The sequence below is a fragment of the Crinia signifera genome, chromosome 4 (assembly GCF_055691185.1).
Source record: "Crinia signifera chromosome 4, ASM5569118v1, whole genome shotgun sequence".
In the NCBI taxonomy this organism is placed as follows: domain Eukaryota; kingdom Metazoa; phylum Chordata; class Amphibia; order Anura; family Myobatrachidae; genus Crinia; species Crinia signifera.
The window spans coordinates 183,575,518-183,636,465 of NC_139220.1; the positions used below are offsets into that span (position 1 = coordinate 183,575,518).

The window sequence follows — 60,948 nt, forward strand, 5'->3', positions numbered from 1 at the left end:
CCAGAGATTTCTGGCTCTTTGTCCCATGTAAGACCTGGTGGCCCCGGAGCTGGGGCAGACTTAATTTGCCCCTCCATACGTGTCTATTATAGGTGAATCCTAGCATCACAGGTTCCAGTCAACTCTGGTGAAATCCAACAGCGTCAGTGTAGGGATTGCAGTGACCATCTTAAACAGTGGTTACAGCATGGGGTTTATACCCAAATCATAACACTGATTGAGGGACAGATCAGAGGGCTATGCCCTATGGATCTTCTCAGGGGTGGTGCAAGGTTACTTGGCTCCCTAAACAAATATTCAGCCAACCGCCCCTAAGCATCTTCCCTACCCACTTCTCAGTACCTAGGCTGAAAATGAGGAGGTGGCATTTTATAAGTTCCACGGATGCCATCATCACTAAGACTAAGTTAATTTGCCCCTGGTCCTTCCTCAGCAAAATCCAAACCAGTTATTGAATACTGGAGGTTTACACCAATCAATGCTAAGCTTGATTAATGTAAGAGAATCCAAAGAGTTATTCTGAAATGTGAGGTACATAGTTAGTAAGGTTGAAAAAAGATGTTCGTCCATGGAGTTCAACCTGTTTAATATTATATTGGGTACTTGTTTCCTAGCACGGCCACAATCACGGGCATCGCGGGTAATTTTTAATGGTCCACGATGCGACCGACGCGATGCCCGCGATTTCCCATTGAAATGCATTGAAAAAGTCAAAATCGCGTCGGTGGCATCGTATGCGGCCAAAAAAAAGCATAAGATGGTACCGACGCGATGTCCGCGATTTCCCATAGGGAACAATGTAAAATGCCTCAATTTAACCAAATCAACATAGGGAACAATGTTAAATGGGCCAGAGAACCCCAAAAACCCCCCTGACCAGTGAAATGGCCCCCCAAAAATAGTTAACGCCAACGTCAACCCGAAGCGTGGCGAGGGGCGGCGGTACGCGTCCTCCAACCTTTTCATACCCCCACTATTCACGTCGGCGTGGAGTTGAGAATAGATTAGTGTGGCGAGCCCGAAGCGTGGCGAACGGACGTGGATACCTGTGAAGCCCGCGAAGGGACGCGTTTACCGGTGAAGGTATCCGCGTCCCCTCGCGGGGCTCGCTGCGCTCACCACGCTTCGGGCTCGGTGGCTCGCTGCGCTCGCCACACTATTCTATTCTCAACTCCACGCCGACGTGGATAGTGGGGGTATGAAAAGGTCAGAGGACGCGTACCGCCGCCCCTTGAGGGCTCGCTGCGCTCGCCACGCTTCGGGTTGACGTTGATCGTGGGGTGGCGTTAACTATTTTTGGGGGGCCATTTCACTGGTATGGGGGGTTTTTGGGGTTCTCTGGCCCATTTAACATTGTTCCCTATGTTGATTTGGTAAAATTGAGGCATTTTACATTGTTCCCTATGGGAAATCGCGGGCATCACGTCGGTCACATCGCATGCGATTTTTTTAGCCTGCATGCGATGCGACCGACGCGATTTTTTTACCTGCGATGCCCCAGATCAAGATCGTTGTGGCCGTGCTAGGAAACAAGTACCTTATATTGTTTAAAGAATTGATTTTCCTCACTTAGTTTAATTATTTGATTATAACTTCAGGTATCAAGTTGTTATATTGTCTGTTTTGCTCACTCACCATAACAATAGTGTCATAACCCTTGATTGGCGTTAGAAAATTTTCCAGCCCCTTCTTAAATATTTTTCACTGTGTCTGCCAGCACTACCCCCTCAGACAGTGAGTTCCAAACTGTGTGCAGCGAATTTTAACCGAAGCCAGCAGGCAGGAAGATGGAAGTCTCCCTGCCTGCGCCTGAGACTGAGGAGCGCTGCCAGGACACTGGCAGAGCCCCCCCAGAGCTGGCAGCGGGCTGGGATCATCAGCTTCTGCACTGCCTGGTCCCGATCGTGCATATGTAATGATCGGGACCAGAGTGCAGTGAATAAATTAATATTATTGAGCTGCTCTCGGCTCCCGACCCCTGCTGGCCAAAAGTGTATAAAAAATGTAATTTTTTTTTTTTTTTATAAAATTAAATATATATTAATGTGCTTTAAGCACATGATTAAAAATAGTATCCCCCCCCCCCCCCCCCCAAACCCTTTATTTCAAAAGATCACTTTCCTGTTCACCTAAAAAATGCAAAACGGCGAATCATGGCAAAAATCATGGAGAAAGCAGTTCTACATCCTAGCATTGAATACACTCTCGGCGAATCCTATTGAAATACTCCAGCGACTTGCAGCAAACATGAAACGGAGAACTGGCCGGCATTCACTGTTTGCTTACGGCGAACAGTGAACATTGAATAGGGTAAATCATATTTTCAGTGAAACAGATTCACCGCAAGGAGTGAAAACAGCCCGATTCTTGGGGGCATTGAATACTGGCCTTTGACTGCCTGTACCATAAAGAACCCCTTCCTATGCAGTGTGCAAAATAACCTAAGTCTAAGGGGATGCCCTCTTGTCCTGTGCTCAGTCCTCGAGCTAAAAAAGGGTGCCTGACAAATCCATGAATTGCCCCTGGTATATTTGAATATGTAATCATGTCTTCTCTTAGCTGTCTTTTTTTCAAGCATAAGTACTGTTGTAATACACTGGACCTTTACCAGTTCAACCATATCTTTTTTATAATGTGGACCCCAGAATTGCACCATGAACTCAAGGTGAGGCCTAACCAGTGCTTTGTAGAGTGCCATGATTACAGTGTCCTCCCTTGCTCTTACGCCTCTTTTTATACAAACTAGAATCCTATTTGCCTTGGTTACTGCTCCCTAACACTTAGCAGTGCAATCTAGTTTGTTATCGATTAGTACACCTAGATCCTTATCCAATTACATTTTTCCTAGATCTACCCCATTTATTTCCTAGGTTGCACGCCAGTTGTTTTAACCAGGTGAATTACATTACATTTGTCAGTGTTGAATTGCATTTTCCATTTATGCCCCCATGACTCCAGCTTATTTTAATCCCTCCATAGTAAGGAGGCATCCTAGTCCCTTTTTAACATCATCCTCAATTTGATGTCATCCGCGAAGATGGATACAATGCTTTCTATTCCATCCTCAATATCATTAATGAATATGTTAAAGAGCAAAGACCCCAGGAAAGAACCCTGTGGCACACCACTTAAAACTGGGATCCAATTTGAAAATGAACCATTTACTGTCACTCTCTGTTCCCTGTCCTGCAGCCAGTTCCCTACCCACATACAAATTTGTATCACTAGGCCCCCAGCCCCTCCAATTTAGGAATTAACCTCTTATGTGGCAAGGTGTCAAAGGCCTTGGCAAAATCAAGGTAGACTACACCAACTTCCTCGCCCTTATCTAGGTTCACACTGACTTCCTCTTAGAAACTAATTTGGTTAGTTTGGTTAGCTGAACTTTACAAATTCATGCTTGTTCCCACTTTTATAATTTCCCTATAATCAATGTTTGGCTCACTGGACTATCATTTTCTGGATCATGTTTATTTCCCTTTTTAAATATTGGCACTACTTCTACTATTCTCTAGTCCATTAGAACCCCTCCGGATATAAGTGATTTATTAAAAATTGGGTATAAAGTATACGTTAATTCATACTTTAGGTCGATAAAGCCTCTAAAGGGGAATCCCATCAGGTCCTGGTGATTTATTTATATTTACTTTGCAGTCTCATCCGGACATCCTTCACAGTAATTTCTATATTTAGTAATGTTGCTGCCGTAACTTTTTTGGTGTCTGGTAATTTCCTTGCTTGCTCCTTTCTAGTAAAAACTGATGAGGAAAATGTATTAAATGTTTATTAAACTTTTCTGCCTTAGCTGTATCCTCATTAATTCTTAGTAATCTGAAAACATGTGAAAATATAAGAAGCCAGAGTGCCTGAACCAGAGCTTCATTTATGCAGCATTGTGGCTCCATCACTTTATTTGGCCCCATGGTCTTTAATATTTATGGTCAGTTTTTATGTCCCCCCAGCATATATCATGCATTTAGTTCCATTTTTTTTTATCTGATTTCTCTTTTATCTAGAAATAAATCACTGGAATGTATACTATAACCATGTATTTTTAATTAAAATACAATTTGACATTTTTAACTCTTGATCATAATCATTATATCAATTTAAGGAATGGTTGGTGGCAGTGTGTTATTTCAACAGTCAAAGGAGGAAGTATTGCCAGGCAATGAGCATGTTTGACAAATTGGAAGCTCCAGGCTTTGCACATTTGCAATTCACACAACTAGAAACATATTTTTCTGGCCAGTGTTTATGTTTCATTTCGTTTTCTGTTTTTATAAATGGGCACACCTCAATAGGGAAGCTCTTGGATTTGTGATTTAGGATAGTGACATCGGTTTGGTAGAAATGTTAAAACAAACATTACTAAAAGAAGAAAAAAGGAAAATGTAAATGAAAGTCCACATTGCTCTTACATTCTGCCATCGGATGGTTCAAACATTTGCACCTGAACATACTGTACACGACAAATCTGTGTGTTTTAATTATTCACTTGATAACACAGTAGAGCAGTGCATTTACTCTGCAGATTTCAACTTAGACCATAAGAAATGAGCTATACTGGTTGCAATCATTAAGATAATTGTGACCATGACCATAGGTGACATCATGGTGGAGCCACACAGCCCATATGTAAAATGTTAACAAGCGATGCAACAATAAGATAGGCCCATTTTATACACTACTTCTTAAACAGTTTAGATCTGACTTGAAATACCTAAAGTCAAAGGAGAACGCTATGTCCTCTCTGTAGCCCTCTCTCCTACCAATGCTTCCTCTAGGTGAACCTTTGTAATATCTGCCTGGTACCCTCTTCTTATCCTGAACATAGATACTATTAATTTGTACACTGTGGATCTGGCTCACTTCCCATCCAGTCTTCCTCCTGCTCAAAAAAGTCTGCATTTGGTGCCGTGTGGTTTCTTTTCAACCACCGATGTCCATCTACATACATCCGGGCCACCTCTTCAAATCTCCGTTTAAGCATGGCGATGCTGTTCTTCATGAATGTATTAATTCACTTCAGCTAAGTTTCCCTGGATGCCTTAATCCCACTATATGGCCCACCTGCATAGGTGTGCGCACATTGAGTGTTAGGAGTGCACAGGCACCCCCAAATGCTTTGCCCACCCTTATGAACACCTCCCTGCTGCTGCCTTTTTCCAAAGACTTTTGCTTTTTAGAACTGTATTCCATTAAAAGAAGCGCCCATCAATCAGTTATGTGTGTTTTGCATTGCTATTTGTATTAGACTATTGTCATATCACTACCAGTGGTGTAGCTAGGTGCCACGGTGCCCGGAGCAAGGCCATGTCTCGCGCCACCCCCCCTGATTTGTAGTAGGCGGGGCTCTTGCGTGGCAAAAAGGGAACGCGGCCTAACATTATACCACACACCGTAATGCCCATTGCACATAAAGCCACATGCTGTAATGCCAATTACACATAAGGTCACACTTGATACCCATTACATACTCTATAACAAACCGTAATGCCTATTACACATCTGACACATAAGTGCCACTTACCTACATTCTCATTGCTAGGAACTTCATGCTTGATGCTAGGGGCTAAAGTTGCTCGTTGCCATGGGGGACTAAAATTGCTTGTTGCCTAGGAGGATTAATATTGCTCGTTGCCAAGGGGGACTAATATTGTTGCCAAGGGGGACTTGTTGCTTGTTGCCAAGGAGGACTGAAATTGCTCGCAGGGAGGGAAGGTGGGAGTAATAGTGCAGATCAGGGAAGGTGGGAGTGATAGTGCAGAGCAGGGAGGAAGGGTGGGAGGGAGTAGTGTGGAACAGGGAGGGAGGGGGGGAGTAGTAGTGTGGAGTAAGAGTGTGAGGGAGTAGTGTGGAAAAGGGAGGGAGTAGTGTGGAGCCCCCCCCCCCCAGCTGTCAGGGGAAGTGTGCAGTTGGCACCCCCCCCCAGCCAGCAAAGCAGTGGTGCAATCCGTGCACCCCCTCCCCCCTGTCGCCAGGCCTGCCCGCTCCCGGCTCCCCGCTGTACCCAGGAGACGTGCACTGTGTGCTGCTATTTAAAATTCATATCTCCCGCTGGACCGCGCTAGCCAATAGGCGCTCGCGGTCCAGCAGCCACCAGTTGATTGGCTGCTGGACCGCAAGCGCCTATTCGCTAGCGCGGTCAAGCGGGAGATGTCAATTTTAAATAGCACCACGTTGTCACACCAGGGGGCTTAGTCGACAAGACTGAGACCTCTGGTGGGGACCTGGACCGGTACCTGAACCGGGGAGGTTGGAGAGGACCCTTGCGCATGGACTGCGCGACAGTGCACCCAGAGCCAATAAGCAGTCAGAGGTAAAATACAACCGGAGTTTATTTGCAGATGGTTGTAATAGTACAGGCAGTAAAGTATGCAGGAAATAATGACAGTTCATGCAGATTGCAATACTTTACAGATGAGATGATGACATGTATCGATGGTGGAACATCGGATCCGGAGTGTCGGATATGGAAGAAGACTGTGGGTCCGGAATGACGGACGGGAGATGAGACTGTGGGTCCGGAATGACGGACGGAAGCAGGAGATCCGGAATATCGGACTATCGATGGTGGAACATCGGTGGCAGATGATGCTGGAGCATCGGAGGACCAGAGTCCCGGAGCTAGGCTTGGTCGCTGGGCTGAAGAGGCAGGCTCACAGGTGATGGAATAACCTGGACTTCACAGGAGATGGAATAACCTGGAATACACTGCAGCATGGAAGACAACACCAGCAGAGAAATACATTTGCACGGAGACAAGGACAGCTGACCATACACTGGAGACAACTGAAGCACTAGCAATGGTTCTGAGAGCTCCCAGCATACTTATCCCCACTGGGTGGCCAGGATTGGCCGAGGAAGTATGACAGGGAGATCAGAACCAACAGGATTGGACAGCACAGACATGTGACTGGGAAGAACATGGCAGCCCCCATGTCAGCTATGGCGGGAAAGTGTGTTTGTGCACACCATGCTGGATACTGGGAGCAATGGCGGCGGACAGGTGGATTGCCGTGCACTGGGGACTGTCACTGGGAGACAGGACGCCGGCAGAGATGACGTCTGGACCGCAAGCTGAACCTGCGGAGGCACTTAGCCGGTAAGAAAGTCTGTCTGACAGCTCGGATCGTGACAGCACCCCCCCTTTAAGGGTGGCCCCAGGACACCTTTTAGGCTTGCGGGGAAACTTGGAGTGGAACGCCGGGATGAGTCTGGGAGCATGGACATCGATGGCATTGGTCCATGATCGCTCTTCGGGGCCGTAGCCCTTCCAATCGATCAGATATTGCAGACGACCATATCGGATGCGAGAGTCCAAGATTTTACTGACCTCATATTCTGTTCCACGCTGGGTGCAAACCTTAGGAGCCTTGGGGAGCTTGGAATGAAAGCGATTCAGAACCAGCGGCTTGAGCAGCGAAATGTGGAATGTAGCTGGCACTTTCAAATAGGGCGGCAACTTGAGCTTGTAAGCTACTGGATTGACGACTCGCTCAACTGGGAAAGGTCCAATATATCGGGGAGCGAACTTCATCGATGGCACTCTCAATCGGAGATTCTTGGTTGACAACCAGACACGATCTCCTGGACGGAGGGCTGGCACAGCTCTGCGTTTTCTGTCGGCAAATTTTTTGTACCTGCTTGAAGCCTTCAGGAGTGAAGAACGAATGAGCTTCCAGGATTTGACGAATTGCCGGATGGTCGTGTCGACCGCTGGAACAGAGGACACAGGTTGCAGAGTGAAGTCAGGAACTCGAGGATGAAACCCATAGTTGGCAAGAAATGGAGTGACATTTGATGAAGAATGATATTGGTTATTATGGCAGAACTCTGCCCATGGAAGGAGTTGAGCCCAGTCATCTTGGGAAGAAGAGACATATGTGCGGAGAAATGCTTCAAGGTCCTGATTCACCCTCTCCGTTTGGCCATTTGTTTGAGGGTGATAGGCTGTGGAAAACTTTAGCTTGATTTGAAGCAGGGAGCACAGGCTTCGCCAGAATTTGGCTACGAATTGGACTCCTCTATCGGAGATGGTTTCAAGAGGCAGTCCATGAAGCTTGAATATCTCTTTGATGAAGAGCTGGGACAGCTTGGAAGCTGACGGAAGACCGGTGAGGGGAACGAAGTGAGCCATCTTGGTGAACCGGTCAACAATCACCCAGATGGTGGTGAACTTGTCAGACTCTGGAAGATCAGTTACAAAGTCCATAGAAATATGCGTCCAAGGACGATGTGGCACTGACAGTGGCATCAATTGCCCAGGAGGAGACTGACGACTGGTCTTGTGCTGAGCACATTTAGCACAAGAGGATACAAAGTCCTGTACATCCTGTTTGAGGGACGGCCACCAGTAGGACCTGGTGATAAACTCGTAAGTTTTCCGAATGCCTGCATGGCCAGCGAATTTTGAAGAATGCGCCCAACAAAGCAACTTCTTTCTTAGAGCTGGCTTTACAAATCTTTTCCCTGTAGGGGGCATGAGATTAGAAACTCCCGTTGCGGAGAAGGCCACTGGATCAATAATGAAGTGTTGATGTGTGGACTTAGACTCACTATCTTGCTCCCATGAGCGGGAAAGGGCATCAGCTTTTCGGTTTTGTGTCCCTGGACAGAATGACAGCTTGAAACGAAACCTGGAAAAGAAAAGTGTTCATCTGGCTTGACGGGGGTTTAAACATTGAGCAGACTTGAGATACAGAAGATTCTTGTGGTCTGTGATAATTGTGATCTCATGGACAGCGCCCTCTAGAAGATATCTCCATTCTTCTAATGCCAACTTGATGGCGAGAAGCTCTTGGTCACCGATGGCATAATTACGCTCTGCAGGCAGGAACTTACGGGAGTAGAACCCACAGGGATGAAGACGTCCATCGGGCGCTTTCTGCGAGAGGACTGCCCCAACACCCACGGAGGAGGCATCAACCTCGAGAATAAAGGGCAAGGTGGTATCAGGTTGTCTTAAAACAGGAGCTGAAGTGAACCTCTGCTTCAACAGATGGAAGGCTTCGATGGCTTCCGCCGGCCACTTCGCTGGATTAGACCCCTTTTTCGTTAAGGCAGTGATGGGAGCCACAATAGAAGAGAAGTTACGAATGAATTTTCTGTAATAATTGGCAAAACCCAGGAAACGTTGAATACCTTTCAGCGAAGAGGGAATTGGCCAATCTTGGATGGCCTGCAGTTTTCCTGGGTCCATTTGAAGACCAGAACCGGAGACAATGTACCCTAGGAAGGGTATAGACTTCACCTCGAAGACACACTTCTCCAGTTTACAGTAGAGATGATTTGCTCGCAGCCGGGAAAGAACCTCTTTGACCCAATAACGATGTTCTGTGATGTTATTGGCGTAGATTAAAATGTCATCGAGATATACAACTACATGCCGATACAGAATGTCCCGAAAAATCTCATTGACATAGTGCTGGAACACGGCTGGGGCATTGCTGAGCCCGAAGGGCATGACGAGGTACTCATAGTGGCCGTCTCTGGTATTAAACGCCGTCTTCCACTCGTCACCCTCTCGTATGCGGATGAGATTATATGCACCCCTCAGGTCGAGTTTCGTGAAGATGGTTGCACCGCTGACACGGTCAAACAGCTCGGTAATGAGGGGTAACGGATATCGGTTCTTTACTGTGATGTCATTGAGGCCGCGATAATCAATGCAGGGACGTAGGCCTCCATCCTTCTTCTTTACGAAGAAGAATCCTGCGCCAGCAGGAGAAGTCGAAGGACGGATGAATCCCTTTGCCAGATTTTCCTTGATGTAATCGGTCATGGCTTGAGTCTCTGGAAGAGAGAGAGGATAGGTTCTACCTCTGGGTGGTTCTTTGCCTGGGATGAGGTCGATAGGGCAATCCCACGGTCTGTGAGGAGGTAGGACATCAGCGCCAGACTTGCTGAATACATCTGAGTACTCTTGGTAGGGAAGAGGCGGAAGGTCTGCTGCATCGGCTGAAGAGTGACGAGCTGGGAGTACCTTTTGGAGACAGGTACCGGAGCAGGAAGGATCCCAGGAAAGGATTTCAGATGTCTTCCAATCAAGACGAGGATTGTGAAGACGGAGCCAGGGTAAACCCAGAACCAGAGCATGAGTGGCTCGGGGTAAAACCAGGAAGGACAAAAGTTCAGTGTGCAGGACTCCCACTTTCACTGTAAGTGGCAAAGTTCTGCGGGAGACTGTCGCATCAGGAATCCTACTGCCATCCACAGCAGTAAGGAAGACCGTCTTGGGAAGACTTTCAGTGGGCAACCCCCACTTGCGGACCAGTTCTGCAGTAACAAAGTTGCCAGCGGCACCGGAATCAAGAAGTGCGGAGACAGTCTTGAAATGCTGACCAACTTGTAGGGAGACTGGAAGGATGCAATCGGTTGCTGATGGAGAGGACTTAATTACTCCTAGCCTACCCTCTCCTTGACGGGCTAGGAGGAGGAGTTTTCCTGACGCTTTGGGCATGCAGAAATTTGATGTGCAGGATCGGCACAATACAGGCAGAGCTGTGCCAACCGACGACGTCGACGTTCTCCTGGAGACAAACGGAAACGGTTTATCTCCATTGGTTCTTCTTTGGAATGGACCGCAGGAGCAGTAGATAAAGAAGGTGGAGGAGTTGGCACTTTAACTGGAGCACTCTTGTGACGTTCTACAGCCCTTTCTCGAAAGCGTAGGTCTACTTTGATACATAAAGATATAAGGTCACTTAGACCTGAAGGTAAGTCTCTGGTAGCGAGTTCATCCTTAATACGGTCGGATAGACCATGCCAGAAAGCTGCGTATAAGGCCCCATCACACCAGGAGAGTTCAGACGCCAGAATCTGGAACTGGACCAGATATTGCCCGACGGAGCGGGATCCCTGTCTGAGACGGAGGAGTTCAGTGGAGGCAGATGCTGATCGCCCAGGCTCATCGAAGATACGCCGGAATGTTGACACGAAGTCCTTGTAGTTGGACAGGATGGCATCAGATCTTTCCCATAAGGGAGACGCCCATTCTAACGCTGCTCCACACAGGAGGGAGATGATGTAGGCGATCTTGACCCTTTCAGTAGGTAAGTTGCTGGGTTGCAGCTCAAAGTGAATCTCACACTGATTGAGAAAACCTCGGCAGGTCTTGGGGTTCCCATCATACTTGGTGGGGACAGACAGATGAAGGCGAGGTGCAGCAGCCATTACAGGAGGATGAACTGGACTTGGAAGTTCTCTGACAGGCTCAGGGCCACTGAGAGTGGTCTGTAGCTTATCCAGCCGGGAAGACAGATCTTGCAGACAATGAATCACTTGGCTCTGCGCAGCCTCTTGCTGATCCAAGCGAACAGCCAGTTGCTGTACAGGGCTGGATGATGATGCTTGGCTTGCGGCTGGATCCATTTGGCTAGTGCTTACTGTCACACCAGGGGGCTTAGTCGACAAGACTGAGACCTCTGGTGGGGACCTGGACCGGTACCTGAACCGGGGAGGTTGGAGAGGACCCTTGCGCATGGACTGCGCGACAGTGCACCCAGAGCCAATAAGCAGTCAGAGGTAAAATACAACCGGAGTTTATTTGCAGATGGTTGTAATAGTACAGGCAGTAAAGTATGCAGGAAATAATGACAGTTCATGCAGATTGCAATATTTTACAGATGAGATGATGACATGTATCGATGGTGGAACATCGGATCCGGAGTGTCGGATATGGAAGAAGACTGTGGGTCCGGAATGACGGACGGGAGATGAGACTGTGGGTCCGGAATGACGGACGGAAGCAGGAGATCCGGAATATCGGACTATCGATGGTGGAACATCGGTGGCAGATGATGCTGGAGCATCGGAGGACCAGAGTCCCGGAGCTAGGCTTGGTCGCTGGGCTGAAGAGGCAGGCTCACAGGTGATGGAATAACCTGGACTTCACAGGAGATGGAATAACCTGGAATACACTGCAGCATGGAAGACAACACCAGCAGAGAAATACACTTGCACGGAGACAAGGACAGCTGACCATACACTGGAGACAACTGAAGCAGTAGCAATGGTTCTGAGAGCTCCCAGCATACTTATCCCCACTGGGTGCACAGGATTGGCCGAGGAAGTATGACAGGGAGATCAGAACCAACAGGATTGGATAGCACAGACATGTGACTGGGAAGAACATGGCAGCCCCCATGTCTGCTATGGCGGGAAAGTGTGTTTGTGCACACCATGCTGGATACTGGGAGCAATGACGGCGGACAGGTGGATTGCCGTGCACTGGGGACTGTCACTGGGAGACAGGACGCCGGCAGAGATGACGTCTGGACCGCAAGCTGAACCTGCGGAGGCACTTAGCCGGTAAGAAAGTCTGTCTGACAGCTCGGATCGTGACACACGTCTCCCGGACACAGCGGGGAGCCGGGAGCTAGCGGGGGAGACGGAAGTGCAGGGAGCGGGTGGTGCTGGCACGGCTCCGGTGCCCTGATAGCTTCCGGCGCCCGGAGCTTGTGCTCCACCGGCACCCCCTCGCTACGCCTCTGATCACTACATACTGTACCTGCGTGATCCATATATGTTTTACTGTTACACAGAGTAATAAGAAGATAAAAGCTGAAATAGGCAGGTTATTATGGTGTGGCTGAGAAACATTTTATATTGTAGCAAGTGCCAATAGATAATGGTACAGTAGACACGCCTGAATGTCAGTGTTAGACACACCCAATAGGTGGTGCTAGGGACACCCCTTTGACAGTGCACCCCCTAATAAAATGCGCTGCGCACGCCTATGCCCACCTGCTGCCATCTGTTGAAACTAACCAGCTTTCTAACATTGGTAACCAAGGGCATAACTACCATAGGTGGAGGGGGTGCAGCTGGTATGGGGCCCAGAGCTTAGAGGGGCCCACTTTGCCTGTCAAAGTATCATTTGCTGTATACATTTTTCAGCATTTGGTGAAAAATAGGGGAACTTTCAAACATTTTCTATGGGGGTCACATCTATGTAGTTACGCCTACATCTATGTAGTATACTTCTATTTTACTCCAGAGCTCACATCTGCTCCAAGGACTCCTCTGATCCCACCATCATCAGCTGTAATCTCCACTGTTCTTCACCACTGACATGCTCCATCGCTACCACAAATTCTATCCTCCTTCTTTCCTTGGAACTGGTAGAATAATATATTGCAGTCATCGTGGACCTGCAGACCAGTTTCTTCAATTCCCCACTACCATTTCAGCCATTACCCGCACTATGTACCTGCTTTAACCTCAACTACTTACATGTCCTACAACCCCTTACTAATTTCCCTGGGATCAGTAAATTTAGCTGTGATTTCCCCTAATTCATTTATTAGTATTTCCCTGATTTATTTCTCTATGTTTTCCTATTTTAATCATCTCTGATTGTTTTAGCTTTGCATTTCCTGCCTATAACACTTGCCAATGAAATACACACCCCTGGCACTTTTTTCTAACCTTAACAGTCCTGCTCTTCTTTCCCACCCTATTCTTATTAATAACTTTCCAGTCACTACATTAACCGACTTGTCTGAGCAACCGGGTGTGACTTTGCTGATATGCCATCCCATAAACCTCTCCTTCTGCCATCTTTTTTTTTCTCCTTTCCCTCCACCTTCATACTAATTTACACACTAAAGGCCCCCATCAACTAGTGCAAGATGTCGCATGTGATAATACGCCAACTCACCTGGCAGCTTCCAGGTGGCTGAGCCGCATAGGATACATTGTATGTGGTCCTTTGCATACAATCTATCATATTAGATCTCAGTCATGGCTGCGGAATACAATAAATATTCATAGCCGTGAAGATCGCACTAGTGGATGGGGGACTTTACTTTCACTCCCACTTACTATTCCCTCTAGATTCATCACTCTTTTTGTATAATTATCTGTTTCATTATGTCCCTGAACATTCTGTTTGAACTCCCTTTAGAATATAAGCTCTCAAGAGCTGGGCCCACTTCCCTCACTTACAGTATGCCATCATCTCATTGCCAATAGCAGCACCAAACCTTTCTGTTCGTTCGTCCCACTGGGGATGTGGGTCTCATGACTACTGATGAAGCAATGTTTATAAACTTGTTCTAGTTTTATAGTATAAGTAATATTTTTAGGGTTTTTTATTTTTATTCTTTTTTATATTGTATTTTTTGTTCTATTGTCTTTCTCCTAATACAACACTAAAGGGGTTATTCTAATTTCTTCAGTCCCCCATGCGTTCGCATGGGAGACCAATGTTTTGCTTCTGTGCATGCGCAGATGCATTTCTGCACATGTGCAGATGCAGGGTGCAAGTCTAGCAGTGCGGGCGTGGGTCGGTGGCGGGGGGGGGGGAGGGGCACAGCCCATGGGAATGCCCAGTGTTTCAATGCTGGGCATTCTCATGCAAATCGCCCGGTGATGCAGGTGCAGGAGTGGGAAGCTGACATCAGCTGGCTGGCACTGCGAGTGGCAGGTGGCGTTTAGTCCACCCGCAACTCTGTGAATTGTGCAGCGTGACGTGTGGGCCAGAAAAAGGTCCCAAATGCGTTTGGTATTGCCACATAAGTGAAAAATAATAATAACAACAACCACTGAAGTTGCATAAATAAAAACTCTGTTCTGAATAAATCACCAAAATAGTGGACAAGCAGCATTTTTTATTACACTATGGACCTTATTCTGGTCCACACGCAGCGTTGCCGCCTGCCAATCACACGCGTAAGAAACAAAATAAAGCCCTATATGCTTGGCCACATTGCATTCAACTAATATTGGAGATTATCATTGATATTGCATTTTCAAGCAAGATATGCTCCAGAAACGGCATAAATTCAAGTGTGCGTATTCCCCATTGTGTGTTTGTGGAATGTACATTTGTGCATAATAGAAGTACATCCTGAATTGCCATGTTCGGCTCACTCGTTTCATCCACTACTAGTGTGAGCTTCATGAAAACATTACTTTGTAGCTCTTTATCTTTTCATAATATATCACAAGGACTTGCTGCTAAAAGGCTGTCGCCTGTGTTGTTCATTTAATAGCATACACACGTACTATCGTATCATCTCCATGATCTGTATGCACTAGGAGCTATTTTTGTGATCTCATATTGCTAAAATGTACCCTATGATACCATCATATACAGGTAATCTTTTTATATCAATCTTAGCTGCCATTCTCACTTATTATCCTTTATAGTAAAAGGCTAACCTGCTCCTCACCTCTGTGGGGGGGAATATTGGTGTTTTGCATGCTAGCAGCGGCTAGATGGTGCTTGACGAAGCAAATCAAGTGTTGTTCAGTAAAAGCAAATCTACAATTATATTATCCAGTTATTATGGATAAATATATGTTGGCTATATTTATATGTATACCTCAGGGTTGCCGACTTTATTATTCTCCTCTCCGGGAGAAGCCCGGAGAGGAGAGTTTCAGCAGCCGCTCAGGGGGCGGGGCTTAAGCGTGACATCGCTAAGGCCCGCCCCCATGATGCTAAACCAGCGAATTCAGGGACCTTCGTGGAGGGGGCGGGGCTAAAATGACGCGATTGTGTCATTTTAGCTCTGCCCCCTCTTCTGAGACCCGAGGATTGCAGCATTTTAATGCCGCGATCCGGGGGACTGCGGGGGTCCACCCTGAATCCGGGAGGGTTGCCCACCCTTCCGGGGGGCCGGGAGGGGGACCGGATTTTCGGGAGACTCCCGGAAATTCCGGGAGGGTCGGCAACCCTGGTATACCTCTGGTTTTACAATATATACTATATTCCATAGAATTGTACATGAATGTTTTATTTGTTGATGTTTACAATATTAAGATGTTTGGCAATTTACCTTTTTTCTGCAGTCTTGAAGATCAATTATATTAGCATTGATAGTTTTTTTATGGGGGGGGCTGTGTTTTATTTTTTCCGTATGATTTCTCCCCGCACCCAAGGCTGCTAATGGTTGATGATGCAAATCATCCATTCGCAGTAGTGTGGGTGAATCTTGGGTGCAGGGAGGGGGTCTGGCAGCCGGCACTGCGGGTGGCATTTGGTCCAACCGCAAATACAAAACAAATATATAATAAAAAAAAATTCAAAAATATATATACCGATTTTTCTGTGCATGGTAAATACTTACTGCTTTTCAGAATCAGAATCAGTTTTATTGGCCAGGTATACTTGCTTATACTAGGAATTATATTGGATTGCTGTGCAACAGCCAGTTAGGTACCGGTCAAACAGTGACAGTACAGAAATACATAACACATACAGGTATACGCTAGATGTACCCAGGGAATTATAGATGCAGGGAACATATATTTGCTTTGCAGCAGCGCCACTGGTCGCCGCAACAGCCAGGCAGGTAACAATACAAGCAGAGACAGTACAGTTATCACACAGGGAACACATACCCGCCGAGCCGCACTGCACCTAGGCAACCATCAGCAGCGCCACTGGTCATTGCAGCAGCCAGGTAGGTAACAGATAAGCAGAGACAGTACAATTATAGATTGCTGTGACGTGTACGAGACAGAGGAGACACTGGTGTACATATGGCTGAGTGGCACAGTTCCAAGGCAGCCATTAGCGGCACCATCTTGGTCATGCTGCTCACATGCAGCAGCAGAAGGGCTCAACAGACCTCCCTTCTTGCAGCACACCACAGGATGGTACCTTAAGCTGTAGGGGGGGGGGGGGGAGTGTGTCAGGGCCCCGTCTGGAGCTGAACTGGGGGGTAGTGGGAGAGCCAGCATGCAGGGTGAGGGGGGGAAGGACAGTCAGAAAGAGCCAGTCAGTGAGGCTGGGAGCCAGTAGTTGGAGTCCATTGGAGTTGTTGGAGCCTGCAACAACAGGGCATACCGGGAGCTCACGCCGGGCGCTGCAGCACCTGTTGCAATGCCTGTCCCAGGCTGTCTCATCGAGGGCTGTCCGCTTCCCTCCATCTCCATCCTCACCCGAGAGCACGTGGGGTTCTCTGTCTCCTCTCCCATGTGATCATGGAAAACCTCATTCTCCAGGGGGGCGGGGGGCATGCCGGGGGTTTTCCGCTTCCCACCGTCTTGTCTCCTCTCCTCTGCCTCCTCGCTCCCGTGTGGTGCCAGATCTCCGCTTCTCCAGGGGGGCGAGGACGGGAGCCAGGAGCTGTGCATGCGACCATCGCCGGCCCCACCAAAAATCAGCCTTTTGCATGTAGCCCACAAATGTTAGCTTATTTTTACACTGCAATTTAGATTTGGACATACTCCACTCAAAAAGAAATCTCTCTGCACGTTACATCTGCTCCATCTACAGTACAACATTTTGCCCAGTTGCTTACTTTTTTGAATTCACTTACAGACCCCTTATCTAGAAAAAGGGGAGGGGAGGGGACGGAGTCACATTGACAGCTACTTGTTGGGGGCATGGCCAGAGCGATAGCACAGTTTTAGTCATGCCCCCCACGTGCAAACCTCTCCCTCACTCCCCTCCATCTCTCAGCCCCTAATCTCTCTTTATCTCTCAGTGTGTACAGTGCCTGCAACAGTGAGTAATTTTAGCCCCCCTTGGCAATGAGCAATATTTGTCCCCCATGGCAACGAGCAATATTAGTCCCCCATGGCAATGAGCAATTTCAGTCCCCCTTGGCAATGAGCTATTTCAGTCCGCCTTGGCAACAAGCTATTTCAGTCTCCCTTGGCAACAAGCTATTTCATCCCCCCTTGGCAACAAGCTATTTCAGTCCCCCTTGGCAACAAGCTTTTTCAGTCCCCCTTGGCAACAAGCTATTTCAGTCCCCCTTGGCATCGAGCATGAAGTTCCTAGCAATAAGCATGTAGGTAAGTGGCACTTATGTGTCAAATGTGTAATGGGCATTACGGTTTGTTATATAGTATGTAATGGGCATTATGGTTTGTTAAATAGCATGTAATGGGCATTATGGTTTGTTATATAGTATGTAATGGGCATCAGGTGTGGCCTTATGTGTAATTGGCATTAAGGCATGCGGCTTTACGTGTAATGGGTATTACAAAGTTCGCTAAAATGTGCAATAGGCATTTTGGTGTGTGTTATAATGTTAGGCCCCGTCTACTACAAATCGGAGGGGGGGGGGGGGAAATCACGCCCTTGCTCCAGGCACCGTGGCACCTAGCTACACCACACTCTGCTGGTGTTGTGCATCTTTGTTGCACGCTAAGGGAAGTAATAGCAAAGGTTAATATATTTCATATGTATGGCTATAAAAGTCATATCATGAACTTGTAACATATCACCAGCCCTATCAAAGGGAATGGATACATTAGTGAGCAGCTAATAGTGCAACCTGTCATACTCCAAGTAGCCCTGACTCTACAATATGTCAACAATGACTTGTTTTCTTTGGGATCTGATTGGCCTCTTCCCTGTAACATCAGTGAAGGCTTCAAAGGGTCACATTTGGCATAATGTATACTTAAACACTTCAATTTCCCTCTAGAGTAATGCTCGGTTGGGCATGTAATGAGAACTCCTGTGCAATCTCATTAGCACTGATGCACTATGATGCAAGCACTGATGATATGATAAGCACTGTTACTTCGCATGTATATTTTATTCCAGCCTTAAATCTGAATGATCTGCTATTCAGTACGTGTGGCCCTGACTGTCCGTGTAAAGAATGGAAATCCATTACAAAGACAAATTTATACACATTGTATATATATATATATATATATATACACACACAAGTCACACAACCCATCACTCAGGTCTTACAGCAAAGTAACTTGTTTGCTCTGGTGCCCTCTTTTTAGAAGGTGTGCATATATTCACCCTTCATATGTCATGGTTGGGCTAATAATATATCTGCTTTGAGTGATGTTATTATGATTTACAAATTAAGAGGGTGATTAAGATGGCTTGCAAAAGCACATTTGGTTTGCTAATGGACAAAACCAAGTGCACTGCAGGTGGGGCAGATGTAACAAGTGCAGAGAGAGTTACATTTTGGGTGAGTTGTTTTGTTTCTGTGCAGGGTAAATACTGGCTGCTTTATGCTCTCACTGCAATATAGATATCAGTTTGAAGTATACACCCCACCGAAATGTAACTCTCTCTGCATGTTACATCTGCCCCACCTGCAGTGCAACCAACACCACCCGCTGGGCGTGTAAATGCCCACTCCCCGCTAGTCGCCGATTTTCTCTGCAGGTCTGCAAGTGGATGTTTTTCAAAAATATCCATTCGCAGGCTTTTGTGGGTGGCCAAAATCATTTCTAAAGCACTCGCTAATCTAAATCGCTCCCTTGTGACCTAGATTAGCGGCGCCCTGCACCAAGAACAGGGCAGGCAGCTGACATCAGGTGATGTCAGCCGCCTGCCCCCGGAAGGCAGGTGGTCACGCCCATTCGAATGGGGACACCCAGCATATTCCTGGGCACACCCAGCACGCCTCCTGCACGCCCCCTACCGCTGCGAGTGCCACTTAGACTATGCCAGTCTCCGAGGGCGCCCGCAGTGAAGACCTGCACATGCGCATAAGCGATTATGCACATGTGGAGACATAAAGCTTCGGTCGCCATAACGATCCAGAATCACCACCATGGTTTTGTTCATTAGCAAACCAAATGTGCTTTGCAAGCCAACCTGAATCACCATCCTGAATCACCCCCTAAGTATATTATTATTATCATCATCATCATTATTAATATTATTTCAATGAATATTGTTATTATATAGTGGACAATTACAATTGTAGCATGCCATAAAACAAATCCATGCAGAAAGAATTGTTATAATTAATACATGTACTGCATAAAATCCAGTATTATACACAAAACCCTGACAAACTGTGCGGCGTCTGTCTGCAGTCTAGGGTCCCAATAATGTTTGTCGGCATAACAGTGAGTGGCAGATTTATTTCTGAGTATAGAACCTTCATGTAGAGCTATACATCTGATATATGGAATATTAGATAGATAGATAGATAGATAGATAGATAGATAGATAGATAGATAGATAGATAGATAGATAGATAGATGCTATGGTATCATTAAGCAGTGCAATGCAGAGACACGGTGCATATTCACATATTTGTCTGCCAGACACATACACTGGAGCATTACTTCATCCTGCCTTTTGACGTTTCTCTGCAGACACTTTGCATGACGCGTCTATGACAGAAATGCAGACGTCAGCAAAAGTGATATCACCTCAATGACATATGGCACATGCCCCGATACGTTTATTAGGTCTTAAATAAATAATAAATGTAACAGCATACAATGGACACATTTATATAAAGTGTCATACATTTGTATATTGATGTTTTATTTAAACTGGAATATGTACAAATGTTAACCTGCTCCGGCTCTGGAATATACTGTAGTTCCGGCTAGGATGAAGGGTGACACACTGAAGGTAGAATTTGAGGTCTGATTATTCTCCACCTCATTGTGTTGCAAAAAAAACAAGCAACTAATACTGCTTTTACACTGCAAAACCTGCTTTGTCCTGGTTTTTTTAAATGTTTCTTTAACCGTGTCAGAGCAAGTTTTACCCCTTTCACACTGTATGTTGTAAACGGTATATTACTGGTTAATGATCGTTTTTGTAACTTTCATATTGAACACGTTGTGAAAGGTACGAAAACGGTAAATCGCAGTATACGACCCATTCCCTGGTACCTGGCATGCGCCCCCCTGGTACTAGGCAGTGAGTACTCCTGCTCCCCTGGTAGTAAGCAGCGCATCCCCAGCGTCCTGGGGTCCGGCAGCGGGGTCCGTTAGGTGAATGGCAGTGTGTGGCGGGGTCCATTAGGCGAATGGGAAGTCAAGGGCGGGTCCCTGTGCCGGATGGGAACTAGTAGCGCTACTAGCTCCCATCCGCCTCAGGGACCTGATTCAGCATCATTCGCTAAGCAGCGTTCTTTTGCTACTTAGCATGCAGGCTAACGCCACCCACCGGGCTTACGAACGCCCTCCCACCGTTGCACAGCGAATATACACAGTGCTCACACATACATTCGCATGCGAGCGTATATGGGGGAGAAATCATTGGAACAACAAATTATTTTTTCCCCCGTTCGCAAATAAAAGTCAGTCTGACCTGTATTTTATTTGTTTTGTGGTGGCCAAGAACGGGGCGGGCGCTGACATCATATGATGTAAGCTTTGCCACGCCTGTGTTCGCATTGGGGATGCCTATCATTTTTCTGGGCGCACTCACCATGCTTGTGGGCACGCCCAGGAAACGCTGGCTATCCCCATGTGCCAGCCCCCTGCCCGTCTCCTACGTGCCCCAATATCTACGAACGCCTTGGCGACTGTGATAATCACTGAAGGCATTCACACAGCGTCCCTGCACAGATCTGCACCATCGGTCCCTGGAGTGAATTCACTGGGGACTGAGCCATGCAGTACCAGGCCCAGTGTCCCTGCACTTACATGCTCCTGACGTATCCAGTGGAATCTGCCAGGTCCCATAGTCATGTGACTGGGTCAGTCCTACAGTCCTCCGCAGGACTGTCCTTAACCCTTTCTTTAGTGCCTAATCCTACCCCCTACCCCCATCACAACCTAACCGTAACCTCTCCACAGCTTAACTCTAATGTCGACATTCGGATAATGTCAACACATCACTTGTCAACATTTGCTGACATCTTAACTGTGGACATTGAGGTGTTGACAATATGAACACTGCCATTGTTAACCTTTTGACTACATCCTGACTGACATATATACTGTATGTACACATATATATATATATATATATATATATATATATATATATATATATATATATATATATAGTGCACACATATTCTGCAGCACTTTACAGGGATTATATTGGCCATGACAAATTCTGAGTTCCTGGCCAGCTGGTGTTGCATGGGTTACATTATATACTGTATACCTCTGATTTTTGCTCTGGTTTTCATCAGCTGCTGCTGTAGCATGATATTCTGCATCCTTCATGCATATTAGATATTTTGCATACACCTGCACACTAAAAACACACTCCCACCTTGGACAAAGAAGGGTTAAGCCTTGCACACAGCGCAAACGCGTGTGTTCTTCATCACAAGTCTGCTGCCCCCTCCCTGAGCACCTACTATATAAAGTGACTGAGGACAGAGAGGAGTTATCAGCTCAGACATCCCTCAGACTCACACATCTCAGCAGAGCACACAGCACAGTTATGTCGGCATTTCCTATCTCCAGAATCCTGCCCATAGGGTTCATTGCTCACTTGCTGCTCTTCTCTTTTCTGTCACTCTCTGTTTGTGTGGAGTTCACTGCGGACACTGGCAAACTAGGCAAATTCAATGTTCTTGAGAGAAGAGGAAACCAGTGGGCAATTGGTGAGTAGAGCCTTTAGCTTTGATGATATTCAATGTTTATTAAGTTAAAGGGTCAGTACCAGGCAGAGAAGATTGGTATGACCATAATGTCGTTTGCTCTTTATTCTAAAAAGTCAGTGTCAGGTAGGAACTAATTTGGAAGATAAGTTGAAAGGTCAGACTGATAGACATGCAGACTTAACATTAATGACTTGTTTAACCACTTAATTGGATATAATGGCTCTGATGTGCCCTACAACAATGGCAGGTTGGTAGAGTAGAAGGTAAGTGCTATGTGAAAAAAGTGCAACAGCCACAGGAATCCTATACTGCTAGATATCTTTATTGCTAAAACTTATTTACAAAATGACATTATTAGATGGAGACGTGTATATATTTGACATATAAAGGGATGGTTTTTAAATTGCTACATTGACCCAAACTACATTTAATAATTAATATCAATAACTCATGTTCTTCTTTCACTGTGTTGATTTGTTTCTTAGAACATTCACACCAATACAGATGCATGGGAAAATGTATATGTTAACATACAGAAAGTACTTACTAACAAAAACATAATAGTACACTTTCAATGAATGCAAATTTTATGTGGCTCATTATACTGAAATGAAACTGTTATCGTAGATTAATTTGTTGTGTTGTTATAGCTCTTGTTCTACTTGTATGTAAAACATGCTGCTTAATAGTGTAGATCAGCAATAATGGTAAAGCAAGTTGTACTCAGCATTATTGGGTACATATTGGGCTGCTAGCGCCAACCAATAGTCAGCAACACAGAAGTATTTATATTAGTCTACCAGTATTTACATCATATTTTATTTACAGTTTTTTTTATAGCGCAGCGTATTCCGTTGCGCTTTACATACATTTACAGACTATTATAGTCTGTATTTGTGCGTAACATTATATTGACAGTTATTGACTTTTTTTTTATTAAACAAAGAAAGAAGTGAAAGTGTCAATAATCACATTTTATAGCTGCAGAGAGATCACACTTCACCTTCTATCTCTGGACAGAAGACAAATAGATCTGTCACACATTTCTATTAATTACATTGTAGGATGTGACATTTTATTAGCAGGGCATCATTGCAAAAAGAAAAAGTTAATTAAAATTGCGAGACCTAAAGATACAGTATTACCATCACCCCTCACTTACCAAGCGAGCCTTTGCTGTAGTGGTTGCGTCTTTACACCTCCTGCTGAAGGAAGAAGGCAACCTCAGGGGTCCTTTCTCTTTAGGGCACATTTTATATTACAATTTAGCTCCCACAAACAGCTTTTTTGGGCTATTCTGTGGTCTCAAATTATTTACCTTGTTTGTAGCCACATAGCAATGAGGTAATTAAGATAGTTACTGTACTATTCTATGTCCTTGCTACCCACAGAAGAACTTCTGTTTGGTGATGTATTCTGCCTATTTGTGTGCAAGCGCCAATTTCTATTGCACATCCGAAGATGGTAGTGTGTGTAGGGGTTCAAGTGTGTGTGTGTGTGTGTGTGTGTGTGTGTGTGTTTGTGTGTGTGTAGGGTGAGAATGTTCAAACTTTTGTGCTGGAGGACGAATAGACCTTTTGCATCCAACTAGTGCCCCGTTCAGACCGCAAAATGCAGGGTCGCACCGGGACTTTGAAATGGCATATTCCATTGCGCTTTACAATTGGAATCAACAGTGATAAGACAAACTTTGTGATTACAGACAGACATAGAGGTTGGAGGGCCCTGCTTGCAAGTTTACAATCTATAGGATGTATACACACTATCTATAGTACACAGGGCCGGCGCCACCACTAGGCAGGTCTAGGCATTTGCCTAGGGCGCTGGCCACTGGAGGGCAGCAGTTCACCCCTCGCCCCCCGTGCAAAGGGGGTACCTGCTGCGCCGTCTGGGGAGCGGGCAGGGGGGTCCATGCCGGCTTCTGACAGGAGCCTGATGTGGTGTCCTTGCCGCTCGGGTACCTGCGGCGCTGTGTATAAAGCTGGCGGTGGGTCCCTGCAGTGAATAAGAACTAACTAGTGCTATGTGGCGGCGCGGGAAGCGCTGCCAGGTTTGAAAACACTGGCCGCATGCTGATTCAGCGTGCGGCCAGTGTTTTCAAAACAGAAGCGCTTCCCGCGCCGCCGTATAGCGCTAGCTATTTCTTATTCACTGCAGGGACCCCCCGCCGCCGCCAGCTTTATACACAGCGCCGCAGGTACCCGCGCGGCAAGGACACCGCTGCAGGCTCCTGTCAGACGCCAGCATGGACCCCCCTGCCCGCTCCCCAGACGGTGCAACAGGTACCCCCCACCCCCGGCGCGCCCCCACCCCAACTTGCCTGGGGCGCTCCTGTGCCTTGCACCGGCCCTGAACGTACAGCAGTCCCAGAAAATTACCAAGAACAGTCCTGACGGGGTTTAATTAGAATGAAAGCTTTTGAAGGTTATGTGGGCATTTCAGGAATTTGATAGGCTTGACTGATGTCATCTGGGGGGTGTGCCAGAGTGGGGGAGCATCATCGGGGGAGAAGGCAGCACTTAGAGCTGGCGCTGATCCAAGCGCTGCCTCCTCCATTGGTGTGAACGGGAATCAGGTTGCTCAACCAAGTTACCCTGTTCACACCGCAAAGCAACACAGCAACGAACTGGAAAGAACCCTTATTTTTTACCGGTTGGTATTGCCGTGTTGATACTGGTTTGCGGGACCTGGTAACCCCTTTCATATTGCACCAATTACCGGGTCGAACTGGCAAGAAACCGACATGAACCCGGTAATTAGGTGCGATGTGACAGGGGTAAAATGCTAAAATGAGTCTGATACTATGTAATAATCAAATCAAATCAGATCATTACTGATCAGGGACAGACTGGGGGTCTGAAACAGCGCCCAGGATTCTAGTGCACATGGCAAGGGGGTGCAGTCATGACTTTTTACCATTTTTCTGTATGTTGCCTCCCCTCTCCTTCCTGGGTTCCGGCAGCGTAGCTGATAAATCCCCTTTAGTAAGTTCAGCCTCTGGCTTCATCATAAGTTATCAGACCATGTGATCATACAGGCTCATAGTACACACACACAGAGTTCCTGGGTCTTGAGGGCTGCAGCTGCATCATAGTTTACAGGCTCAGCCTGCTGCTTAAATCACCAGCGATGTAGTGTAGGGTATAGAGGGGTAAGTGATGTAATGTATAGAGGGTCAGTGGTGTAGTGGTGAGTATAGAGGGGTCAGTGATATAGTGGTGGGTATAGAGGGGTCAGTGATATAGTGGTGGGTATAGAGGGGTCAGTGGTGTAATAGCAGGTATAGAGGCGTCAGTGGTGTAGTGGTGGGTATAGAGGGGTCAGTGGTGTAGTAGCAGGTATAGAGGAGTCAGTGGTGTAGTGGTGGGTATAGAGGGGTCAGTGATGTAGTATATGGTATAGAGGTGTCAGTAATGTAGTGTAGAGCGTCAGTGATGTAGTGTCGGGTTTAGAGGGGTCAGTGGTGTAGAGATATGTTCATTCTTTTTTTTTTTAAAGGGAGGATTTTTACCAAAATAATTTTTGCCCGGCCCCCATTTGGTCTAGAACTGGCCCTGAATTTAACATTTGCACAATCTATTCTTTAGCAATCTACAATGTCCCTATAGGTTTGTTTCTTTCAATTAGCAGTAGAATCATTTTCATCTACAGTAGCTTAGACCTGCAAATGAGTTGCATGTAAACAGACTACCCTTTTTCTATTGCAACAGATGTTCTTGAATATAATTGTTACGACAAATCCATGCCTTCTTCAGTTGGTTCAGAGTCAATAATATTACACTGTTTTTCATAAAATCAAGTTTCACAAATATTAGGAAATTATTAGGAAATCAAAGAAAATGTAATAGGAAGTAACTTTGGCAGCTGAATTGTTAGACAACTACATGAAACAGTTTTTTTTTCACAATCACAGAAATCATGAAAACACCATATACTATAATTACTATTAAGACTACTATGATGCTGCCTCACCTGCTGCCAAATCAGTAGGAACATGAAAGGATTATAAAATAGGACAAAGGAGAAATAGTAATAATCCTGGTCAGGTGATTTGTTATTAGCACTCCCAGCATTTTACATCACAGTGCAAATTGAATTTCACACAGAATTATGTAATCGTGCTCAACTTTCCCATTACCATAGGCAAATAAAGTATAATAAATATTTTGAGTAGAACATATAAAAATGTCTATATCATCACAAGGGCAACAATAACTATTCAAAACATTAAATAGTTATTGCAACAGTAAAAAAAAACAATTGATACTTTATAATCACTGCTTATGTATCCACTTTACATCACCTTAGGGGCGGGATGTACTAAGGGGAACATGTGGTAAAACCCCTGTTTTACCGCATTTTCCTATGTATTAAAACCCCACCGCCACGATACCGCATAGTAGGTTATCGCCACCTTTGGGTGGCGATACCCTATAGAAGCCTATGGGCTTCTTTTCGCTGCCCGCCGCCTCCGCCGCAACCCCGCCACCTCACCGACACCCCCCCTCCAGCTTAATTCTTGCAGGTCCTCCTGGACCCCGGAAAGTAAGCCCTTCCTCCCCCTAGCAACGCAGCCGGACGTCCTTCCGGCTGCAGGGGGGAGGAAGAGGCGCCGGGGACTGAAATCTCCTTTTACAACCCTCTAGAAGAGGTGCTATCAACTTGGGAGCTGGTTGACTCAGACAGTCGGGATCCCGACTGTCAGTATACCGAGATTAGAATCCTGACTGATCAACAGCCTGACAGTTGCAATTCTGACCAACAGGCAACAGGTGTTATTCTCCATGAGCCCCATAGAGGGAGAATAGAACCTGTGGCATGCCACAGAGCCCGCAGCATAGCGATCACAGCAAACCCTCAAGAGTCCAGGATTCCGATTGTCAGTATACTGACCGTCGGGATCCCAACTGTTGGGAGCAGCGCTTTGTAGTAGGGTCTGCGCACTAGAGCACTCAGACCCTACTGAATATGTATGTTGCTGCGCCATTTTTCCGGCAATACCGGCAGCACTCCTGCCACTGCCACTGGCCTCCAGATGGTAAGAATTAGAAATATGAGTGCAGCATGTGCGATGTGGGTGACCCTGGGACTCACCCATTATCGATACACCACTGTGTGTGACTGTGGGAAATATCTCATTGTATGCCCATGATATCTGATGGGTATCAGAATGTCAGGTAAATGTCTGTCAGTCTGACTTGATATATCTGTTCGGCAGGGGGTTTTCATTAACTTACCAGAGCAGCATTAGAATGTACACCAAACCGTACCCCACAGGTTGCAGGAGAGTAGGTAGATATACCCCTTACCCAAACAGTACCCATCAATCACCCCCCATATCTGAACAGTGCCTAGCATGAAAACCCCCTCAGTACCCAAACACTGGGTTTAGCATACACCCTATACAGTGCTCAGCTTAAAGGCTCCCCTGCCACCTAAACATTGCCCAGCAAAACCACAAAATATACACTCCATAACAATAGTGCCAGACAAACATTCATAACAGAATGTCCACATGGAATACTGTTGAAAATGTCCCTCCCAAAATGACTGCCACTTCAGGGAGACAGTTGTGAAGGATGGAGGAGAAAGTAGCTATTTTAGGAGGGACAGACATGTAATAGAGGTTTAAGTGTGTGAAAAGAGGCAGGCGGTAACAGCAGTCCCCGTGAGTGCCAGGATCATCATTCCATGCAGGGGGAATCCCTGATAATTGGCATGGTAGTGTGGCATCATTTGTAAGGGGCATTATTAATGTGGGGGCATAATATGGTGTCAGGGGCATTTACTGTATGGGTCATAATATGATGATGGGCATAAAATGGTGTCAGGGGTTTTAATGTGTGGGGCATAATATGGTGCAAGCGCATACCTTTGGGGAATAATATGGTGAAAGATGCATTACTGTATGATGCATAATATGGTGCAAGGGGCATTATTGTGTGTAGCATAATATAGTGTATGGCCCACTTAATGTTATAAGGGACATTACTGTGTGTGTGACCTAATATGTAATTGGTATTTCTATAAGAAGGAAATGACAAATAATGTAAGGGGCATGAATCAGGACTTTTTTCCCCTTTGGTGGGCCAATGTCTGGGGGTGCAGTGTGAAAAACTGGGAGTGCAAGGTAGTCATTCCCACACCCCTTTTTTGGAAGTCCATTCCCTCAGCTTGCAATGGTTTTGTATTTAAAATGCCTATGAGTTGCAGGGAGCACCATTTTTACTGTTCACACTGGGAGCCCAGTTGTCCAGAAATGGTCCTGATTTAACCATATGTGCTCAAGCATGTACTGTACAGTATTATCACTAAAACCAGCACTGTTATTGTGCCTGAGGACTAAGGTTGGTAGGGCTAGATTTAGGGCCTAATAGGCCTGGAGCTGAAAATGTTCAGGGGCCTGTTATGAGAAGTCTAGGAGATGAGTCCAATGCCATGCAGACATGCAGAACACATCAGTGGCGTAACTATGAAAATTTCTCCCCCCTGCCACAAATCTTTTGCGCCCCCCCCCCCCGACCCCCTTACCTCGACCCCAACCCACCCAACCCCCTTACGCCTCCACATAGTGCCGCTGCGTCTTCCCGGGGACCTTCCGCCAGCGAATCAGTCTGTGGTCCGGCTCTCCATCTCCCTGCTGTCCAGGCCCCTGCTGCTATAAAAATGTGTCACTCAGAAAATGGCTGCCCCCATACAGCAGACCGTTTTTAAGGATGCTAGAGGTGGCCTCCGCCTCCTCAAGCATCCTCAAAAATGGTCTGCAGTATGGGGGCAGCCATTTTCTGTGTCATTTTTCATGGCAGCAGGAACCGGGAGAGCAGGGAGACAGAGAGCCGGACTGCAGACTGATTCGTCGGCGGGAGGTCCACGGGCAGACGCAGCAGGTAACAATAGCCCCACAGCCCCCCCCCCCCCCATCGCCCTCACCTTTAATCGTGGGGGCTGCGGGGCGATAGTTACGCCACTGGAACACATACACTATAAGCCCCAGTGCCTCCCTAAATATATGAAGGTATAAAGTACATAAATGTGTAAAATAGGAATGCACATTCAAGCTGGTGTCTGTCTGGTGATCATGCTACCATGGTGATTGGCCTATTTTTATGTGGAGGCCTGGAGCTGCAGCTCCATCTGCCCCATTGTAATACACCTTTTACACTAAATATCAATTTTGAGACCTGGCATTAAACTGACGTAAAATGTATTTGCTAAAGAGAAACACAATTACTGTATGTGCAGATGCAAAGTTGGACCAATCAAAAGAAGCATATGGTCTAAATGTATGTAAATACATTTGTTTTGATAGTGTAATAAGCAACTGTTCTATTCGTTTTGAAAATGAATCTATTACAGAAGGTATTATATTATTTTTTCGCGGGATGCAGTGTAAATCCCGGCGGTCGGGATCCCGGCGTTCAGAATCCCGACGCTGGAATCCCGACCGCCGAAATCCCGACACTTTCTCCCTTCCTGAGGAAGCCGCTGAGGGACGTAAGGCGGAGAAACGCATTGAGAGGGGACACAAAGGCTGTCAAACCATCTAGCTGTCAGATGGAATAATTGAAGAGCGCTAAAGTTATGTGTAAAGGTTGGTATTGGACGTGTAAAGAGTGGTAAAAAAGAGATGGATGATAGGATATTAAGTAGAGTGGTACCTGTAAAGGAAAATGGGTTATTATAAATGTTTACACCCTTTTGGGGAAAATTTATAATGGATGGAAGGTTCCAGCCTGTCCCTATCTTACCCTATACTCTGTGTCTTCTCTGTGCCGTGATGGTTTAGACAGGTGCAGGTGTGATCCTGCAGCCGCTGCTCCGTGCGTGAGTAGGGGGTGTCCGGATGGTGCCGTAGCGGTGATGTTCTTCTTGCAGTACAAGTACTGCTAGCACTGGCCGTGTCACTGATGGAATCGGAAGCTCCTAGCGCTTCAGATGTTAGCTGTCACGGCACAGAGAAGACACAGAGTATAGGGTAAGATAGGGACAGGCAACAGCTGGAACCTTCCATCCATTATAAATTTTCCCCAAAAGGGTGTAAACATTTATAATAACCCATTTTCCTTTAGAGGTACCACTCTACTTAATATCCTATCATCCATCTCTTTTTTACCACTCTTTACACGTCCAATACCAACCTTTTGTTACGCTGGGTGGCTGGTAGAACGTCAGGCGTGAGCCCGTAGCCGGGACCGCCGGTCAGGACGGCCACAGCGAACCCTACACTCTCTCTGTTGGGTTCCTCTGGCAGATGACTGGCCACTGCGAAAGCTAGTGTTCACCTGTGGCCGCCGCGTCCGAAGGAGCGAGTTATGCCCGCTCCAGCCCCGATGCAGCCAGGTCTTATTTTGGGACAAGTGACCAGCGATCGTCAGAGGTAACACAAGAGGCGACTCTAACTACAGGGCCTAACTGAAATAACACACCCTGACTGCTGGCACCAAGCCAAGGACGGGGATGCGACCCAGTCGCAAACACAAAGAGGATAACACGGGGAATTCCCACCATGCGATAAAATACTAAACCAAAAGCATTCCCCAAAACGACAGAGGAACGTAACAGGAGATATGCCCTGCCTAACAATAAGAAATAAAGAGAGGTACAGAATGAATCCTGTTGCTAACAGAGACCAACAGGGTAGGTCCAAGAACACAGGGACCAAATCTCACACAAAGAAATGGCTGCGTAGCCAAAGTGTAACATAAGGAAAACAAGAAGGTAATAAGCCCCAAAAACAGGGGATAAAGAGTAAAGCTCCTAAAGGAGCACTCACGTGACCCCAGGAGGGGGAGCAGGGTAAACCAAGGCTGGGAAGCACCAGGACTGACACCAGAAGACTCTTGGAGCAGGGTCTGGGAACAGGCAAGGCGACCAGGACAGCTTGGAGGACAAGCTATAACCGGCGCCATATTGCCTGTGAGCATCCCTTAAAAGGGATACAACAGCCAATGAGATGGCCCTGCCGGAACCAGCCCCCGGCTACTAATTATTTCAGGTGGCCGAGCGCGCGACTCCCGGCGTCCCCTGTTGCTAAGCAACCGCTGGGAGGCTGCAGGGGAGCGCCGGGAGCTGATCTGTGGATGTCCGCGCTGGGCGGACGTGACGACACTCCGCCGGGCTGAAGTGACCTCCGGACGCTCGGCTGAGCCAGGCGGAAGCGCTGTGTGCACCTCCTGTGCACCCGGCCGCCGAGCGTCAGAAGAGAAAGGAGAGTCCCTGCAGCGGCGCCCACGCCGGGCGGAGGTACCTGCCGGACGCTCGGCTAAGCCGGGCGGAAGCGGCATGTGCACCTCCTGTGCACCCGCCCCCGGCCGCCGAGCGTCAGGGCTATTAACAGTACCCCCCCCTTGAGGAGGGGTCAACAAACCCCTACCACCGGGTTTGTACGGAAATTCCCGAAAGAATAGCCTTTTAAGGTTGGGCGCATGTAAATCCTTCTCGGGAACCCACAACCTTTCTTCAGGACCGAAGCCTCTCCAATGCACTAAAAACTGCAGAGAACCCCTAGAGAACTTAGAATCCAGTATCTTCTCCACCTGGAACTCCTGCTGTCCCCGCACCACCACCGGAGAGGACCCAGGGTTAATCCTGCGGGGAAACCTTAGTGAGAAGAAGACCGGTTTCAGCAGAGAGGCGTGAAAAGTGCTGGCAATCTTGAGGGATTTGTGCAGCAAAAGGCGAAAGGCCACCGGATTAACCCTTTTTACAATACGAAAGGGACCGATATATCTTGGCCCTAACCTCGCCGACTGTTGGTGGAGTTTGATATTACGGGTGGACAACCACACCCAGTCACCGACTTTGAATTGACAAGGACGTCTGGATTTGTCAGCGAACATTTTCTCCTTCAAGGCAGCTTCCTTGAGAGCCTCATGGGTTCTTTTCCAGATAACTCTGAGGTGAGAAACAGAAGGAAAAGAAGACTTGGGGGCTTCTGGTCCTAAAGCATTGGCCCGTGGATGAAAACCAAAAACCACAAAAAAGGGGGAGGCTTTCGATGCAGAGTGGTAGGCATTATTATACGCGAATTCTGCTAATGGCAAAAAGCGCACCAAATCATTTTGCAGTTTGTATACAAAACATCTTATGTACTGCTTGAGGGATTGATTCAGTCGCTCCGTCTGCCCGTTCGATTGCGGATAAAAAGCTGAGGTTAGACTGATCTTTATTTTGAGACAGGAGCAAAAAAGTCTCCAAAATTTTGCTACAAACTGTGGACCTCGATCAGAAACAATATTGGAAGGCAAACTATGAAGCCTGTACACATGTTGTAAGAACAACCCGACCAACTCCTTGGCGGACGGTAATTGTTTCAGCGCCACAAAGTGTGCCATTTTAGAAAATCTGTCAATGATGACCCAGATAACTTGACACTGAGATGACACGGGTAACCCAACTATAAAATCCATGGCCAGGTGAGACCACGGCCTGGAAGGAATGGATAAGGGGATCAGAACCCCAAGGGGCCTGGACCTAGGAACTTTATGTTGGGCACACACTGGACAAGACAACACAAATTCCCTGGCATCCCGTGCCATCCCTGGCCACCAAACCACCCGGGATAAGAGGTCTAAGGTTTTAACAATCCCAGGATGACCAGCAATTTTGGAATCATGTAGTTCCGACAAAACCCTACGTCGAAGAGATCCGGGTACAAATAATCGAGAAGCTGGGGTTTGGGCAGGAGCCTGATCTTGAGCTTGACGAATTAACCCCTCCAACGTCTGATTAATCCCTGCATGTATACAAGTAGCTGGCAAAATAGGAATTTTGCTAGTCTTGATCTCGTGTTGGGGAAGAAAACAGCGAGAAAGGGCGTCAGCTCTACTGTTCTTTGAACCAGGCACGTAGGAGATAATGAAGTTAAACCGCATAAAGAACAGTGCCCAGCGGGCTTGCCGAGCATTGAGCCTTTTGGCTGTTTCAATGTATTGTAAGTTCTTGTGGTCAGTAAGAACCAAAATTTGGTGAATAGCTCCTTCCAACCAGTGACGCCATTCGTCAAAGGCCCATTTGACCGCAAGCAATTCTCTATTCCCTACGTCGTAATTAGTCTCAGCCGAAGAGAATTTTCTGGACATGAACGCACAGGGATGTACTTCTTGAGACTCTGGATCTCTTTGGGACAGAACAGCTCCGGCCCCCACTTCGGAGGCATCCACCTCTACTATGAAGGGGAGATCTGGGTCCAGATGTCTCAATACGGGAGCTGAGACGAAGGCCTGTTTAAGAGTTTGGAAGGCTCGCTCCACTTGTGGAGACCATTTGGATGGATCGGCCCCTTTCTTGGTTAGGGCAACCAAGGGCGCTACTATAGAAGAAAAAGAATGGATAAAGCGCCTATAATAGTTGGCAAATCCAAGAAATCGTTGGACAGCCTTCAAGTTGGTGGGTCGTGACCAATCCACGATGGCTTGTAGTTTCTTGGGATCCATCCAAAATCCCTCAGAGGAAATTATGTATCCCAGGAATGATACTTGGGACACCTCAAACTCGCATTTTTCCAGTTTAGCGAACAGCTGATTCTCCCTTAATTTTTGTAAAACTTGTCTTACTTGGCTCCTATGTGAGTTCACATCTCGGGAAAAAATCAAAATGTCGTCCAAGTACACGACCACGAATTGACCCAAAAAATCACGGAGGACGTCATTAATCAGATCTTGAAAGACGGCAGGGGCGTTGGAAAGACCGAAAGGCATTACTAGGTACTCATAATGCCCAGATTGAGTACTAAATGCCGTCTTCCATTCGTCCCCTTCCTTGATTCGAATAAGATTGTACGCACCTCTGAGATCAATCTTAGTAAAGACGGTGGCAGATCTTAATTGATCAAAGATTACCGAAATCAAGGGAAGGGGATATGTGTTTTTCACCGTGATCTTGTTAAGCGCACGGAAATCAATACAAGGCCTGAGAGAGCCATCTTTCTTTTCTACAAAAAAGAAGCCGGCACTAAGGGGTGATTTTGAGGGTCGGATGAAGCCCTTTTTAAGGCTCTCCTGGACGTATTCTTCCATAGCCTTGGTCTCGGGGATCGACAAGGCATACAACCTCCCTTTAGGCAGAGGAGCATGGGGAATTAACTTGATGGCACAGTCGTAGGAACGATGTCGAGGGAGATTGTCTGCTTTTCCCTTCGAGAAAACATCAGAAAAATCCATATAAAAAGAAGGAATCTCGGAAAGAGACACAGCAGCCTGGACCAACGGGATGTGCACACATTGTTCGGAGCAGAAAGGACTCCAACGAGCAATCTCTCCAGAACTCCAATCAATGACCGGGTTATGTTTAACTAACCAAGGATGACCCAAGACGATGGGGACTCCCGGACAAGAGGTCAATAAAAATGTAATTTCTTCAGAATGACACAAACCTACGGTAAGCCGCACTAAAGGAGTTTGAAAGGAAATATCCCCGTTGGAAAGCACATTCCCGTCTAAACCCCGCAGGGTGATAAAACCATTGAGTCTGAGAAGGGGGATACCAAGACTACAGGCTAAAGTAATGTCTAAGAAGTTTCCTGCAGCACCACTGTCAATAAAGGCAGTCCCAGAAAAATTATTCTCTTGAAAAGAGATGCAACAAGGAGCTAGTAACGAATCTTGAGAGGAAAAAAGCTGAAGGCCTAAGTGAACCCTCTCCACGTTCACTTGGCCTGAGCTTTTACTGGCCTAACTGGACAATTGCGGAGAAGATGCCCTTTGCCTCCACAATATAGGCAAAGGCCGGTACTGAACCGGCGGGCTCTTTCTTCCGGGGAGATGCGAGTCGCCCCTATTTGCATGGGTTCCTCGCTGTCCTCGGGAACCAAGGGAACAAATGGAAGCGGACGTACTTGAGCCCCTCGCTCAGACCTTCGCTCGCGTAGGCGGCGGTCAATGCGAATAGCCAACTCCATTAATTTATCTAGAGAGGTTGGCACTGGATACTGGATTAGGCTATCTTTGATGGCATCAGAAAGCCCACAACGGAATTGACTTCTTAAAGCAGCGTCATTCCAGCCGCAGTCATTAGACCAACGGCGGAATTCGGTACAGTAAGCCTCTGCTGGGTCTTTTCCCTGTTTAAGGGCCCGGAGATGGGTTTCCGCGGAAGCCTCTCTGTCAGGATCATCGTAGAGTAAGCCCAGAGACAAAAAGAAACTCTCCACAGTCGCCAAGACTGGACTATCGGCCGGGAGACCAAAGGCCCAGGTTTGCGGAGCTCCTTGCAGGAGTGACATTACTAAGCCCACTCGCTGGGTTTCTGAACCAGAGGACCGAGGTCTTAGTCGAAAATACAACTTACAACTCTCACGGAAGTTGAAAAAGGCCCTACGATCCCCGGAAAAACGGTCAGGCAAATTAACTTTGGGTTCCAGAACCCCTGGATCTGGAGATCGGACCCTTTGCTCCTGAGTAGCAACTTTCAAAGATAAATCTCGCACCATCTGAGTTAAACCCTGTACCTGGTCTGAAAAAGTCTGAGGAGTGGGATTCATTTCTAAGTCTGCCTGAATGGTTGCTATATAAAAGAAAAATTTATATAACCTGTATGGCCGGTTATAATGTTACGCTGGGTGGCTGGTAGAACGTCAGGCGTGAGCCCGTAGCCGGGACCGCCGGTCAGGACGGCCACAGCGAACCCTACACTCTCTCTGTTGGGTTCCTCTGGCAGATGACTGGCCACTGCGAAAGCTAGTGTTCACCTGTGGCCGCCGCGTCCGAAGGAGCGAGTTATGCCCGCTCCAGCCCCGATGCAGCCAGGTCTTATGTTGGGACAAGTGACCAGCGATCGTCAGAGGTAACACAAGAGGCGACTCTAACTACAGGGCCTAACTGAAATAACACACCCTGACTGCCGGCACCAAGCCAAGGACGGGGATGCGACCCAGTCGCAAACACAAAGAGGATAACACGGGGAATTCCCACCATGCGATAAAATACTAAACCAAAAGCATTCCCCAAAACGACAGAGGAACGTAACAGGAGATATGCCCTGCCTAACAATAAGAAATAAAGAGAGGTACAGAATGAATCCTGTTGCTAACAGAGACCAACAGGGTAGGTCCAAGAACACAGGGACCAAATCTCACACAAAGAAATGGCTGCATAGCCAAAGTGTAACATAAGGAAAACAAGAAGGTAATAAGCCCCAAAAACAGGGGATAAAGAGTAAAGCTCCTAAAGGAGCACTCACGTGACCCCAGGAGGGGGAGCAGGGTAAACCAAGGCTGGGAAGCACCAGGACTGACACCAGAAGACTCTTGGAGCAGGGTCTGGGAACAGGCAAGGCGACCAGGACAGCTTGGAGGACAAGCTATAACCGGCGCCATATTGCCTGTGAGCATCCCTTAAAAGGGATACTACAGCCAATGAGATGGCCCTGCCGGAACCAGCCCCCGGCTACTAATTATTTCAGGTGGCCGAGCGCGCGACTCCCGGCGTCCCCTGTTGCTAAGCAACCGCTGGGCGGCTGCAGGGGAGCGCCGGGAGCTGATCTGTGGATGTCCGCGCTGGGCGGATGTGACGTCACTCCGCCGGGCGGAAGTGACCTCCGGACGCTCGGCTGAGCCGGGCGGAAGCGCTGTGTGCACCTCCTGTGCACCCGCCCCCGGCCGCCGAGCGTCAGAAGAGAAAGGAGAGCCCCTGCAGCGGCGCCCACGCCGGGCGGAGGTACCTGCCGGACGCTCGGCTAAGCCAGGCGGAAGCGGCATGTGCACCCGCCCCCGGCCGCCGAGCGTCAGGGCTATTAACACCTTTACACATAACTTTAGCGCTCTTCAATTATTCCATCTACCTTTCTCCTTATAAGAGCTGCTCAAACTGACACCCCTGTATTACCACAATACAAATGTGCACATGTTTGTAGGGACTTGAACTCTGACCATTAATCCTGCTAATTAGCTCTGTCAATGAGCAACAAATATCCGCAATTGCATGCCTAAACAAACTAACCAGTTCTATCATTGAGGGGGGAGTTCTTGTTGTGTTGGTCTGTGTGTCTTGTGTGTCTATATTGACCAAATATATTGTGTTTTAATATATAATAATTTTTATTAAATATTTTCATATATTCAGTACAGCGCTGTTCCTATCTTTCTTTTTTGTTTCTGTGAATTTAAAAGGGGTTTTGGTAATCCCCCTACGGGTTCAACAGCAGTGCAGAATATACAATCAGCGCTCATTATCATTCTGTGGAGGAAGAAGTGACCCATGGATTTGGCTGACAGCAGGTCATTTGTGACTTTCACTAGGGCAGTCTCAGTGGAGTGAAGTGGGCAAAAGCCAGATTGAAGGGGATCAAGGATGGAGTGGTCAGACAGATAGCTGGTGAGATGCCTGTAAACCAGACGTTCAATTTTAGAGGCAAATGGGAGAAGAGAGATAGGGCGGTAGCTTGTGGGAGATAAAGGGTCCAGGTTTGGTTTTTAAGAATAGGTGAGACCAGAGCATGTTTGAAGGGTGAGAGAGAGATGCCAGTAGAAAGGGACAGGTTAAAGAGGTGAGCAAGGTGGGAGCAGCAAGTGGGGGAGAGGGAATGGAGGAGACCAAGTGACAGGTAGTGGGGGAGAGGGTTCAAGGGACAGGTAGAGGGGGAAGAGGATGAGATGAGGGAGCGGACTTCCTCAACTGTAGTAAGGCAGAAGGATGACAGAGTTTGGTAGTTGGGCGGGGAGGATGATTCGGGTGGGTGGGCAGCAGAGGGGGTATGGGAGGAGATATCATGTCGGATTATCTCAATTTTAGAGAGGAAGAAGTAGGCAAAGTCAGTGGCAGTGAGGGATGAATGGAGGAGGGGTGGAGCAGGATGAAGTAGAGTGTTGAAAGTTTCAAAGAGATGGCGGGGACTGGAGGATGAGTGATTTGAAAATAGATTGTTTGGCAAAGGAGAGCAGCGCTGTAGGAGGAGAGAATAAACTTGAAATGCGTTCAGCAGAGCGTGCACATTTTTGCAAGAATCATGTTAGTTTGTTGTGCCAGGGTTGGGGTTTAGAGCAGTGGTTCCCAACCCTGGTCCTCAAGTACCCCCAACAGTGCACGTTTTCCAGGTCACCCGGCAGGTGCACTCATTATTCAGGCACATTTGAAAAGATCCACAGGTGGGGCACATTTGAAAAGATCCACAGGTGGAGCTAATTATAGCACTTGTGATTCTGTGTTGAGACCTGCAAAACATGCACTGTTGGGGGTACTTAAGGACCCCGGTTGGGAACCACTGGTTTAGAGCATTGGAGGGGGTAAGTGTGGAGGGGGCTACAGAGTCGAGAGCAGAGGTGAGAGAAGAGTAATAGAAAGAGGCAGCCTGGTTGGCACAGGTCATAGTAGAAAGAGGAGATAGGAAAGTCTCCAGGTTAGATAGGACAGTAGGGTCAAGAGACCCGAGGTTGCGTCTGGTGACTGTGGGTCTGGGCAATGAGGGGAGAGGGGAGGATGAGAGGGTGAAAGAGAGCAGATTGTGCTCAGAGAGTGGGAAGGAAGAATTCAGAGAGATTGCAATGGTGGGTGAAGACTAGGTCAAGGGAGTGTCCGAGATTATGAGTGGGGGTGGAGGTCCATTGAGAAAGTCCAAAGGAGGTGGAGAGGTCAATAAGATTAGAGGAGGCAGCATTATTGATGTCAATAGGAATGTTAAAGTCACTGGGGATGATAGAGGGGAGGTCTGGTCAAGAAAGTGTGGAAGCCAGATGCCCTGACTAGCATGCTTACCCATGGAGTTTACCAACAACTTTTGAATTTACATTTACTCTGTTACTGCAATGTTCCTACCTTTTGCTTTATAACATATTTTTATAAGACAATGACAATGGGGGTTATTTTGGGTCACTCCTTCTGGCAAATTCCTTCTTAGATGGACAAAACCATGTGCACTGCAGGTGGGGTAGATGTTACTTGTGCTGAAGGAGTTGGATTTGGGTGGGGTTTTACTTCAAAGTGAGATCAATATTGCAGTGTAAAAGTAAAGTAGTCAGTATTTTCCCTGCACAGAAACAAAATAACTCACCCAAATCTAATTCTCTCTCTGCATATCCCCCCCTCCTGCAGTGCACATGGTTTTGTCCAACTAAGAAGGAATTTGCCAGGTGTAAATCATAATAATACCTAGTGTCACAAAATAATACACATAATAATATGGATAAATGATAATGACAAGTACAAAGTAAAATTAGTTGCAAAATGTAAAATTGAAGTTTTAAAAGGTGCATTGGATACATTAATCCAATTGTAATATGCTTCTCTATACAAGAAACTGTAAATAAATATTAATACAAATAAAACATAATGATTGAGTCTTACGTTGTCTGTACTCAAACGTCGTAGTAATATGATTATTTTAAGTTTTACAATGAAGAGAGAAAAGAAAAAGGAAAAAATAGAAGAGAACATTTATATGATAAGAGACCCAAAATAAATCTTGTATGTTAGCGACTCTATGGACTTTAAGTTTATACTGCCTTTACTCTGTGTTCTGATAGTATAACATTCTCCCATGCAGCTTGTGACCAGTAAGGACAAGAGGGAGAGGGCCCCCTTGTCTAAAGTGACCCGGGTATAAGTATAAAAAAGCATATATTTATGTTTGTTATAATTAGTGCTTAGATCCCATGCATGTGGAATTTTGGGTCAAACATAATTATAACAATATATTCTTGATCTAGGCCGGAGAACCCTGGTAAGTATGGTTTCCTTCCACAGGTACCCATATTGGGTTTCATCAGGACTATTGGAAGGAGACCTACCTACAGATGTAGCCCCTACCATCCTTGGCCGGGCTCGCCAGACCCTCCCACTGCTGGTGAGTGCTGGCGGACAGGGGCTACACTGTCTCGACGGGGACGCTGCGTGTCTCTGCCCGTCTCCGCTTCAGGGAGACGGGCAGGGTTAGGGGGGCGCTCGGGGCGGCGATGGCGGGGGAGGCGGCGGGGACCAGAGGCAGGCTCCATTGCCCAGGTGGTGCGCGAGCGTCTTGTGCGTGCCCCCTGGCGGGGCTGGCCTGATGGCGGGGCTGGCGTTACAAACGCCAGCCCTGCAAAGATGACACAAGCCCCATCTGTACGTTGTAAAGATAGGTAAGTATCTGTATGTGTGGGCTCTGGGTGTATAGTTCAGATAACAGTATGTCACTTAATCAACAATTCAAGTTGCACAAAGAAATTACCACTCAAGTGTTTGCGAATGAAATTCTGACTCTTCTTTTGCCCAATCAGAAATGAGAGTTAAAGGTAAAAGAACAGTACATGACATTCATTAGTTAGACAGCATCAATAATGCAAATATAAAAAGGAGAACCATACACTACACATCTGTGCCCAAGTGGCTAGTAACCTGTCATTACTCTGCTCCACAGAGATCATCATTGGCATCAGTGAGGAGGGGCTCTCATGGGACAAGTACAAAGCCATTCCAATGCCTTTCACAAACCAGTGTTTCTGATAAATCATACATGTGATAATGGTTCTCCCTGTAATCTCTATAGAATATTTCCCCATTGCCCATTACTGCAGAGGTGTAGCAATAGTTACAGTAGTTTCAAAAAAGCACTGTTCTACTTTAGTTGCTTTTTTCTTTACTTGCGCACAGTCCGGTGAGCCACAAGTTATCTTTATCAAATTTTCTATATTTTATGAACAATTACTAAATATTATGTAATAAGTAGACCATTACAAAAAGAGTCCCTGTGTTACTTATACAGAAAGAAGTCAGAGAAATGGTGATGATGAGTGGAGAGCAGGTCAAGGGTGCGCCCGCCCAAGCAGGAGGACAAGGATGTCCTTTCAGGGAGACCAAAAGATGATCTGATGGACATAGGTTTAGAGGCAGATGAGTCAGTGGAGACATGGAGACATCTGTAGGATTATTGACAGTACTTAAACAGAGGGGTTGTCATTGAGACTTGGAGACAAGACCGGGGGGGGGGGGGGGGGGGGGTTGGGGAAAGGACAGCTGCACGACAGCAAACATGAGTACAGTCACATGCGGCTACTTTTTTGGCTATTGGATTCCCAATGATTGATCAATCTATGAGTCAACACCATATGGTCAACATGCATTAGGTCAACAGGCACAGAAGGTCAACAGGTTGATCTTCAGTGCTAAAAATGATACAAGTACAAAATGTCAAGGTTTTATTTATTTTTTTGTTTAACTCCCATCATTTACCATCCATATGGACTTAAATTGGGAATAGTAACCAGTGCCAAGTGCAGTGGTAGCGGAGCAAGACACCTTGCCCAAATCGAGCCAGCAACTATACATATATTTTCACTAATTTGGCTTAGATATAGTTAAATATACAATATAGTTAAATACACAAAGTTACAAACACACACAATAAAAAATTGTGTCAACCATGTTGTGTCGGCATGTTGACCATATGGTGTCGACCTATTGACTGTCAACCTTTTTAATTGTCCGTCATATGATTGACATGCATTAGTTTGACAAATACAAAAGGTCATCAGGTCGATAGATGAAGGTCAACAGTGCTAAAAGTTGACAGGTTCAAAAGATCAACATGGTCAGCACATGTTTGTTTTTATTTTTTATATCCTCATTTACCATCCATGTTGACAAAAATTTGGAAAAGTTACCTGTGAGCGTCAGTAGCAGAATGAGGCACCTTGCCTGCGAGATCACATATTTCCACTGATATGGCTTATAGTTGAATAATAATAATAATAATTATAATATACAGAATGACAAAAAAAAATTGTTGACCATTGCCTTGCTAACCTTTTGATGCTCTTGACCATATCCTGTGGACCTACTGATTGTCCATCTTTTGATCCACACCCTGTTGGATATCCACAAATTCTTATTAGGGTGGTCTCCACTGACATATTTGCGAGCCTAGTAGAAATCATTCGATGGTCGCCGACCATCGAATGATTTCTCCCGCTCTGGGCACATGCGAAGGGATGTTTTCTTAACACCTCCCATCTCATGGTTGCGAGGGGATACGGCAAGGTCCGGTATTTGGCGGGGCGGCCTCTCTGGAACTCGGTAAGCTGTGAGATTCGCAACTTATCGAGTCAACCAGAATGAGGGCCTCTCTGCAAATTTGCAGTGCAGCATGGTTTTGCCCATTTGAGAAAGATTTTGCTTCTGCAATAAACTCTGAATCAAGTCCACCGTTTAATAGCTTTAGTGTTTCAGTTGTATATATTTGAATTGTACATATGAATTGTTTAATTATTTCAATGTCGAAGTGCAACAAAAAAAAAAAAGATGTTTGTGAGACTAGTTAGATGTGAGTGAGTCTCATTCTTTGAGGAGGAAAGGTTGTGATATCAATTTTAAGATGAGAGAACAGTGTAAGTAAAGAAGGATGATACTAATGGGTTTTCTGTAGAAACATAGAATTTGATGGCAGACAAAAACCATTTGGCCCATCTAGTCTGCCCCATTTACATGACCTTTGGAATTGACCTTTGGCATTGACTGTATGGACTGTATTTTGTGTTATACAGCTATTACAAAGCACAGATTACCACATACTATATTGCTGAAGTACAATATAAACATTGGTAATTATTACAAGGGGCCCAAAGAACAAAACAAAGTGCATTATACACATACATTGCAAAGATATAAAGGGGAAAATGCAATGAAACACAATGGGTGGCTATTTGGCGTAATGACACATCATTGCCAGGAACATAACAAGTTTTTCCTCACACCCCACAGAGATGCACAGTATAACTAGGGATGGTGTATACATTGTATATGGCAGCTATGTACACAGCTGAGCATCATACTGTTGGTGATATGGTCATTAGGTTGACCCTATGAAGGTCGACCAATGAAGATCAACATGGCTTAGCTTGACACCTGAAATAGGTCGACAGAGCTCAGGTCAACAGGGTTGGAAGGTCGACACAAGCATTGGGTTAACAATGGGAAGGTCGAAGTCAAAAGGTCAATATGAGTTTTTCACGTTTTTTTGAGCCAACATGTGCCATCAGCCGGTATTTTATACCCTACCATCCACTATGGCACAGCGGGAGAATAAAATACGGTACTTGTTTAGTTTCACGGCGACAGCGCGAGGACGCTGAAGCTATGAATATTGGCAGGTTGCCAAACTGCCTTAAGCCACGCTATCAGCATAGCGACTGTTTGAATTCTGGCAGCTTGCCAGGTGCTTAGTTGCTTAGTTTCAGGGCGGCAGCGTGTTCCGCCTTACTTCTGCCATGTATGTTATTAGCGTGCTACGCTGACTCCTCCAAGGCAGCCCAGCGCTGCTACTCCTAACCACCTGTGAAGGGAGCACCTCTCACACAGCGCTTGTGCCCGCATGATATCCTCTCTCCTGTGGAGAGGGGATCATGCGAGCGCCGGCGGAGAGGCTGTCCATCTGTGTGATATGTAGGAGCGCCTCAGACACTCAAGCAGCAATGCAATGATACCCTCCTGCCTCTGACCTCTGAGTAGCTATTGCTCAGATGTATGATGTGGCAGGTTTGAATGTGTCACTGAAACACCCCCACCATACCGAAGCATGGCAAGCGGCGGCATTACGCATCCTACCGACCTTTTCATACCCCCACCATGGAGTTGACTTTATATTGTGTGCTGAGCGCAGCGAGTCACCAAACCCAACGCGTGGAGAGAGCACGCGGATAACTTCACATGTATTCCGCGGGGCTCGCTGCGCTCGCCATGCTTCGGGCTCACTGCGCTCGCCACTCTATATAAGGTCAACTCCGCACTGACGTGGATGGTGGGGGTATGAGAAGGTCGGTAGGACGTGTGGATAGTGGGCGTATAAAATGGAGGTATTTGCCAGTATGTATCATGGAGCACTGGCAAATGCCTCCTTCATTGTGCATGATACGCAATTGCGTCCGCACCCGCTCTTTGGACAGGAGAGGCATGCACTGCTCAGACACAGGAGTCTCATTGCTGGAGCATCTGAGATGCTCCTACGTAACACAAAGATGGACAGCCTCTCCGCCGGCGCCCGCATGATCCCCTCTCCACAGGAGAGAGGATATCATGCGGGCGCCAGTGCTGTGTGAGAGGTGCTCCCTTCACAGGTGGTTAGGAGTAGCAGCGCTGGGCTGCCTTGGAGGAGTCAGCATAGCACGCTGATAACGTACATGACAGAAGTAAGGCGGAACACGCTGTCGCCCTGAAACTAAACAACTAAGCACCTGGCAAGCTGCCAGAATTCAAACAGTCGCTATGCTGATAGCGTGGCTGAAGGCAGTTTGGCAAGCTGCCAATATTCATAGCTTAAGCGTCTTCGCGCTGCCGCCGTGAAACTAAACAAGTGCCGTATTTTATTCTCCCGCCATGCCATAGTGGATGGTAGGGTATAAAATACCGGCTGTCGGCACATGTTGGCTGAAAAACACGTGAAACAAAACAAGTACCTAAAATACTGCACCAAGTGCAGCGAGGCACCGTGCCTGAAGCGGTACACTTAGACAGGGTCCATGTCGACTATGTCAACATTCAAAAACTGTGAAAAACTGATGTCGGCCTTTTGACTGTCAACCTTCCCATTGTTGACCTATTGCTTGTGTTGACCTTCTGACCCTGTCGACCTTAGTCATGTCGCCCTATTTCAGGTGTCGACCAAAGCCATGTCGAACATTCAGTGGTCGACCTAATGCATGTCGACCTTATGACCCACCTACCGCCAGCTCTGCCACAACACTGCCCGCTGTGTGAGCGATATCAACAATTTCAAATGATCTCCCGGGCAAACCATATACATACAGTGCATACACACTGTACAATACCGTTTACCAAATATGTTATTTAAAGGTTTTAGACATTGACTATCACATCTCTCATCTCGGCAGGACACTTCATGGGGAAGAAGAGCCTTCAGGACACATACAGGCTGAGTGAACAAGACCTACAGGAATCAGCCATCTTTCCTCCACGCACCATGGAAAGTGTGAGAGCCACCCTGCTACAGGAGCAGCGCAGAGCATTGTCACCCAACCAACTGCAGGGTGCACAGGTATATAGGGCAGGCTAATATGTGCTTATACAGTATACTGCAATAGACATGTTCTAAAGTGTTTATCACACCAGTGAATATGGGTAAGTTCCCATGTATATTAGGCAATGTCAATTATTAATGTTATTGGGTACCCAAACCACTAAATAAATGATGACATAACAAAATCTCATTGTTTTATGAGACTGGACTTAGCGACTCTTATCACAGCCAGAAACAACCTTCTTATTTATATCTAACGATAAAGGGGACATCCCATGTGTTTTCAGATAATCTCCTGCAAGATTCGCTGCTTGGGTCTTCTATAAAGAGGCAGAAGAGAAATTCTGCCTTAATATCAGTTAATTTAAATAATAAAAAAATTGGCACTACAATAAAACCAAACGTTTATAGAATATGCATCTGCCATGCAGATATTTGACTAAAAACTGAAGTTAATTATTATATAAAAATATCCTATGGGTGAAATTAAATAGGATGAGAGATTCGGAAAGTGAGTGTAAATGATTGCCGCTTTAAAAAAACTGGAAATTTCTTACCAAATCTCTCACTTTCCAAATCTCTCATCCTATTATATTTCACCAAAATATCCACCGATTCACGAGTCCATGTCATCTTACTAAATGTTGCCTGTGCATTTTTACCATCTTCTTTTACCTAAATTCACATAAAGAGAGATGGAAGTGGGTTTTTTGGCCATAAAATCGGACTTTGAAATGCAGGGAAAAAAATAAAAACCTTTATAAAACTATTTTAAATTATTATTAAATAAAATAATTTCAGGATATTTTAAATGAAAATATACTTTTATTATTTTTAATTATAAGTATTTTATTCTTAATTTAATCATAAACATAATTAATTTGTATAATGACTAATTCCTTATAAGAATAAAAATGGTTAGCTAGAGGACTCCTAATGAATTCCTATAGAAGCCTGCATTCTGCCCACTTCCTAGTGGCATGTATGCTATAACTACGGCAGACAGGCATGTTACAGATAAACAATAATGTATTCCTTGTGCATGATTCATTACTCCCAACTTATTGCATGACTTTAAATGAAATTAGACATCCAATTGTTGCATTCTTCTTAACTACGTTTGTGATTATTCATGAGATTCTTCACCTTCTCCTGAGGTGTTTGCAACAGGTCATGCATTTACACATTTAGGGCAGAAAGCAGGCTTTAGGGGTTTCTTATTTTTTATTCTTTTAGAAGCTAGCGATTCCTCAATGCATAATTTACCAAATACTAAGCTATTTGCCTTGCCAAATGCTATGCCCCATTCAGTTGTAGTATGAGAGGATTATCACAACTATATAAGGGGTTCAGAGCCCTAAATGCATTTCTACTGAATAGCGAGGTCTGCAAGTCGACTTGCTCTTACCACCACAAAAAGCAGGCAACACCTAGAACACATGCAGTGGCTTAAATGTCTTCTTTAAGTACTGTAGGTTTCTTTTTGTTGTGATAAATGTCACTAAAGAGTTGCTGTATCAAGCAGTAAATACATGGACCAGTGGAGACATTGGGCCTTATTTTGTTTGGTATGGTGGGACCGTATACGGGCGGATCGGTTTTTTTTTTATCTGCGCATGTGTATCTTTCGCAATGTGCATGTGCGGCGACCTCACACCGCTCATGGACGGGTCTCTCCTTGTGAAAAAACCTGTCAGCAAGAGCACGGTCATTGTAGGCGGCATGTGGGCGTTTTTATGGGAGCAGCCGGAATTATGAGGAAAACTGGACGTAAACATGGGCATACACGGGGTGTGCACACAAAATGCACGGTGCCACAACCGCCTCAATCGGCGAACGCACCGTGCATTTTGGCCCAAAAACGCCTGGGTCTGCTACTTAACGCTGATTACTAGTCAAACACATACACCTGAATGTAATAAGCAATGCTGCAGGCTATTAAGTGAAAACCATTATTTCACTATCTGCAAGCCACACACAGCCCTCAAACACATTGGAACCTTATCTTTCTACACTTCTCAACATGTAAAGGTTGGTTTAATTTTAGGTAATATTCATTCTAATACCTGGTTATATATGTCCAGGTAGTTATTTTATAACCATCTACACCCTTTCAGAAAGTGTTGTTTTCTACTTTAAAAAGCAGGACAGTAAATTCACAGGAGTCGACATGTGTCAACTTTTTAACTGTAACACAAACATACCAGTTTTTTATTATGAAAAAGACACATAAACCACGTCTAAGAGCAACAATGATGTTTTTGGACACAATTTCTACTTGCAATGGTGGAGCAATGTCCTAAGGCCACTATTTTGCACACAATCTGTATATTTTTTGCCCAACAACATACATTATGCACTTTCATATCTGCTATGAATTTTATGTAGCCCACTCTGTATGTAAGATGCCACCAAGCACATTATTGCAATCACATATCTCTAACAAAGGATCCCAACATCTGCCTATCACACTCTAATGTCTTATTTTGAACAATATTAGAACATGTTTGCATGTGGCGTACGCTCAGATATACGAAAAGTGTAGATGAAAAAACGGACGAGATCCACCCATGCACTGTGACGTACACTCTAATGTACGCCAGGTATCGGTGGCTAAGAGGGAGATCTGTCCGTACACGGTGGCGTACGCTCAAGTGAACGCCACTCCCCATTGTCGGTTTTTGAGACCGTCCATGTGCGGCTGTTCTGTGGGCAGACTTACGCTCACCGTGAGCGTATGGAAAGCGCACGGTGTGACGGACCGTACGTACGTTTCGCCATACCAAACAGAATAACCCCCATTGTCTACAGTAACCAAGAAGTTTCTACCTATAACTTTGCAGAATGTACTTGATAAATGCTTCCACAAAGCTGATTGGTTGCTAGAAGAAACTTCTCCACTGGTCCACTTCTCCACTCCACTGATTTACTATTTTTCATAATGCTATCATCATAATCATAATATATTACGTTATTTATTCATATTTTATACTTCTAGGGGTACATTTACAAAAGTACAGGTTTATAAGTGGAGATGTATCCCAATTACTTCTAGAAGGTGCTAGATAAATGAAAAGTCGAATTTGATTGGTTACTATTGTTACTACTTTCTACCCTCACTTTAATAACTGAGGGGTAGATTTATTACACTCGGTGAAGTGATAAAATGTCTGGTTTTTATCACCGGCCAATCAGCTCCTACCTGTCATTTTTCAAACCAAGCCTGTAACTTCACAGGCAGGAGCTGATTGGCCGGTGATAAAAAACAGACATTTTATCACTTCACCGAGCTTAATAAATCTGCCCCTATACCCCTTAAAGTACTAATGAATAACTATATTAACTATTTTTATTATGTAAAATAAGAAAAATCCTCAATAAGCTTCACCAGCCAGGAGCTAAAGTTTTGTGGAACATAATTATAACAGGTCAAGAGTCATATTAAACATTTTTAATGAAAGGTTTTCACATTAAGTTATCTTACCAAAATTGTTTTCTTCTTATTTTACAGCGGATACTTAGGAAAATTCTGGATCAGTATTCTAATATGTCTCAGAAGTAAAGAAGATATTTATTTCCCTGTACATACAATATATTGTATATATACATATTTGTGCCTGAGATATTGAACTTGTTTCAGACATTCCAAAGGCTATTGTTTACAAATAAACAGAAAATCTTAATGAAAATAAGACTGCTTTCATTCAAAATTGTGAAGTAGTTCATTTCATGATGTTGAAGTAGTAATTCTCAACTTAAGACTGTATGAAATTATTTTATGCCATTTTACACAGTGTTTTAAGCAAATATATGAATAAAATGCATTATTTGTACACAAAGTATAACATTACTCTCTGTATTAATGCAATCTATAATTATCTAATACACATTCAAAAGTCACCAGAGATAAAAATAAAAATTGAGCATTTCCTAATTGAAGTTTGCGATGTTTATCTGAACACTGTGCTTGATTTGTACGGTGCTAGCTGCTGCACTTGCCATAAGACCAACTTGGCCAAGTTGAACGATTTAAATTGTGGTTGTAGTGCAGAACCTGTGTTCTAGAGAGCCACCTCTCTGTAGCAGCTGTTTGCAGTGTCCTAGTTCTTTTTCTGGTCCATTGTCAGTAGCGCACGCAGGGGGGGTTTCTGAGTACCCAGAAACCCCCCAGGAGTCTAAGGGTCCTAGGCTGAAAGCTGAGGGTCCCCTCTTTCCATGGGTAAAATAATTTTAAAAATTGGTCCTTGGGAACCAGAGATATCTGACTTCAAAGCAGTGGTCCCCATCCAAGCCTGTTAATTGCTCTTCCCAGTCAGATATTTCAGGTTCTGTCTGACTTAGAGTTTTTCTGAGGGTATATTCCAAAAGCTGGGATTCTCCCCCTTTGAAGGACACTAGTAGCTTGTCTCTACTGTGCCCAAAACCAGAGATATCAGCCTTCCAGCAGCTGGTTACTGCTCCAGCTCCACACACCTGGTATGTAGTTTTATATACTCGTTGGCAGATTGCTCTGCCTCCTGAACTCTGATCCCCTAGTCCCCAATACCATTTGGTAGGTGGGATTCTCTAGTTTTTAATTCCATTAAAATCTAAGAAATCTATTTCTGGGAACTGGAGATATTTGTAGTCAAGCAAGCTGTCCTCCCACCAGAAAATTATGAATAATAAGCCCACTCCACTATACACCCCTCCTCTGCATATTAAACATCCTCTACCACCCTGGAAGTTATGTGTATATATATATTTATTATTATTATTATTATTTATATACATTTGGTCTATCTATAATACTTTAACTGACCCGGCATATACTGGGTCACCTAAGTGTCCATCTCCGTGCTTTGCTCCGCCCCTCTGGAAACCCCCTTCTGAAAATCCTGCATTTGCCACTGATTGTAGTGTCTTTTTTTTCTTTTTTAAATATGTTTATTAGGGTTCACAAAAACACTGAGACAGTAAAGCATTGTACAGAAAAAAAAGCCTTGTAAATAGTAATAATAATTTCCAGTGTAAAAGAAATAATGATCAACAAAACAGAAATATACATGGATACAAATATCAGTATCTGTACAAATTTTTATATCGGATATAAATAGTCTAAATAATCTTGTAGTAACTTTCAACCAACAAGAGCTCTGCATATCAATATATCAGGAACCCATTTTCTTATTTTAGTAAAGGGATGCTTTTTAAGTAAGACAAGAAGAACAGATAAGGAGAGGGGGAGGTAGGGGCGGTGAGGCAACAGTACAGCAATCATACAGAATGTTTATTATAAATTGTTTTGACATTTCATGTTGTTGGGTTTAGCGGGCTACTTGGTGCTTCGAATACTTTGTAGATATTGTCTTTCTGGGAGGCTGTCTACTATCGATAAACAGGCCCCATATTTTATAAAAATAAGATGTAGAAACGTTGGCATTTTTAAGAGTGTCATACCTGTCATAATACATGTATTTTAACAATAAAGTTTTGACTTCCATCACTGTGGGGAGGTGTGGCTTTATCCAAGCGTTTAGGATGACTTTATTTGCCACAGTAACCACAATTGTCAGGATTGGGATAAGGTGAGGATAAGAGGGAGGTATGTTCCAGGAGTCAAAGTGAGCAAACAATAGCGGTAGAGGGTCAAGAAATACATGCATATGAAAATTGCATTTTATAAAGTACAGTAATTTATACCAAAACCTTTTTATATGCCTGCAGGACCAGAAGTTATGGAAGAAAGTGGCAGTAGGGAGCCGGCATTTGGGGCAAGCTCCCGTCTCTTCCTGAACGAAATAAGATCTCTGATGTTGGGAGATATAGGCTCTATGAACTGATTTGACATGGACCTCTTGTAATATAGATGATCTCAAGATTTTTATGGATTTATCATAATATTTAAAAATAATGTTATTTTCTGACAATAAAGGAATATCCTGTGACCATCTTAAAGTTGTAGAGGTCCAATGTTGTTCTTTTGGTAATGAATATAGGTCTTCATATAATAGTTTGGTTTTAAATTTGCCTGAATCAAACTTAGCAACTGCCAACATCATTCTCGTCACTGGTGGCGAGTGAGGGTCCATCTTCGTCAGGGAGCGAACATAATGATAAAGTTGGTGGAGTGAGAACATAGAATTCAAAGGTAAACCTAGATTGCTTTGGAGGTCTGGGATTGGATAGAGATTGCCTTTTGGGTTGAAAACTTGGGATATGTTCCGTAACCCTTTGTGGTGAAGTCTGTTGAATATGGAGCAGTCTACACTAGGCGGAAACATAGGATTACCCCATACCGGTAGTCAGGGGGAGATTTGAGGGTCGGAACCCAAAGCGTTAGAGACAGACCACCAAGCCGAATGGATGTCAGCAAACAATCTATTTTGCAGAATTTGAGGCGGGATCAGGGATTTGGGGGTATGTAAAATGGCGCCTGGGGAGTAAGGATTAAGCAGCACGCTATTGATAAAATAGTCTGAATAATTGTTATTCTCTAGCAGCCAACCTATAGCAAAGCGGCATAGTAGAGCTTTGGAATATTGAGTCAGGTTGGGGATATTAAGGCCTCCCAGTGCCTTTGGGAGACATAATTTGTATATCGAGATTTGGGCCTTTTTCCCATTCCATAGAAATTTGTTTATGCAGGAATGGAGTTGCTGTGCATCACGGGTGGATATTTTAATTGGGAGCATTTGCATTATGTAAAAGAGTCTAGGGAGAACCATTGATTTAATCACCTCCACTCTTCCCAATAGGGACAAAGGTAAGTCCATCCATGTGTCCATCAATTTAGATATTAACCTGATGAGGGCATCAAAGTTAACAGCATATAGCTTGTTTATATGTGAGGGGATTTGGACCCCCAGGTATTTAATCTGGGAGTGCTGCATCTTAACGGAGCGGAGGTCCTCCCTCCCTGTGAAGAGCAGGGGCAATCCCTGAAGCATCATAAGCTCTGATTTATTTACATTTACTTATATATATAACCGGAGAATGAGCTAAATTGATGAATGAGTGACAAGGCTATAGGTATGTCGTCTGCGAATAAGGAAAGACGGAGATCAATAGGTCCTAGTTGAATACTCTGAAAAGTGGGTATTTGACAGAGGGCAAGTGCTAGGGGTTCTAAGGCTAGGGCAAAGAGAAGGGGAGGCAAGGGGCATCCTTGTCAGGTACCATGTAGAATAGGGAAGGGATCTGAGAGGATTCCGTCACACATAATCCAAGAAGCAGAGTTTGAGTAAAGTGACCGTAGTAAATTTATGAACTGGGAAGGGAAGGCAAATTTATTAAGAAAGTCATATAGGTGTTCCCAGTGGACCATGTCGAATGCCTTTTCCGCATCAAGCGATAAAATTGCGAGCGGAGCGCTCGACACGGACCCCTGGAAATAGTGAAGGGTGGCTAGAACTTTGCGAATATTAGTAACAGGGTTCCTACCTATGACAAATCCTGTCTGATCAGGGTGGATCAGAGAGGGGAGGAGTATCAGGGCCAGGAACCTTTCCCGTCTTGAGTCCTGTATTGTCTTTTTGGACCTCATCCAGAGAAATTTCCCTGGACAGGGATGCGGCTCCAGACGGGGAGAGCTGGGGAGTTTCTAAATTGTTCCAAAAGTTTTCCGTATGAGTGAGATCTGATTGGGGAGCAGAGTATAGATTGCCATAAAATTAATTTAATGTTTGAGCTGGTTGTGAGTTGGAAGATGTGGTGGTACCATCAGAACGGCGTAGGGGGTGTATAGTGGATGGGGCTTGATGTCCTTTTAAAAGATTGGAAAGTAACTTACTGGATATGTTGCCATAACTATGGACACTGGCATTAGCTGCGAACGAGTAAAGAGCTTCAGCTTTAATGAATAGACCTTCAAATAGGGATTTTGCTTGCTGATAATGTAATTTATTGTTAGAGGAGGGGATATCTTTGAACTGAGTGTATGCAGAGGTAAACGTGTCTTGCGCTTTTGCGAAGTCTTTGGCAAGGGATCGTTTTTGAAAGGAGGTGTGTGAAATGATGGCACCTCTGATCGTGGCCTTAGAGGCCTGCCAGAATAGGGAGGGGTCAGTTTTTGCTGTTGCATCATTATGAAATGCGTAGTCATCCCATGCATTTATAATTTATGCTCTGAGGGTTTCAGAATTGGCAATGGAGGATGGGCATCTCCAGGTGATAATGGGGCGTTTTTCTGGGGAAAGGCCTATTTTTATCCAAGTGACAGCATGATCTGATAGGGATATTGGTACTATAAAAGACATTAGTACCTTCAGGAGGAGAGTAGAACATAGTCAATACGTTTATAGAGTACCTGCCGCAGCGTAGAGACGTAAAATCACGTTCTATTGGGTGAAATACCCTTCAAATATCCATTAAATGTAATTTCTCCGCCAGGGCCGGCAATCCTAAAGATTGTTAAGGTATAGCAATATACGTTTTCTTTTTTGGTGGGGAATTTATTCCGCCCACGTTCCAATTACCGATCATCAAAGTTGACATAGCGGAGTGGAGGGGGGCGGAGCAAAAAGCCAAAAATATATTAACAGAAAAAATGACATTAGACAATATTCAGTAAATGAGGGTACTGCTGCTTTAGGGATGGGGGGGGGGTGTAAATGGGAGAAGGGAGGAGACTTCCATACTGAAAAAGAACCGCCCGGCTATCGGACGTGTAGTTCTGAGAAGAAAGAGCAGATGGCTCCTCCACCAGGGTGCCACCTATTTCTAGACTTTTATGAATCAGTGGGCTGCAAGATCATAATAAGGCGCTAAAAGGGGGGGGGGGGTTGGAGGGGAGATATAGTTTTAACTCTAAAAATGGAGTTAAATTATATGTCAACATATAACTTGTTAACAGTGTAACATAGCCCGTTATCTTCATTTAGTGAAGATAAGCAACTTTCCAACTTTATTATCAAACCATGCGGGATCACTTTTAGCTAGTAATGTATAGGCCTATGAAGTAAATATTAGACATTATTATTAAACATAACAATGAAACAGATAGCAGTGCATTTGTAGAGAAATAATAAGTCCAGGGGACATCACACTTACAGCCTGCAAAATAATTTAAGGATAAGAGAAGAAACATACAATCAAGTTATATTCACCACATGACACTGCTGGTAATAAAAGATTGGCATTCCGACAGAGTTCAGGGGTCTGCGGCCCAGTCGGATGTAGGATGGGTAGAAACATCAGCTTCACTGAGGTAGGTCCCTGCATCTCGTGGAGATAGAAAGTCCTTGTAGGAGGTTCCATCAAATATACGCAGTCTGGTAGGATAAAGCAAGGCAAACTTGACTCCATTTTTGATCAATTTCGCACAAACTGGGGCAAAATCCCTGTGGGCCTTAGACAGTTTAGCGGAGTAGTCCTGGAATATCAAAATTTTGTTATTTTGCCACATCAGGTCATGGGTCTTCCTTGAGGCAGTCCATAAAAGTTCTTTATGGAGGAAATTCAAGGTTTTAAATATGGCTCCTTCTTGTGGATGAAGTGATCCCAGCCTGTGTGCCACTGGAGGGCCACTGGTGCAGCCAGCGTACAGCGGGCACCCAGGTCAAGGTACAGAGTGGAGCAGGGGCAAGTGAGGAGTGCCGGACCTCCAACCACATATATATATATATATATATATATATATATATAAAAGAAAATCCAATACTCTAATGCTTGTAAGTAGGCGGCATTTGGGCGACTTGGAAGAAATAAAGACCACACACAGGTTCTTCAAGATCTTTCGAGATTTAATCTTGTCATCAGGATAAAAAATTGCATACACACACAACATATATATAGCCACATCCTTTCTCTTTCTCTCTCTCTCTCTCTCTCTCTCTCTCTCTCTCTCTCTCTCTCTATATATATATATATATATATATATATATATATATATATAAATATATAATCGTACAGCAAGGAGCAGCACTTCCTCAACCTCAGGTAAAAGGCTGCGGTGCCTTCCAAATCCCCGAAGGAATACAAACAGAAGTCCAGGGGGGCGGCACTGAAGCAATCAAAGTCGCAGGTTTCACATCAACGTCTTGAACATTTATTTCAGTTCTTCATCAGGATATAACATAGACATACAGAACAGTACAGTATTTATACACACCACCAATGAACCACCAAATCAAACCGCACGCTCGCCTTCCCACCGGCACCATGAAATCATCACCGTTGCAGGCGCACAACACAGTGCGTCAGCGTGTCGGCATCACTATGCCACCTGGGACGATAGAGCGTGCTTGTGTAACCACAGCAACCGGTTGTAACACAATATGTACAAGAAACAATCATCGCACCATCCGTTTAAAGATACAGAACGGTGCAGTACAAATTGATTGCAGAGAAATCAAAAACAATGAATGTTACAGTAGCCAAAATTCCACATAAAAAACATACAGAGAAATAAAAGATAATAAAAATAAAAGCAGGTATAATGAAACAAAACCTGACAGTCTGGGCATATTAAAGCAGCTATATATGCTAGCGGCATCCAAATGATGTTACACGCAATATACTGTATAAGTAACAAATTAGCCCAAAGGATGAGGAAAAAAATTAACTGTTACATAATAACTAGAAGTATAAGCAGATAGAATAATTCTAAAGGAAACAATGTAGACCTTTGAATTCATTGAGCCCCTTAGGAGCAATTTTATTTAGCCGTTGTATCCATTGCGCCTCACATTTTAACAGCTGCAGTGAACGGCTACCCCTACGTACAGAAGCTGGTATATGATCAGTGATAGTATAGGGAAGCATGGGCATGGTGTGGCGAGCGTCCACAAAGTGCCTCGCAACAGGTTGATCGCTGGACCCCTTTTCTAAGGCTTGTTTGATAGAATGCCTATGTCCGGCCATCCGCTCTCTAAGGTTACGGTCTGTCTTGCCTATATAATGTAAAGAACAAGGGCAGGAGATCATATAGACAATGTAGCAGGTAGTACAAGTGACTCTGTGTCTTAAAAATAAGCGCTTGCCACTAGATGGGTGACAAAAAGAGTCACCTGTGATAAGTGCCCTGCAGGTCACACAATTGAGGCACTTGAAACATCCCAGACGAGGACTCATAAATTGCTCACTACTACACTGTTGTAGCCGAGAAACATCAGTTCTAACAACCATGTCACGCACACTCCTGCCACGAGTGTAACCAGGGCCGGCGCCACCACTAGGCAGGTCTAGGCATTTGCCTAGGGCACCGGCCACTGGAGGGCGGCAGTTCGCCCCTCGCCCCCTGTGCAAAGGGGGTACCTGCTGCATTGTCTGGGGAGCGGGTAGTGGGGTCCATGCCGGCTTCTGACAGGAGCCTGCAGTGGTGTCCTTGCCGTGCTGGTACCTGCTGCGCTGTGTATAAAGCTGGCAGCGGTAAGGGGACCCTGCAGTGAATAAGAAATAACTAGCGCTATCCGCCGGGCTATGTGGCGGCGCGGGAAGCGCTGCCGGGTTTGAAAACACTGGCCGCACGCTGATTGCACGCGTGCGCGTGCGCCCAGTGTTTTCAAAACAGAAGCGCTTACCGCGCCGCCGCATAGCGCTAGTTATTTCTTATTCACTGCAGGGACCCCCCGCCGCCGCCAGCTTTATACACAGCGCCGCAGGTACCCGCGCGGCAAGGACACCACTGCAGGCTCGTGTCAGACGCCAGCATGGACCCCCCTGCCAGCTCCCCAGACAGTGCAACAGGTACCCCACCCCCCGGCACTGGGGCGCCCCCACCCCAACTTGCCTGGGGCGCTCCGGTGCCTTGCACAGGCCCTGAGTGTAACATGGCATGATTGCAGTATCGGATAATTTAAGGGAGGAGTCCATCTGAATAAGTGGCCATCATTTTTTGGTAGCAGCGTTAATGCCAGAGCTGACAACATTAAAGTGATTTACCCAGGGCAATCTCTTCTTACTGTGTGTTTTTTGTTGATACAAAAGTAAAAAGTCCCTGGTTTTAGACATGGCCTTTTGTTTGGCCTCTAACAATAGAGGTGCATTGTACCCTCTGGCCAAGAACTTTTCAATCATACCATTCATGTGTTGTTCTGCCAAAGCATCAGTACTGCAGATGCGCCTGGCACGAAGGAATTGTGAGTAAGGCAGGCTAAACTTACTGGATTTCAGGTGACAGCTGGTGGCATGCAAAATTATATTACGGTCCGTAGGCTTAGTGAAGACCATCTCCACCAACCCATCCTTCATAGTTAAGATGGTATCCCAAAAATTCACCAACACAGTGTTAACCCAAAAAGTAAGCTTAACAGGGCTGGATGTCCTATTGTGTGCCTCAATCATCGTTACAAAGGCATCATGGGGAACCCTCCATATCATAAAAAGATCATCTATATAACGCACATAAAAAAAGATGTTGCGCACTATATCGGGATCTTTGAAAAACAAGTCATTTTCAACGTTGATCATGAACGCATTGGCATACGATGGGGCAAAGTTACTCCCCATCGCACAACCAACAAGCTGAAGATGGAAAGACCTGTTGTACAATAAATAGTTATGGGTAAGAACCATTTCTAGTAAAGAAAGAACAAATTCAATGTTCAGGCCAGTATAATTCTCATTGCCACTGAGTAATCTCACTGCCATCAGACCAGCAGTGTTTGGGATGACGGTGTACAAACTGGTGACGTCTATACTGCACAAAAAGCTGCCAATGGGTACCTGGCTGATCGCACTTAAGCGCTTCAAAAAGGCTGTAGTGTTCAAAAGGTGTCCAGTAGAGGCTCTAATGCATGGGTATTCAACCTGTGGCCCTCCAGATGTTGTGAAACTACATGTTCCAACATGCATTGCCACATTTTTTCCTATAAGAGCATGCCAAAAAACTCGGCATGCTGAGACATGTAGTTCCACAACATCTGGAGGGCCACAGGTTGAAGACCTGTGCTCTAATGCATGGTTGCTTCTGTTTGTATCCCTGATGAAGGGGTGAACTCCCTGAAACTGTAGACCAAAAAATTCCACAAGTTTTTCATGTTATTGGAAGTTTCCCCGGACATAGGCGAATCTAGGGGGTGGTCCGGGGGTGCACAGGACCACCCATTAGCCCATTTTGTAGCTGAGGGATGGGGATTTCCAACGAGCCCAGCCCCGTGGCTCTAGCTCTCTGGGAACCGGAGATACGGCCAGGCAAAGCTGGAACGTTTTCCCTATAGGATAACATGGGACCCCCACCCAGTTCAACGGCTGCCAGTTCCCCCTTCGGCATCACTGAAGCTCAAGGTTAATCTCAGTCGAACCCAAATCGCTGGGCCTTCAATCTGATACCAGGCTGGATCCATATGGGTTAATTGGTTCCAGGGATATTGAGGTTAAACCTTTTTTTTTCATTTCTTAAATGTAATTTCATAACTGTTTATGTTCTTTGAGGGCAGATTTCTCTGGAACCAAACAGCTCAGTTTCATGGGACCAAAATCATTCGAAGCCAACTCAAAAGTTCTTCAATATGATACTGATCTCATGTAAATGGGTCAGTTGGTTCCGAAGATATAGCTGGTTTGTTAAAGGGGGGTAGGGAGAGGAGAGTGGTTGTCTCTCCCCCTCACACCAGAAAATGCAGGGACTAGGCTGGGGTATAAAGGGTCAGCCTGGGAATGTCCCTGCATGATCCTGGGACCATATTCCCGGGTACATCCCTGCATTTTCTGTTGTGAAAGGGGTATTATTTCAAAGGGGCATTACGGTGTGCAGCATCATGTGTAAGGGGCATTATGTGTGCAGCATCATGTGTAATGGACATTGTGGAGCTTATTCTGATCGGAGCGGCCAAACGTGCGTACGTTCGCCATTAACGTACGCTAGCCGTACGCGGTCGTTAGGGTTAGGTCCACCCACAAATCAGCCGCTTACGTACGGGCAGAAATACCGTAGAAGGGGAGTGGCGTACAAATGAGCGTACGGCAACGTACGCGGACGGCCCAGCCCTTGCACTCCGACAACAGGCGTACAACTGAGCGTACGGCGCCGTTTACGGACGTCTTTCGTCCGTCTCCCCACCGACTTCTTGCGGAGATCTGAGCGTACGCCAGTTTGCACGGACGGGTCCCTATTGTTTTCAATGGAAAACACAGCTTATGTCACCGCTCGTGAGAGTGAGCGTACGTCCGTGTACGCTGCCATACCCTTCACATATATGGACCTGCAAATCTTGCCTTTCAACTACAAATCTCACAATTGATTAATTAATCTATTTGTTATTCAATTATTGTTTTCTATTAACTCAATTGTCTACCTTAATAAAGACCTAATAAACCAACATTTGAACCCTCATTACATGTATATTTGTTATGTTCTAATGTGGCATTTTAATCACTATCTATGTGTCCCCATATTGCTGTTACTTTTAAATCAAGTTATGTTGGTGTTTCTGTATATGTACTAAATTATGTCCATAATTAGTTTGTCCAAAATGTGTAACATGTATACCTACCCTGATGTTATGTGTGATGTTTTAATCGAACAACATTAAGCATTTTCACTATGTGTTATTTTACTCAAAAACACACACATTCACACATCAATCATTACCCCTCACCTCAAATTACAAGTATAACTTACAGTACACATCTGTATGTACCTACCCTTACAAGCCCTCTAACATATTTATTAGTAAAAACACAGGCAAGTTCGAACTGTACATAAACTTTTATTTCGGACAACAATAATAAGGGGGGGGGATAAAAAAAAATTAAATCCGGGCCTCCAGAAGTCCAAACAGGATCTGGAGGTACAGGAGGGTCAATACAATCTCCCTCATTAGGGCTGCCACCTCCTCCTGCTGCTGTTCAGTGTCTGTAGTGAAGGGATCAAAAAAATAAATAAATATATAACATACACAAATGTTTGTTGTATTTGTACATAATAAAAAGTTCAGAGTTATGTGTGAAGGCCACATACATTTTTAAACTACATTGAAGATGGGTCTGCTGTAAACACAGTACTAAAAAATAATATGTTAACACACACATACTGTACATAGTAGTTCTGTATTTTGGGTACTATACAAAGATTGTGTGCAAAATAGTGGGCATGGGCTTAAAACATTGCTGAAACATCCTTTGTAGGTGTTAGATGTGGTTTATGTTATTGTATCCTAAATAGAAAACCTATGTTTGTATTAGAGTGAACACGTTGACACATGTCGACTCGTGTAGATTGAGTGTGCTACTGTGTAAAGTCTATGAAAGCACGTAGTGAATGTGTCTAACTGTTTAGCAAATCCCTACCTTAGCGTATATAAGCAGGTCTTAAAAAGATTCTTACCTTATGTAACGATCAGATCAGGTGATCGATCAAATTAACGTATGCCTCCTGTTATGATTATCTGTGCAATCAATGTATGTCTGGTATGTTTGGTAAAATCATGCCGCCTGTGATTATTGTGTGGGAGATCAGAACATGTCATGTATTATGTGTGTGGACTATTGGTGACCCAGGGAGTGTAGCCATCTGTGGACTCCTCCGGAGTTAGGATGTAAGATAAGATCTGAGACCCCTCATAAACCAGATTGGGGGGGAGAGCAATAGTGTCCAGCCAACCGGCCAAAGTGGCTCTGGCCCTGCACTAAATGACCTCTTATCACTTGAGGAATGTATAAGATCTACTTCAAAGCAGGGACAAATTCTTTATGGGAAAGATCTAGGGACCTTCACTAGGCTCAGCAAGGGAATGGTTAAAAATCCCAAGGGTGGGAGGGATGAGGGAGGCTGCAGATAAAACCTCTGTACCTTGGGATAGTCAGAGTCACTACCTGGGGGTCGAGC

The 60,948-nt window shown here is 45.4% G+C and overlaps 1 protein-coding gene across 3 annotated transcripts; it reads left to right on the forward strand.

The window, feature by feature from the left end:
• The first annotated feature begins 22,019 nt into the window (after positions 1-22,019).
• Positions 22,020-51,137, forward strand: LOC146074719 (bombesin-like). 3 transcript variants are annotated; one of them, XM_083183140.1, is made up of 4 exons: positions 22,020-22,262; positions 45,055-45,218; positions 48,712-48,758; positions 50,907-51,137. In XM_083183140.1, the coding sequence occupies exons 1-4, from the start codon at positions 22,100-22,102 to the stop codon at positions 50,935-50,937; spliced, it is 405 nt and encodes a 134-aa protein (XP_083039266.1). In that variant the 5' UTR covers positions 22,020-22,099; the 3' UTR covers positions 50,938-51,137. The 3 variants fall into 3 exon arrangements, with proteins under 3 accessions (XP_083039266.1, XP_083039268.1, XP_083039267.1); XM_083183142.1 differs by having other exon boundaries at positions 22,022-22,262; positions 48,712-48,781; XM_083183141.1 differs by lacking the exon at positions 50,907-51,137 and having other exon boundaries at positions 22,023-22,262; positions 48,712-49,134.
• Positions 51,138-60,948: the final 9,811 nt, after the last annotated feature.

What these genes read in the sequence shown, in the direction of transcription:
- LOC146074719 (XM_083183140.1), top strand. Translation starts at nt 22,100, where the DNA reads ATGTCGGCATTTCCTATCTCCAGAATCCTGCCCATAGGGTTCATTGCT. An exon ending in ACCAACTGCAGGGTGCACAG is followed by an intron (nt 45,219 to 48,711) that starts GTATATAGGGCA and finishes CTTATTTTACAG; the next exon opens with CGGATACTTAGGAAAATTCT. An exon ending in TATTCTAATATGTCTCAGAA is followed by an intron (nt 48,759 to 50,906) that starts GTAAAGAAGATA and finishes ATATGCCTGCAG; the next exon opens with GACCAGAAGTTATGGAAGAA.